A 53,115-nucleotide genomic window follows, 5' to 3' on the forward strand; every position below is an offset into this window, starting at 1 on the left:
ACTGACACCTACACACTATCACTACTCTTTTATTTTTATCTTCACACTAAGACATATAGTCCTCCACTTTTGACTTCACCAACACTTCACTTACTAAAAGCTTGCTGACTTTTTCTTTTCGACACCCATATGGCTGGCACGTTGGTCTATTTATAATTGATAATGTTGGGTGTTTAGGAGACTTTGAATCATTCTTCAATCCTCCCTTAGCTTTCTCCTTGATACACGAAAAAAAAAAGGGATAAAAATTATGATTACTGGACTTAAATTTTTGAAGGGAATAAATTAACCACTAGTGAAAATAAATTAGACAGACAATTGACAATTGAACCAGAAAAACCCTCGGCCATGGTGAAAACAAATGGCAACATCATAATAGCAGATTTTAAAAATTACAGACAAATATATAAAAGAAAAAGTGGATAAAATTGAACCGTAAAGATAATGAAAGTTGAAACTTAGTGACACTCAGGAAAGACAAGCTTACTGACGACAGATTGGATTATCAAACATGCGAAATTGATTTGAAAGTGATTTTTAGAAAAATGGTGAATTATTAAAAAAAATCAGTTAATAACTAAGATTTTATATATAGAAATATTTCAAACATAACTTATATTACGGATTCTCTGTTAGAATATACTCTTTTATGATTATATTACTTTGTTGTATATATATAATTTTAATAAAATTATATTTACATATTTTGGATAATTGAAATAGATACACGAATGAAATATCATTATATGATTAGATAATTTTGAATTAAAGATAAAATAACACTCTATCATATTATGATATATTATTTATGTATCCTTTTGTATACTTTGAATGTGTACGTGTAACATTGCATATATAATTTTCGGTTTGTAGGACAATTGTACTTCTTGTTTTAAATAAATATTTTTTTTTACATCAATAAAATATTATTGACGTGTAAGATACCATAAAGTATGTTTTTACAATAAGAATTTAAAATGCTTACATGAATTATGTTTAGTGTAGTGAATTTTAGATAAGGATACAATTATAACTAACCATGAATTTGTAATGTAAAACTACAACCATCCATGATTATGTGTAAAGAGTAAAATTTAGCATATGAATAATGGAGGTGTTAGCACAATTAATCAATGTTTATAAAACCGGACAGGTGATCAAACTGATTTCCTCACTAATTCATGGTTCAATCGGCTCGACTTATTATCAAATTATAATAAATTTATAAAATAATATCAAACATTTATTATACGTTTTAAACATAAATCATATTAAGTTCATTAGAAGCAATTTATACAATTATCAATAACAACAAATAGGGGTATGCATCATTTAGTTCAAATTGTAAAACTGGACCGAAATATTCAAAAATTACTATTTGGTTTTGTTCGAATTATAAAATGGTTTGGTTTGGGTTGAAAATTTTTTAAAAAATGGTTTATAGTTTGGGTTATTGTTTAAGTGGTTTTCAAACCGAACTAAACTGTAAACTATATATATATATATATATATAAAATATTTTATATAATAAAAATTATTAAAACCCTACCTATCCCATTATTTCTTTCCAGCCTTTTATCTCCTCTGCCACTGCAACACTTCTCATTCTCCCTTGCCTTAGTTTCTCCTCTGCCACCATCTTTCTTTCCAACCTTATCTATTCACTAGAAACCATAGCTCTATCACCATTTTATTGGTCTCAGTCATCATCTGAAGCATCGGTCAACTCGTCGTCACTCAAATTAAAATAAAGAAGCTATCACTTTTTTTATAACTTCTTGGCTTAGACTTCCAACTGATCTTACTTATTACCTTTTATGTTGGTGTACAAATATCTAGGGAAGCTGCAGTTGTGAAAAAAGCTCTTTACCAAATTGCTTCTCGCTTGCATGAAAATCCATCATGGACTTAACACTTTCTTGCTTCTGCTATTTCCAAATGTCAGTCTTTTATTGTTTTTGCTGATTATTCTGAGTATAAGCAAGAGATTCTATTGTGCAGGGGTGCTAAAATCATTATAGGACAATGCATAATTCAACATGCAAAATCATTATAGGAAGTGTATGATTTTTTATACGATTTAAACAGTAACCAAACTTGACCAAACCATATTTTTTTACTTTGGTTTGGTTTGGTTTGGTTTATAATCTAAAATGGTTTGGTTTGGTTCAGAATTTTTTTAAACCATTTTTTTTAGTTTGGTTTGAAAAATATCTCAAACCGCACCAAATCAGACCATGCACACCTCTAACAACAAAGCATATTTGCTTATTTGAAACATAAATTCCAATTTATTTAAAAGAACTTCAAAAAATAGAATAGAAATTAAAATTAGGGGTTAGGGTAATAAGATTTAGACAAACTCAGTTCTGTTGGTTTTGTCTGGTTCATCAATTTTGATCAAGTTTGATAGAGTCTTATATCAAATCTATTTTTAGTGGAAACTAGACCAAACCATTGATCGGATCTCAGTTGAACCGATCGGTTCAATTCGATTTTGAAAATATTATAATTAATGCTAACTCTGGGATTGAGTGTTGAATGTTTAATAGAAGTAGAAGTAAGATAACAGAGAAAGGAAGAATTAATGAAACGATGCACTTAAAGGTGTTCAAAATTATTTGGTAGTCAAATCAAATTGATTTTTGAACTGATTGTCAATTTGTTTATTTTTTAAAACCAGTTAACCAAACCAAACCAGTTTTAAAAAATGAATAAAAAGTTAATAAAGTATTGAACCTATTGTAGCATCTACAGGTATGTCCAAGGCTAATTTTGTCTTTGTAGTTGGTTTACCAAGTGTCAGAGGTGGTTTTAATGTTTTGTGGGTCATCATAGATTGTTTGACTAAGTTGGCTCACTTTATTCTGGTTAAGGACAGTACCAGTATTGATTAGCTAGGTCAGATTTATGTCAAAAAGATTATGAGACTCTATGGTATGCCCAAAATGATTACATCAGACAGAAACACGAGGTTCATTTGGTAGAGTATGTAAAGGCATGTGGGTACACAATTAGCATTCAGTACCATTTATCATCCTTAAATTGACTAGCAAACTAAGATAGCGAATTAGGTGATTGAAGACATGCTGAAGGAATGTTGTATGGATCGAGAAGTGAGTTGGATAGATGTGTTGCCACCTATGAAATTTGCATATAATAACAGTTATCAGACGACCATCTAGATAACTTTGTATTAGGTACTTTATGAGAGAAAATACATATCACCTCTTCATTATGATGAGAAAGGCAAGAGAAATGTCTTGACACAGGTTTTGGGGTCGCATCTTAGGTGAATACATTTCTACAAATTGAGCAATACATACCCATGTAAGGTGGTAAACACACCCATGTATCTTTAAGAATGAACAATTCTTGTGTTAGGAAGCACACGAGAATACTAAATTATGAATGGATACACACCCGGGTGGTATAGGACACATGACTACATATGCCACCCTAGATTGCATGTTGTGTTAGTTCAAAGCATAGCCATGTGTGTGGAATAAGTACACCCCTATGTATGTAGGGTGCACCCTTATGTGCATTTGGGGGAAATCATAAATAAAGGTGTATGAAAATAGTAAGGTTAAAGCAAAGTTCCTATATATGTAAACGACTATGAAAATGATTATATTACCTCTAAGAGGGACAATCATAAAGAAATAATTAGTAAGATCCTAATAAATGTAATATAAGATGATATTTTGATAAATGTACCCAATTATGTGTTTAAAAGCACAGAGGGATTCTAGGGATACTTGACTGTGTGTATAACAACACAGACCCTAAGCACAATGATTTCGAATCGAAAATTGGGAACGATATATTATGTTATTTTGATAAAGCACTTAGACTAGTCTGTGTGACCTCGATACCCATTTGATAATTATACACCTGCGTTAGGTGTCTTAGCAATTTGAATGTTTATGTATGCACTGATGTTAGGCATCTTAACATCTAGGATGCTTTTTCAGTATTAGGAGAGGCTCAAGGTCTTTCTCCTTATGTGACATGGTATCTATAGCTGGAAGCTCAGTTGACAAGTATATCAGGTAAACCTCATGATTGACATCTAAGATATTTTATGTTTTCATCAAACGTCTGAGACATCGATATATATCATGTGGTAATAGTCATCCAAGATGACACCGTCATTGGAGATTGGGCACTCGGTATCAAAATTATTCTGATAGACATCTAAGATATTGAAAACATCTTAAATACCACATTGGGATATGATATGGGATACAGTTTATTTGTTATGATTATGATTTATGTTGTATATTTGGTGTTGAGAGACCACCTCCTTACTAAATGTGTTCCATTTACCATATTCTTTTTGTGATTTGCAAGTAGGATTATGGAGTAATGAGACAGTAGATCACTATTTAATGTTGCATGAGTGAGGGGCAATTAAATCATTTTAAGTTCATGACTATTCTTTGTTTATGCTATTGGATTTGTGTATTTTTAATTATATACCCTATGATCGTATTTGATATTATTTGACTTTCAAAGAAATCGTTTGGATTAGATTCATTAATTGCATTTTTGTGATTGTGAGTTTGATTTTGAATATCATGCATATTTTATAATTCTTGCATTTTTATGGCAAGTGTAAATTAACACATCTCTTCAAGTGTATATTCCAAATAAGGTATGTACTTAGAAAAGGGTGTTACACATGTCGACCAACTCTTTCTCCTTTCTTCTCTCTTGTTTCACCAACTCCCTAGAATCCTATAGTTGGGAACTGCCAACCACAACACCAATAACGCTCACTTTCTCTCTCTAAGGATAAGATCACTTTAAAATAATGGGATAATAATCCCATAATTCCAACAACACGTCTTTTATAATTTTCTCACTATAACATTATGCATGGTCATGTTTGTTTAATGTGCACAACTATGTGTTATTTCAAAATTTCCAACATGACATGTTATCCATTCTGACTGGTGTGGCAAGCGATACACAGTCATACATCCTTCATATATGATCATAAATCCCCTTAAAATACACAATACTTAACCTATTTTGACCCCCAACTCAATCATAACCAAACATTTACACAAAAAACATAAGCAAAAAGACTAAAATGCTCTCGAGATGTACCTATAGGTGTTACAAGTGCATTGCAATACCTAGCTCTTGCAAGTCCTAATATATCTTACTAAGTGAACAAGCTAATTTAGTTACTCAGAAAGCCATCTTAGTTGCAATGACAGGCTATGAAACATGTGTTGAGGTATGTCCAAGGTACCTTGCATTATGGAATAATGTTTAAGCTTTCATCATTGTTAAAATTAGAAGCATTTTTGGACGTTGATTAGGCTGCAAACTTGGAAAATAGAAGGTCAACTAATGGCTATTGTATTTTTCTTGGAGGAAACTTGATTCAATGGAGTTCTAAGAAACAAAAGGTTATGACTTCATCTTCCATTGAATAAGAATATAGAGCATTAAACCAAATTGCAACTGAAATAGGTTGGCTGAAAACTTTGTTTGGTGATTTGCAAACAAGCTAGTTTGAAAACCTATGATTTGGTGTGACCATATGGGTGTTGTAGCTTTAGCAACAAATTCAGTTTTTCATGGAAGTAAAAAAACAAATTGAAATAGAAGTGCATTATGTCTGTGATCAGTATACTATATGTTCTTTCACAACATTAGATAGTTCATAGTAGATGTATTGACTAAGGCTTTATCAGCAGCTTAGTTTGAATTACTAGGAGACAAATTGCAGGTGGTGAAAAGTGCAAAAACTTGTGCTGTTGAAACTAATAAGAAGGAGTCACAGAAGAAATCTGATATTAGTAAAGAAGAGAATTTTGAGGAAATTACTAGAGGAAGAATTGACGCGTGAATCTGGAAAAAGGAGTAACTACGGTTCAGGTGTTGATGACTTGAGGGAGAATTTTTTTTGTAATGGGCAAAAGACTTATTCCTACCCAAGGTTAGATGTAATCTTAAACTCCACCTTTTAACTTTCAAAAACCTAAAGTCCCACCTGTAAACAAAATTATATTAAAATTTTCAATTAAAGTTAAAGATAAAGGTGTTATTTAACAAAAACAATTTAAAAAAATAAAGTTGTATTACATTTCCCCTTTAGTTTAAAAATCTAACAATTTTCCTTCAACCCAAAATTTGAAAAATAATAATTACCCTCTAGGGTTTTGAAACTGTTGCCAAAGACAGTAAAATTCACTGTCTCTGGTCACGTTTGCTCTTCCTCTTGGATTATCTCTCTTTGCTGATCAAACTTTTGCCTCTAATAAAGACAATTTCCTTCAACAAAGACAAAATACACATGAATAATGGAGTATAGCACTGCTTTGAGGGAGGGAGGATATAAAGAGTAAAATTTAACAAATGAATAATGGAGGTGTCAATACGCACTGTATCATTGATAAGATGAATGAATAAAAGCTTCTTGGCTTATGCTTTAACTTCGTAAAGAAGAACAAGGTGAAAGGATGGGAGATTGAATGGTTTAGGATGTTGGGTTCAGGTGACAATCAGATCATCTTCCAGTGAATGGATCTGATTTCATAAAACAACAGAAAACAAAGAGCTTAGATTTTTTATTTTGTGAATCTCATATAATTGTGCGCTTGCATGTGAAGTTTTTGTAGATAGATAGAATCCTTTCATAATAAAGAAAAGCTGTTGGCTTCATTTGTCACAGTGAAGATTTTGAGGTATATATATGTACCTATATACTATATATGTATATATATATATATATATATATATATATATATATATATATATATATATATATATATATATATATATTAGGCCATTGTAACATTAAATTTTGACATATTTGTAAAATGTCTTATAACAATTCTTGATTGGCATTAAAATTTAATTAACTCTTAACTTCATCAAATCCATTAGAGTATATTGAGTCAATGGCTATAAATTTATTTCATAAGTCTATGTCAAAATTTTGTGTAACAATAAAATAACCCTAATGAAATTAAAAGAAAAGAGGATTTTAGATGAGAAGAATTATGACTTATATCTTACCTTAGATATAACAAAATATATATAATGTACAACTTTAATCTTAACCAAATCTTAATATCAGAAACCAGAGCCTAGTTGACTAAGATAATGAGTTATGTAATGACACTTTTAAGAATTGAAAGCTTGATTAAAGGGATGAGAAATCTTGATTTTAGGAATTTTGTTTAGTGAAAAAATTATTATATTTGATTAGAGGTAGAGGTGTCAAATAGGTCAGGTCACCTTGAGACCCGACGAAAAAGCCCAACATGATAAGGTCTAGTCTGATATTGTAGTGTGTTAAACTTGACTCATGAGCTATGACGGCTGAGTCGTGGGCTTAGACAATAGGCCCAGACCCATTACTGTAGCTATATATATATAAAATAAATTTGAGGGTAAAACTTTTACTGTAATGCTAATTAAAATTTTTTTTCTTCTATTTATCTATTATTATACACATGATCGAGACAATCATGTGCTAAAAGAGTGGGTCAAGGCTAAATTCAAATAACAAAATCATGTTATTGAAGATATCTTTAAAGAATTAAAAAATTTTGACTTTGAAGACGAGTAGATAGATAATATTTATTTTTGTAATTGTATAAGATGTAAATTAATTTATTTGTATTATGTTATAACATTTTTTATAATATAACCATGATATTTCTTTGCTATAAGTGAGGAATTATTAATAAAATATTTGAATACTGTCATCGGTTTTAATAATTGAAAAATTGTTTAAAAAACATAATTTAAAAAATTGTTTTTCTAAATTTCAGACTGCTCCGATACTATATGACTTGGCCCGACCTTATATATATAAGGGTCAAATCATGGGCCTTATACTTTTCATAAACCCACTCAATACATAAAATCTATTACGATGTTAGTTTTAAGACCAATTTGACCTATGGATCCGATGAGCCTGACTAGAGCAAATCTAGCACACTGTCATTTCTAGTTAGAGATAATAAAAAAATATTAAAATATAATATTAGTAATAAATGATAGAGTATCAAACGACCCTTTAATGTTAAACAAAGACACTATAGCCATTTCATAATACTCATAAACCCATATGGTCTATTAATAATTATAAAATATCAATGTTTGACACTTTTACATACACATTACACATTACCCATTATGCATTATGCTATCCTCAATGATGAATAGAAAGTTTTATATTAGGGATGACAAGGGCGGGAGAGGATCACAATCCTTATTTCTGATCTCGTTTTTGCAAGGGATATTAATCCCCATCCCCGTTATAAAAATGATAAAGATTATTCATTATTTTCCCATAAAGAAAAATCCCTCCATCCCCTCCATATCCCCGTAAAACAAAATTCTTCTTTGTCTTTGTTAAACACAACATAAATATATTAAATAATAAAATTAAGTAAAATTAAATCTAATATACTATTTCAAATATCACAAATATCATATATTAACCACTTTAATATATACAATAAAAATCTAAATAAATTTAAAAAACAAAAAAAATCTAAAACTATAAATATACGTTAATATTTTAAATAAATATATTTATATAAAAGAACGAAGACAGGGATGGGGGTGGGACATAAATATCTCTGTATCCAATTATCTAAATATTTTTCGTCTTTATTCTCATCTCCTTTTCTATTTCTATAAAAAAACCTCCTCCTTTTTTAAGCAAAAAAAAGATTAAGAGCGAAATTATCATATCTACTATGTAGCTAAAGAAACCGTTGGAGGAGGATGAGGGCAAGCCGCCAAGCACTCAGCACGAGAAGCAAAGCATCCAACGTTATTTGTCAGACAACAATAACACCAGCGTAATTTAGGGTCTGTGGAAGACTCCATACAAAAATTTTCGCACATGGTGGGACTGTTGTATCTTCTCTAACTTCATGATCTTTTGCACTCACACTCGATAAACTCCGAAAATTCTTACTAGAATCAGCTATGTTATTAGAAAATAATAATTAGTTCACAAGAAAAACAATCTTCGAAGTTATTTTGTTTCCACTAGAATCACCTATGTTATTAGAAAATAATAATATTAATGTTTATAAGATTAATAAGGTAAGATAAAATTAATTCAAATATTTGAATTAATCTTTTCTTAATTCTATCAATCTTTCTCAATATTAATATTTTCAATAATATTAATCTTATCTTAATTCTACCCCTTACTAATTTAGATGAAGTTAATAAAAAGTTATTGTTTTTTACACCTTAAAAATTAACTTATTAAAATAATTATAAATGTGAAATCTCAATAGATTTTTAAAGAGTAATTCACATTTCCCACCCAAGGTTTGACCTTAAAACACTTTGCTACCCCTAGTTGACATAAAAAACACATTTCCACCCAAAATCTAGTATAAATAACATTTTTTTTATTCAAAAGTAAACTCAGTTGATGAAACAACAATATTAAAAAGTAAAATTATCATTTTAACCATGCTATTTTATTTTTTAAAATTATCTTATAACTCAAAATTAATAAAAATTAAAAATAACTTTTTAAAAATCCATAATTATATTAAAAAAAACTTTATTTCTCTTTCCTTTCACTTTTACCTTTTCTTTCTCTTTTCCTATAGATAGAAATGTCTATCATAAAATTGTACATTAGAGGATAAATTATAATTTTTTTTAAATATTGAAGGGTCTTTTTAAAATATTGAGGGTCTTTTGAAAAATTTTAAAATACCAGTCTACTCTCAATAGTTTAAAAAATGATAATTATAACCTAAAAAATTGAACATAATACAATCAATTATAGATGTAAATGTTATATTACAACTATTGGGGTATATAGTGGTTTCATAATATATAGGGGTTTAAAAAAATTTAGAGATTAATTTGTAGGTTTATAAACTTTTTTAGAGATTAAATTATCATATTTAAAACTTTTAGGTTTGATAGAAAACTTTTATTTTGGTTTTGTTTTTTCAAAATTAATGAAATGTAAAATTATAATTTTACCCCTCCATAATCAAATTTTTTTAACAAAATTTGATTTTGGATAGAAAATGCTATTATGCCATCTAGGGTGGAAAGGGGTTTTTAGGCTAAATATTGGATTGGAAAATGTTATTTACTCAATTCTAAATTAGATTTCTTTTTTTATCATTTTTTGGTAAGAAATTTCACATCATACTATAAAAGAACATTCAAGGCCAGTCTAAAATGAATCTAATATTCAATATATATATATATATATATATACATGTGTGTGTGTGTGAGAGAGAGAGAGAGAACTTTTTTTTTTTTAAATAAAACCCTTGAGACTTCAGAAAGTAAGCCAACCACCTTTTTCAAAATTCACATTCTAAATTCGCTGTCATTAGTTTAGGGTCCATTAAGGGTAAATAAAACCTTTGGCCTAAAGAATTTTTTAGTTACTTACTCAAAAAAAAAAAAAAAAAAAGAATTTTTGAGAACAAAACTAAGGAAACTAAAATTATAAAACTTTGTAATTGAAAATCAAAACAATAATTTTAAAACCTAAAATATTAAACTTTATTTTGGAAAATGTTAAATTTATATAAATGGAAAAAAAAAAAAACAGAGTGCAAAAAAGGAAAAAAAAAAGTGGAAATTGAACAGTGGAAGTCCAACTAAACAACAATCCAAGAATCCAACAATTGGAATTCATTAAAAATAAAAATCAAGTTACATGCCAAGTGACACCAATTAGCTGTGGCAGAATCTCAAACATGGAGGCTATGCAATGAATCTTAGCTTGAGCAATGTTATATGTGTCAATGATGATGGGCTTGTAAGATGGTATATTAAGTTAATCCGCACATTCTATAGGAAATAGACTGTGATTGAGAAGAGACTATCCTGAAAAGATGTGTATAAAGTCATCTCTGCGGGAAGTAATCAACTGCATTTGATCGGTGTTGTTCTCCTCTATCGTAAGATTGGAGTTATGCATTGTCAAGCATAGAGGATTTCATTGTGGATTTAATAGCTAGGAAAACAATTAATGTCTCCAAATGAGGTGACAAAGCTTTGGTTTTGAATGCAAAGGTCTCCTCCTTCCACTTTTCAGGTAACCAATCAGCAAGAAATCCTCAACTCAGTTCATTTTAGCATCCTTGGATGAGGTAGTTCAAGTAAAGATTTACCAAAATCCAGTGATGTAAACATAAAAATATGTAAGTGATTTACCAAAGCAAATCAGATGCACACAAAACTGCAACTAGGGACTTTACCAAAAAGGGGAAAAAAAAAAAACACTGCAACTAGGGAAATCGAAGGCTGCTCTTTTAAATAGAAACAGAATTGAAGGAAATAACTAGAATCCATTAGTTTAAATTAAATTAAAGTAATTTTACTAAATTACTGAATGAATTTGCTTTCACTTGTTACAGGGGATAAAGCTAAAGGAGAAACAACTTTAGCCAAGGGACATATGCCATGTTTACGTTAAGCTATACAAATTTATTAAAATTCTCAAAGATTTATCCTCTCTTTTCCATTTCTCTTTTTATTTTTTTTTTCCTGTAATAATTCTCAATGTTGTTGTTGTAGCAATCAATTACCTTTATCTATATTATTGTTATATGTCTTTCAAAGGAATGCTTAGTGTAAATTTTCAAAAGTTGTCGATAAAATGCAGCGGTTTATAAACCCATATGGATTGGGCATGTTAAATTATAGGTTTATTCATGAACAAAGAAAGATAAGGGTTGTAGCTACAATCATTGGTACAAAATATGCTCCAATCTTGATATATATTTTTATTATAATTTTATCCCTGCATGATGATTATTTAAAAAGAAATTGGGGGTTCAATAGTCCTTGAGTTTTTCGTGCAGGATAGAATTTTCCCCAAAAAAGAAATTAATAGAGTGAAAACTATTAATATAGGCTGCTGTAACATAAAATTTTGACACAAATTTGTAAAATGACTTACAACATTTTGGAATTAAAAATTAATTACTTCTTATTCAAATCTATTGGAGTACATTGAGTCAATGGCTATAAATTTGTGTCAAAGATTTGTGTTACAACAACCTCACCTATAATTATAATAGTCTACTAAAATAATGTTTAAATAAAGTGAATGAAACTTACCCCAGATGTTAGATAAAGACATGATAACCATATCATAATACTCATAATACCATAGTTTTTTATTAATAATTATTAAATATCAATGTATGAGAGTTTTACATGCATACATATTATGCCATCTTCAATCAAGATTAGGAAGCTTTGTATCTAAAGGAACCCTAGATTGAGGGCAAGCTGCCAAGCACTCAGCATGAGTAAGAAAGCATCCAATTTCAGGTTTTGTCACACAACAACAACACTTGTGCAACTTAAACCCGAAAGACTCATCACATATTCTTCTTGAACATGGCAGGAGTCTTATATCCTCTTTAACTTCAAATTCTTCTGTGCTCACTTCTGATAAATTCTGAAATCTTACTAGAATCAGCATGCTCATCACCTATATTATTAGAAAATAAAAATTAGTTCATCGGTAAAAAATCTTGAAAGTTATTCTTTTTTCATATAAAATGACCATGTATTTTAACATTAAATATTTGCTTACAACAACTGTTAAATTAATTTGATAATATCACCACTTGACCATTCGATAGTAGCCATTAACAATGACTACTTGACCTTTGAAGAGTAGTTGTTGACTATTCTTTAACATAAATTGCATTTGATTTTAGTTTTTGTAATTTTAAAAAATATACTTGTGAGCTTTCTCGGTAGGTTCCGGTATGACCTACCATAATTACGAGTCTCGACATATGTCACAAATTTGCAGGCCATGCCCACCTTGAGCCAGGTTTTCTTGGGGCTGGCTCAACCATTTGCCACCTCTGCCCGGGACTACAAACATAAACCAGATAAATGAAATCCAATTCTTCAAATAAGAAGGAATTTCATAAGAACACTAATATTGAACAAGAATAATAGAATTACTTAACGAGAAAAGACCACCATTGAGTCAAATAAAGCCTGCCCTCGAAATGCGTATTAAAATGAAAAAGTCAAAATACGACTGAATGCTAAAGTTGAAATTAAAATTAAAAAGATACATTCTATTATAGTCTAAATTAAAATAAAATACAGCACATGATGGTAAAATAAGTAGTGGACGGCAATAAGGTTGTTAAATTTCTATTTTTAGGGTTCAAATTAGAGTTCTTCACACAACCATTAATTTATTCTTGATAATATAAAAAAGGGAACGACCAAATCTTGCAAACTGCTGGGCTAATTACAACGAGGCATGAGGGGATGAGCCTGTGGAAGAGAGCGGCGGGTCTTCTCAAAGACCGCAACAGCATCTGGGCGGCGAGTTTAAGTAGAAAATCGTCGTATCGTAACCCCGACCTCGAAGCCGCGATTATCAAAGCAACAAGCCACGATGAATGGCATGTTGATTATCGAAATGCACAGAGAATTTTCACGTGGTTACGAACCTCTCCTCTCAGTGTGAAGCCTCTTGTATGGGCACTCTCTAAACGTATGGAGAAAACCAAGAGTTGGGTCGTCGCTCTCAAGGGCTTGATTCTCATGCATGGCGTTTTTTGTTGTAAAATCCCGGCTGTTCAAAGGATTGGACGTTTGCCCTTTGATCTTTCAAGTTTTAGTGATGGACATTCAAAATCGAGCGTTTCGTGGGGATTTAATAATTTTATTCGTGCTTATTACGCGTTTTTGGATCAAAGATCGGCCTTTATGTACGAACAAAGTAAACAAAGCGAGGAACCGATGATGCAAGAGTTGAATAAGCTGCGAAGTTTGCAAAATCTGCTAGATTTGTTGCTTCAAATCAAGCCGCGGACGAAGAATATGCATGTAACTTTGATTCTTGAGGCCCTGGACTGTGTGGTGATTGAAATATATGATGTTTATAGCAGAATTTGCAACGGGATTGCGAGGGTTTTAACGAGGATTTATTCAGCTCGGCCCGGCGAAGTGGTCATGGCGCTTAACGTTCTTCTTAAGGCAAACGGACAGGGTGAGGAATTGTCTCTATATTTTGAGTTTTGCAGAGATTTTGGAATTTTAAACATGCTGGAGCTTCCGAAAGTCACAGAGGTCCCGGAGGAAGATATTCGAGTTCTTGAAGGACTCATCAATGGCGATCTAGAAAATATTGATAAAGAAGATTCAAAGAAGAAAGAGGATTCAGAAATGGCGGATTTAAATGATGATAATGTTCAAGAGAAAGCCATGGTGGTGAAAGAAGATGAAAGTTGTTTTAATAATAAAAAAAGATTATTAAGGACAATAATAACTGACAAATGGGAGGTTTTTGATGAAGATTTCAAAGTATATGCAGAAGAAAATGCTGCAGAATGGTCATTAAATCCATTTATAGATCCACCATATGTTCTTCCTCTTGTACCTGTACAAGAATATAAACATGATCTTCCAGACTTGATTAAATTCTATTAATTAATTTTTTTTCATGAAGATTAATCCTAGGTGTTCGCTATTGCTTTTTCCTTTATGCAGTTTCTCCATACATAACTTTCTTCTAATAATAATAATAAAAGAAATTTTTATGCAGAGAAGAACTGTAAGTTGGTAGAATTTGTAATATTCAGAATTAAAGATGAATTCGGATTTTAAAAATAAAATGAAAATCTGGGTACCAATTAAATTTAATGTTTATTTATTGTTAACGTCTTCAATTTTTGCAATGTCAGGTTGGTGAGATGGGTTTGCTATTAATTTCATTTTAGGAATATTTCAGCCGATTTCCTTTTCCATTAGAAAGTATTTAGCTATAAAACAATGTTATACATATAAAATTTTAATACATAATTTAAGTATACAGATAATATATCATTATGTGATTGAGTATTATTTTATCTTTAATTTAAAATTTTCTAATCACATAATAACATATAATCTATGTACTTAAATTGTATATATAATATATATATATATAATTTTATTGTTAATTATAATTTAAAAAATCCATGAAATTTGATGCTATATATTAATTGTTGACGAGTGATTATGTGATTTAATTATTTTTTTAAATTAAAATACAGAAAAATAAAAAAAATTTAGGTAAAACTCTTAAAGGGCATTTGGTTTAGATAATATTATATTACTAAAATAGAAAGATTACTTTGAATAAAAATTACTATGTATAAATGATTATTATGTTCGATAAAATTTGAGAGGCATAAATAATTATTGTGTTTGATTAAAGGTAATAAAAAAGTACTAGTAAATTATTTTTCAAATCTCTAGCTGCCAACAACGTACTGGAAAACCCTAAGGGGGATATTAATTTTTCAAATCTTGGGTAGGGAAAAATGAGGTGAATTGTTAGTTTTTGAACCTTGAGAGAGAATATGATGAATTTATATTTTTTTAAATATTTTTATTAAATAATAATTTTATATTTGACAATAACGGAGAATTTTAACAAAAATATGAATACTTAAATTTTCAATAATTAATAGATAAAAAGTTGAATTTGCACTAAACCTTAGATGGTAAATAGTCATTTGGCCTTAATAATATTTATATTTCACACACCAACGATTGGATTTTTGCAAACACTCATAAATTAATGTTGTAATTGAATGATTTTATTGTTTAAAATAAAATATACAATTAATCACCATAATAATCATTTATGTATATAATATATATAAATAATAAACACAACCTTATACACAAACAATAATATATTATAATATAATTAAATATTATTTTATTTTTAATTTAAAAATATTATATTATATAATAACATATAATTTTTTGCTTGAATTAATGTTTTGGTGTAATCTAAGTAAATTGGAAATTGCCAAAATTTATCCCAGATTTAGAATTTCAGATGGCTAAAATTTTAATGACTGTCACTCGAATGAAAGAAATCCTGTCGCCAACAATGATCACGTTTCAAACTAAGTACAAAGAGTGGAGTTGTCAAGGTGACTAGGGTCGGGCCAGGCCCTCCTTTTTGGGCCATGTATTGGGCTGTAAAATTCAGCTCACGGGCGAGCCTAACCTGACAAACACTGTTTACAATTTTTAAAAATTTTATTAATTATTTAGTGTCACCATACAAAGAATTAACATGATTATAAAAAATTAAAACATAATAATAAATTATTATTAATATTGTGAAAAAACCAAAAAATTAATAAAAAGTATATAAACTTATTAATTATTTATTATTAATGTTCCAGAACAAATCAAAAGATTAGTTTGATAAATCCAAAAAATATAAAAAAAATAATAAAATTTCTAAAAATTATATAATTAATGGATCATTCCACCAAAAACCCCAGACTGACCCATTAAAGGCCATACACAACATACTATAGCACGAACCATGTCATAGGTTTTAGTATATGTGTGGATCAACCCAACTTATAATACCCACTACTATACAGGTCTTGGCCCAACAAAACCCACAGACATCGGCACGGCCTACTGCCATCTCTACACAAGAATCATAACCTCTTGAAACTCTCGGGCCTCTGCATACAAAAATTATAATAATAGTAACTAAGCAACACATTAGCATCCGCAAGCAATAAATATGCAATTCTTGTGTACCCCATAAACAAGTTTCCAAGAACAAATAAAAACTCCTCTGCTTCAACCTTCGAAGAACAACACAATACATCAAGCTTGTTTTGTTAGAAAAAGTATTACCAGATTTTCCCCAACTACACATATTCAAGGCAATACAATTCTCTAAACATATTTTGGATGGTTTCTTTACCTAAAAGGATTATATAAACAAGAGTTGCAATACCTTCTGCTAAAATCAATAAGAGTACAATTTAAACAAGGCCTTCAAATGCAAAATATATTTCCTACACCATGGAACATGTATAATAGTATAACAAACCATTTTATGAGAAAATATTTGACACCAATCTTGGCCAAACCCAATCCCAAGTAACTGCCTGAACATTGTTGAATGGCAAAAACTATCTATACATTGCATATTCATAAGCAACAAGCTAATTACCCTATTAATATGAAACCAAAAAGATTACCAAAATTGATGTTAAATGTATGAACTTTATATCATGAGAGAAATAAACTGCATAATAGGGACACATTTAGCATAAATAAACATGTGGCGCACAGAGTACTAGGTTTACTTGGTTGAAAACCTTCAAAGGTACGACTAGTCGAGGACATCAGTCGAGACACAACCATAAAACACAGTTTTCAGATATCATACTACCATTTGCTTCAAATAACCAAAACATAGACATAGATGCAGCACACATGTTCAAATGATATAGGATACAATGATATCAACATTTTGACAAGATAAAGAAAACAGCAAGGACTCGCAAGTGATATTTTTGCATACAAATAATCTGCTTATAGACAGGACACAGATCAAGGACAAGGAGTAGAGATATTATTCATAGCTAACTTACACCAGGGCTTACTTCAACGCAAACTGAGGAATGACCATTAACATCTCATAACACAAACCTGGCAATAAAAAATGCAATTAATCCTCTTTCAACCAGAAGCCCTACCTCATAGTTAGTACACATCACCTAATTACTGTTTGCTTTTACTCAAAGCATGGTTATTTTCATGATAACATATCCACCAAGTTCCTGTCAGTTGAAGCATAACGTTTGAATAAATTACTCAAAAAATAATACTTAGCACACAGGTCAGAAGTTGATGATAGAAGAAATCCAAAATCTTTGCCTAACACCACTGGTCCTTCAGGTTTGGCCAAAGTAACACAAATAGAATTTTCTAGTAATAAACATCAGGGATGAAATTGTAATTTTACTACTGCTATTGTATGTTTTCTTATGAGTTCTGTTATCTAATACAAAGTCATATCCATTGTAACACATAATAACTTGTGCAAGCCAACAATTAAGGTGAATTACCAGGTTTCTACTCTGGTCCCTTCTCCTTAACAGAATCTTCAAGCAAACTGAGATACAATTGAAAGTTTGAAACAAACATTCACCATCATTACCAGATTCAAAACGTTACTTATCTATGGTACAAAAAATATATTACAACATTTATTTCCTAGATTCTCTTTCTAAAGCTTCATAAAAATCGAGGTAGAATTGATTAAGTTCTCTTTATATAAATCATTCAGCCTCAAGCATAATAAATTTTGAATGAAGTTTATTAGTGACCTAGATATTTAAAATTCAGCAGCCACTCAAGAAAATAAATATAATACAAGTACTATCAGAAATTCACAGAAAAAAGCATAAAAGTTGGGAATCAGAAGAGATGATCATCTTAGTATTCAGTACTCAGAACATAAAGGAGAAACAACGGAACCTGAGGAACTAAAAACCTCAATTGCAAGTCTGATACTACGATGACATTCATTCAAAACTATTTTTGCATTTTCTTTTCTATTGAGGCCCCTTTAAAGCTCATTATGTGTTGAACAAATAATAAACAATACATTGTAGAGAGCATATAGCAATGACTTCAATAAAACTTTGTAATTTTCCATAAAAGCAAATACAAGAAGACAAGCAATAAATATTTCATATAGGAAGGAATTCAATCCATAAATATCACCAGAATTCACCAAGATAGGAAGACCAATCAGAGCAGAAAAAAAGATAGAAGTTTCAGATCATGGTCTGTGACTATCTTAGAATATCACTTACAAATATAAATCTAACAATTGCAATAAATATACATGATAAAAATTTGGGAGAGGGGTGTTTGTTGACAAATTTTCAAATAAACACGTAGAAAATTTCATTAACATTTAACAATATCATCTTGCATTTAGACAACAACAATAATAGAATAATACATCAAAGAAAAGTCTTGCCATCTTATAACTGTCAGATGCTACAGCTAAAGAAGTAAACAAAGTATAATTCATTGCATGTCAGTACATCAAAACATGGCAAAAGAGGATTACTGCTTTGACAAGATTAAATAGAAGGGTAAAAGAAGTTACATCCAGAATCCTGCAAATGAAAACTCATCCACATCCTAATTCCTAGTGGCTAGAAATTACTGACTGCCTTTATAACAAAGCATAAAGAAAACTAGACAACAATTCTGAAGATCTCAGATGTCCATATTTCAAAAACATGTATCATAACGGAAAATTCAAGGACTGCTAAGTACCCAACAAGTCTCCGCAAAAGGTCACAGATATATATACAGGTGACGCAGACCAAATGCCATGGGAGCATACCAACAACATACATCTATCTGATAGTCACGAACTTGTTGGTACCATGTCGAGCCCAGTGAGTCCTCAAATCTATTGGGTTAGCAAAATTATAGCCTTCTGCAGCAAGTTTCTCCAATACCTTCTTAAATGCACCCTGACTCATCTTCCGCCCAGCAATCCTTGCACCACGCCTTTTGGTGCTCATTGGCAAAGGATACATTGATACATTTGTAGTACAGCAGGCAGATTGCCAACCGCCACAGCCCCAGCGATAACATTGCTGGGGAGCTCCAGTACACGAGCAGACTGGAATTGGAATACCCGAGATGTCCATATCAATACCATTTATCACAACTTCCATACTCTTCTTAGCTGGTTTCACACGTTGAACGGTAGCACCATTATTCTCTTTTGGCTTCCTAGCCTTCTTAGCTTTCGGGGTCTTGGGGACACCTCCTCCCTGCCTTTTCTTTATTTGAGGACCATCATTTTTGACAACTGGCTCATCAACCCTTGCCACCACTCTGTCATCTCTTGAAGTACTAGGTGCCACAGCTGGGGGTGGGGGTTGTGGTGGTGGGGGCTGTAGCATTTGCAAGGAGTGAGCCCCTGAAGTTTCCGGAAGAATCCCATAATTGGGATTTGCAGGTAACATGTGCAGAAACTTATCCCTTTGGTTTATCCAACCGTCCCTAGCATAATTCATTGGCATGGATGGCTCCGAAACCACACAATCCCGAGGATGAAAGGTACTATTAGGTGTAACCATAAAATTAGGATTGCGACTGGGTAGAAAAGCCTTGGTGTCTCGGTCTACCATGCTTGGCATGAGCTGCAGACCGAGATGCCCTTTAAAGGACGGTTCATAGTAACCCCAATTGCGCATGTTCAACACATCATCATCCATGACAACTACATATTTTGAGCCCAAAAAAAAGGTTTATATAATCAGAAATTTGCTATAATCTACTATGTTAGGCTCATAACAGTGGGAACAAATTTTGGAAATCTGTAAACATAACATATATAATTGAAACAGAGGCTCCAAAGCTAAAACACAAAACATAATGCAGCTAAATAAAAAGAAAAATAGTCAGAAAGTTTTCTCAAGCACAGATCCAGTGAAGTATAACATTAAGAAAACAATAAAGATCTGCCAAACAAAACAATGTTCAATCACATTTTTATTGAGTTTCGAAGTAAAAACCAAAATGTGAAACCAAGTCAGTCCATTTTTTGTTGGGTTAAGATTTCAATAATCTTTGATCTGAGACCAAAAAAAAGAACTTTGAGATCCCCGGTGAGCAAAACCCAACCTTTTTAAATTACCCACAAAAAATGCAAGCTTTCAGATCCAAATTACATCAAAAATTCCGACATTTCCCACAAACCAAACAGAACCCACATGGAAACCGCTGAATAGATCTACAATCTATCCACATAAAAATGAGATTTTTAAAAGAAAAATAAAATCCCCTTCAGATCTATGACTGAAAATCACAGATCTCAGCAGATTCATATCAAAAGTTAACATTACAAAAATATTAAAACAAAAAAGTATATAAGGCAGTTTGAATAGTACAAGGACCCATATATTCAAAATATAGAAAGAAAGAGAGAGGAGAGAGAGAAGGAAAGAAAGAGAGAGAAAACTTACTTAGGGGGTGTAAACGGCTCTTTAGGGTTTTGCCCTTCTGGAGAGAGAAACAGAAAGAGAAAGAAAGAGAGAGGAGAGAGAAACCTGAGAAAGAGAGATTGATATTTAGAGATAAGAGAGAGGAGAGAGATAGAGAAAGACAGAGGAGAGAGAAAGTCCCAAAAATGAAAGAGAGACCTAAAAAATGTGTGTCCGTCCAAACATAAGATATTTATATATGTTTTTTTTTTTTTTTTACTTTTTAAATTTTAATATAATTAACCCAAATCTTACTATTTATTTATTTACCTCAATTTATACTTATATTTGCTGTTGTAGGGCATATTGCCAATGCCATGTGACAACAACATCCACCACACCAAAAACAAAAACGAATGTTTAATAAATTTTTATCCTCCTTTATTGCAATTTGATGGAATCATATAATATATAATTACGTGATTATATAATTTTAATTTAAAGATAAAATTATATTAAAATTTTTAAATATTTAATTAAATATAAAATACATAACATGACTTTTGTTTATGCACTTCACAAAGTAAATAATTGGCCAAACTTTTTCTTTTTCATATTAGTGACAAAGTATTTTATATCTTGGCCATATACTTCCAAATTGTCAAATGGGCACCTTTCTTATCTTTGGGGAGTGTTGATAGGTTTTTTTTTTTTTTATATAATGAATTTTTAAATAGAAAATGTTTCAATTTTTAAATTAGTCCAAAAAGTTGATTAATTCAAAATTTGTCTTTTATTAGTTGGTCAACTATGTAATATTGGCTATTCCCATTTTATCAATTTCCTTGCAATTATGATAGAGTAGATTTGTTTTGAATTTGAAGAATAATGAGATAAGGGTGCCCAAAATAAAGGAAATAAGTAATTACTATTCAATATAATTGGTTGTTGATTAAGATTAAAAAGAGAAAGCTAATCCAAATTTTAATTACTATATTAGCACAAAAATATATAGTGTGAGGGCAGAAAACCAACTAGAAAATAAAGTGAGCTGAAGGGAAAACTTTCCTTGTTAATAGTAAAATTCATTAGGGTTGATCAAAACAATTTGGCCAAAAAACCTATTTTCACTCAAAGTATAGTGAAATCTTAAATGCATATTCGTCAATTTTTAAAACTTCAAACATCCACTTATTGCCGTACTTTTTATTAAGATTATGGGTAGAACCCTCATTTTACTAAATTGTATTTTTATCCTATTTTTTTCTCAAGTTTTGAAAACTAATAATTTCACTCAATTTTCAAAACTTTTTATGTTTTGAAAAGTAGCTTCCTCACCCCCACCCCAAAATCCCTAGTTTTCTTCCCTCTCTTTCTGACGACCATTTGGCGATAGCAACAGTTAAGATGAGACAATGACAAACGTCTCTTCATCAATGAAAAGACCTCTTCATCGGCATCCAAAAAAAGATGAAGACAATTTTCATCTCTTCCTGGACAACGACGAAGAGACAAAGATGTCTCTTTATTGACAGAGACGAAGAGATGTCTTTTGATGTCTCGCCTTAACTATCGTCATCATCATCGTTAGATGATCATTAGAAAGGGAGGGAAAAAAGCTAGGAATTTGCAAAGAAAAGTTACTTTTCAAAATTAAAAAAGTTTTGAAAATAGGATGAAATTATTAGTTTTTCAAATCTGAAAAAAACAGATAAAATTATGATTTTTTAATATTACTGATAAAATAATAATTTTATTTTTAATTATAATAAAAAATAGTTAAATAATAGATAAGTATTTAAATTTTTTAAAATTAACAAATATGTGTTTAAAATTTTACTATACCTTGGGTGATAATAAATCTTTTGGCTGAACAATTTTATATCTATTATGAAACAAAAAATACGACAAAGAATTTATAATTTATAAATGTTTATAAAATTTGTAGATTTTATTCATAAATTTTATTCAATCTATAGATTTTCAATGTGTTTTTCAATTTTATTCATAGATTAACATTTTCAATCTGTAGATTTTATTCATTACAGATAAATTAATCTTAATGCGTATAGTTAAACGTTAGTAATTAATTGGTAAAATACTACAGTAAACGTTGAGAAATTAAATAAGGGTATTTTTGGAATGAAAAATTCAATTTGCTTAAAAAGGTAAAACATATGAATTGCTGCCGAAAAACGTTTAAGCGGGAAAGCGGTTGCCTATTTTAATTAATATCCCTTATAAATGAGTCTTATGATAAAATTTGGTGAAGTGATTTTTAGTACCATTAAATTTATTAGTATTAAAAATATTTTTAAAAAAAATTATACCCCATTTAACACTGACATAATCCTATTTAACTATAAATATTTGCACCTATTTTTCTAAATTTCAAATATAATTAGATATTACGTTTACACCCATCTTTCCCAATTCGAACATAGGAATTTAAAAACATAAATTATGTAGCATTTTTTCTACCACTTTTTTCCATTTTCAAATTTAATTTAGTTTTTTATACATATATTTCTCGAATTCAAATTTTGAAAACTAATCTTTTATTCTTTAGATTCATATTCATCTCATTCTGATATTATTTTTTCCATATATCTAGTAATATATCTTCATTGAACAAAGAAATATTTGAAATTTAGAACTAATAATTTTTATGATTTCTAAAACTTAGGTTAAGGATTTATGTAAGAATTAAATACTAAAAATTAAAATATAAAAATTAGGATGAGTGTTTGGGATAACAATAGGGAGAGACGGGACTGAATTTTCTATTCTTTGTCCCCATTCTAGTAGGATATATCAATTTTTATCCTTTGACCCATTCTTATTATAGAATGATAAAAATTTTCTGTCTTCTACCGACAAAATAATCTCTTTTTTATGTCCTTTAAATATAATATAAATATATTAAATAATATAATTAATTAAAAATAAAAATAAGCCACTATTTTAAATATTACAAATAACATATATTAACTATCTTAATATACATCATAAAAAAATATAAATAAATTTGAAAATTATAAATAGCCTAAAACTATAAAAAATATTTTAATATGTTAAGTAAATATATTAATATATGAGAAAAAGCGTGATTGAGATAAGGTGGGTCAAGAAGGACATATATTTATCCTTATTCTCAGTCCATCCCCTATTGTAGAGATATTTTTCATCTTCGTTTTCATCCCCTTTCTCATGTATGATAAGTGTATCTAGAATTTATAATGTCAGTTATATTTCTAGTAATTTTGACCGAAAAAAATCTAAAAAAATGGGGAATAAAAATAAATTGGGTGGGAATTAAAGATCGATTCCCCAAATTTTATTGTATAAAATAAGAAAAATATTTTTTCTAGCCTTTCATCTCATAAAGGGCTTTCCTAGAAGCCCAAATGTTTGATTTTATCCAACTATAAATATAAATATAATTCTCATGAATAAAATTTAGTAATACCTTAACGTGAAGTTTTTAATTAAACCCCTGTAAGGTATAGTAATATATGCAAATAATTGAATAAAAAATATTTTTAAAAATAAATAAAAACAAAAGCTATTCTAGATTGATAGACAGAGAGAGTCAGGTTATTATGCTTATCTTTTTGCTCCTGTTTTTTATGCTGAAATGGTAGTCATAATCAAAGTATGATCATAAAAAAATAAAAAAGGAAGAAGAAAAACTTTGACACATCACTCTCAATTTGGTTTGGCTTCAATATTTTTAATATTGATCTATTTTGGACCGTTTGAATTTAACTTAATATTAGCTTTTTTGACTAATATTTGTAGACCAGATCAATTCTTAACTGGGATGAAGGGCACTTTAATTGTTTAGACACACCTAGGAGATTGCATCAATAATGTTATTTCATTGAAAATTAATTCTGTTGATAAATAAAATTATCATATAATTTTAAATTAAAAAAATTAGATAGGGATATGAGTAATATATATTCATATGTTTGAGTTAAATTTGATTTTTAAAAATATTAAAGGTGTTAATAAAAGTTTTTCAAAGATTTTTAAAAATCTAAAATATTTTAGGGTTGTTTTAAAAATTTTTGAAACCTCAATATGTTATCAATAGTTAAAAAAATAATAGTTATACCTCTAAAGAATTAAACAAAACTAGGTTTGATAAATATGCGAGTGGGTTTAGATGTAGGTTAGGTTGATAGGGGTGCAAGTAAAATGGTGGCGGATACAGGTGCACTCGTAGGTTTCCTTTTAATATTAATTTTTCATTTTTTATTTTAATTATTTTAAGATATTCATTTTATAATTTTCAATATTTTCTCTTCAAGTGCATATGTATTTCGCGGAGAAATGAAAATTTATCTCAAATTATAAAAATGTTTTTTTATAAATTTGAAGAATTTTAGCATTGAACACGGAATGAATATTTATACCAAAGTGTTTAATGTTTATATTCTTTACATTTATTTTCAACACAACAAATTCTTTAATTTTAGATTGGATTTGAGTTCATTTCATGTTAAGAAAATGAAAAATATGTGAAATTTTTGTTTGATGTATTGTAATAAGTTTGATAATGAAAAGGAAGGAAAAAATGAATAAGAAAAAATAGCATGTGACTTGCAGGTTTACCAGACTTGTCTACACCCTATAAGTGAGGGTCCAAACTGGTCCAAGTCTAAAAACCTAATTCCTATATATATTTTTAGGTGAGTTACCCGCAGGTCCTATAGGTAACCCGTTCGTTTTGTAGGTCTAAACAAAACACAACAAATCAAGGATGTAAGTAGACCTAGATATGAGTCGAGCTAGCTCAATCTTGAAAGTCAACTCAACTCGGTTTAGCTCAATTCGAGTTCATTTTTACAAACTCAAACCGTAATAGATGACTCAATTGAAAAACAAGGCAAATTTGATTTAGATAAGGTTCAACTCAAAACGCCTCATAAGCCAACCATTAACTCGGCTTTGTTCAAACAAACAAAGTCATGGCTCGTTAGAGTTAGCTTGGAAGACTTTAAAAAGTCATTATTATAAATATATAATATAATCTTTCTTTTCTTGACATTTTCTCTCTTACTCTGTCTTCACTCTTCACACACGAAACCTCACATTTTTCCATTGTTGTTTGTTATCTTCAAAAACACCCACAAATATCTTACCTTCATCTGCCATCCATTACCATTTCTTATCTTCAAACGTCACCATTTTGAGACCCAAAACAAGCAAACAAACATAAATCCATCTGGATTTCACTCCGTCTTCAAACCTTTTTTCACATTGTCTCACTGGAATGACAATTATTACACCCGTTGAAATTTCGTCTTAATCGACCATGATTCCAAATACACATTTGTCTTGTTGTTGTTGACTGGTGCACTGTATATTTTCAAGTTTTCATCTTTAGCGGTAAAAAACCTAATGGAACCCTAATATTTTTGTTTGTTAATTAATTCATTAGAGATTCATACTGGAGTTTGTTTGAATGTTTATAAGTTGGTGGTTGCATTTGGCTAAATGATCTTGGTGGGTTGTTAGGAGACTTAGATATCTTGTGTACATGATATCTTATTGTTGTTTCCTCGTGATTTCATTTATATTTTTGCTGATTAAGTTTCCTAGTCTTATGAGTATGAAAATTTTGGGCATTTGTTTATGTTTTCTACAAATCAAATTTGGGTTTTAAAGTAACAAAAAACAAGTTTTTAAGTTCAAGCTACGAATTGCGGTCATGAACTTAAGCCATAAATTCGAGCTATGAACTCAAATCGAGGCATGAACCTCATTTTTTTTAAAGTCAAATTTGAATCTTTTTTTAGATTGGCTCAACGTACTCGAACCGAACTCAAGTCACCTCTAAAGATTTTCGAGTTTGAACTTGAGCTAATCCATATTGGGCTCAATTCAGTTCGAATCAATCCCTCAATATAATTGTTACATTACTCACTCATAGGGCTATGATAATAGTTTCAAAATATATGTGGTAAATATGATAATTTCCAAAATAAGAAAGGGGAAAATATTTTTTGTCTCTTTGAAGTTTTAAAAATTGACATTTACACCCTTAAAATATTGTTTATATTTCAATCCAAAAGGGGTGTCATTGCAATGTTTTGAATCTTGGGGGGTGACAAGGTGAGATAGTGACAATGGTGAAGAAGCGACATCGACATTAGGGTTTTTAAAAAATTTTAAAGATTAACTTATAAGTTTTTAAATATTTTTTAAAATAAACTGTTATATTTTTAATTTGGATTTGATTTAGGAAACTTTTATTTTTAATTTTTTTAAATTTATGAATGATGAAATTAATATTTCACTATTACAGTGTTAGTTTTTCTTAAATAAAGTTTAATTTTATATGAGAAAATATTAATTATACCATTTAACGTAGAAAAGTGTTTTAGGCTAAACTTCAAGTAAAAAATAATAATTTAGTCTATATTTAAACTCAATTATAAATATATATATATTTTTGTATAGTGGTATTCATGACGGCAAAAACTAGTTTGATTCTTCACCTTTTACAAATATGAATATAAAAATAAGGCATTTCAAATAAACAATTAAATTAAGATTATTTCAATAATCAATCAATGATAAAAAGCCCAATGTAGCAGTCACTATTAATATACAGTACACCTTGTTTAAGTTGTGTCAACTTTCAAGCTTAAATAGTCATGATAAAAGATATAAGTCCTTCCTCCAAATTTTACCATCTCAATTGACAGAAGATTCATACTAAAATATTTCTTAGATTAATTATGCTTTTATATTATTTAATCGATGAGTGAAAATTTTGTCCAAGGAGTATACAAAACATAGAAGTATTGAATAAAGGTATTCTACACATGAAGAACCTATTGGCTATTTGTCTTATGGTTAAATATATATGAAAAATAATAAACAAATTTATATCACATCTGCCATTCTGAAGATACCCACTTATCCAAAAAGTCCAATTCACTTCACTTCGGCTTAGTTCGACAAAAGGGTTAAAGAATCCATTTTAAAGTTCCTTGGTTAAGGGATATGGGCCTGGTTACACCAAGTCCATGATATAAGGCTTGTTATTAGTTCAACTATGTTAGCAGACCAAAAAATTTTCCGGGCCCATAACTTTTATGGAAAACGTTCTTGCAAGGTGCAGATACAATGGGTCAAAACAAAAATTAAAAACCTTCCTCCTGTACAAATGTGACACCGGTACAAGAAAATGTTGAAGGAGGAGGTTCACCTAAACAATATTTCAACAACCAATCATAAGTTTCCTCTTTTCAACTTCAACCCCGATCACAGAAAATGTTTGAAATTGAAAGGTGGAAGTCTAACCAAACAAAAATCGAAGAATCCAGTGTAAAAGATGAAAATCAAGGTACAAGCCAAATAGTGCTAAGCTGTGGCGGAATATCAAACCTAAAGGCTATGTTATGAATCTTGGGTTGAACAAAGTTGCATATGTCAGTAATGATGTTATTGTGGGAGCTATACTTCTGATGAAATATCTGATTATTTCACTTACATCATAGGATATAAATTATAATCAGGATGACTAATTGTGCAAAGACGAGCTTGAAGTCATCTTTGTAATGGAGGTGAGTGATAGTCTATAGGAGCACAGAGAACCATGGGACAACCAATCAGACCATATGAGTGTTTGTTGACATGTCCGTGCATATATAGGAAGAGAAAGCATGGCTACAGAAAAGATGCTTGTGGGATTTAAAAAAGGATCTATATAGCATATTCTCAAATGATGCAAAAAGGCCATGAACTTACCAAGGTGTATAGTCTTGGGAGGCCAACCAAAAAATAAGGGAGTATGTTGGGATATGTCCTGGAAACCATAAAAGATGGTGAATGGAATTAATACTTCGTTTGACTCTTAATAATTCCTAGGCTGAGTTAATGGAGAATTTACTTGATGAGTGAGTCTTTTAGATATAGTGGTAAGGAACACTCACTCGTAAGATAATAGAGATTGCCCATAAACCATCAGATATAACATCTAACATAGGCCATGACTATTAATAGAATCTGAAAAGAAAATATTATAATAGTTACCCTGAACAATTAATCAATAGATACGATCTAAGAAGCACGGAAACGCACAGGAGTGTGCATTTCCACGAATCCGAAACGTTTCGGTTTCCGAAACGGCCCGAAACTGGTATGAAACGTTTCAGGGCCGTTTCGGTAATTTTAGATAAAAGGGAAACGCGTTTCTTTAACAGAAAGAGTTTCCTATGCATACCAGGATTCTGAAAGTGTATCATAAATGGATTCTTGAAAGGATTTTGAAAGTAAATAACAAAAATAGTTTTCTGTGCGTAATATTTTTCTGGGCGTCTTCTTCTTTGCTGTCAATCTCCTTTGCCGTCAATCTGCTGGGCGTCTTCTTCTCTTCTTCGCTGCCTGGGCGTCTTCTTCTTCTGTTGGGTGTCTCAATAAATTAATTTGTTCCAACGAAAAAAATGTAAATTTTGACAGCATATATAATACTGGATATTAGCAGAGAAACTCACCAAGAAAGCATAAAAAAGCTAATTATGGAACAGTGTATGTTTTTCAAAGAGAATGAATGTTATAGGAATTGGTAAAAACGAAAGAATATAAAAAAACATCTTTGAAACAAAATTTTCTTTGTGCTTGTCCTCGAGATTATTGCTGGAAACATTCATTCTCTATTAAAATAGGACAACATTTAATTTATTTTGATAAAATATATTGATTTATATATATGTTTATTTTTCATTTTAAAAGATGAATATATAAATATTAATTTAATTTATACATACATGTTTCAAGAACTTGAATTTGTAATTTATTTTTGGTATAAAATTATTTTGTTATATGTTATTTTAAATTGGTTAGAAAAAATCAATTGTTGTATTTTTTTAATTAAAATATAGGTTATTGTATTTTTTATAAAAATTTTGTATTTATAAAAAAAATCCTATATTTTTTATATTTACACGTTTCCGTTTCCTACTTTTTTAAGAAAATACGTTTTCACGTTTCCGTTTCCACGTTTTCGCATTTCCATGTTTCCGTTTCCGTGCTACCTAGGATACGATGATTGTACTATTTATATAACAAATTAATAATATTTATCACTTGTAAGCTATATTCTAATTAAATGATAGTTCAAATAAACTTTTTGTCTATATTTTGATGCAAAATAAGTTAAACCTGGATTATTGAACTTGGTTTTGCCATTATTAAAATTATGGCAAATAACATTATTAATGTTGAGGAAATTACAAGTTACAAGAGCAAAGTTAGCATAGAAAAAAGGTGGGATGTTTGAAGTAGTTGGCCAAGAAGTTGTGCGTTTATGTGTATCCCTAAAAGATAAAATTGAATAGATTGGAGGTGACCTTAGAATTTGCCGGAACATAAAGCGATTGTAATGGTGAAATTGTTGCATGATCAAAGCATGTTATAATTAATTAACCTTAGAAACCCTCTTTTGCTATACACAGGCACGACAGATTTGCATGAAAGTGTATTTTGTATGCAATCATGCAAATTGCAAGATGGGATTCTATTTTTTGTATGAAATCATGCAATTGTGAGCTAGACATAATCTAAATTTGATAACCTCATGCTCTCACTTCATTAAACTCCTTACCAATTTTATTGCTTGGCACTATGTGCATGTGTGACCAAGCTTAAGTTACATCATGCTTATATCTAATTTGCCTCCCTTCAGCTTTCATTTGTTCCTTCATTCTGTTTTTATACAATGGAATGCAAGAAGAGGAAGAGAGGCGAGAGGGTTTTTAGATTTAAGAGTTTTGGAGAACATGGGTATCCAATTGAGTTTGATGGGTCATTTAGGCATAATGTTAAAATGCTTCTTGAACTTGGGAATTCTGAGACAAACTTATGCAATGGACTGGCATGCTGGTCATTTCAACTTGAAGTTCATCGCCATCCCCCTCTTCATATCTTATTATTTGTTGTAGAGGAGCCAGTGGGAGCATCCATCCAACATTGTTGCAGGCATTGCCGATATGTTGGTGAAGTCCTAACTCTTCTTGCCTTATTTTTATATTAATTTATTTTATTCATTGAATCAAGTGTTCCATGGATACCTCAATTTATTGGCATTATAGTAAGATAGATAAAGACTGGTAGATAACAAATTAAAGTATTACAAAATGTGCATGCTTTGATAACTATTTAGCTCTTTCTAAATATAGTTGCGATTAAACAATTTGCATTACTTTATTAATGTATGTTAAAAATTAGGGATTATGCCGATTGAATATTTGCACCAAGAAAGTGAAAATTTTTTTAATGATAAATCTTGCATGAATCCATGTTATGCATTTCTTATCTTTTCTCATTTATCAATGTAATTAAAATTTAGTTAAAATGAATAATCCTTATGACAAAGTTTAGTGATTGCATGATAACTCAGGTTGGGGCCATCATATGGTTTGCAATAAGAAGTATCACTTTATTTTGCCTTCAAAGAACTTAGTGGCTGCCTTGTTAAACTGTGAAGGCGACAACGATGCGGTTAAGTCCAATTTAGTTGAATTACAGAGCCATATCCTTCATGTTGCCTTTCACTCAAATGGCTTTGGGCATTTGTTGTGCGTAAATGGTGTCGAGATGGGCTCTGACTTGACTGGATACCAAATCATGGATTTTCTTGATCGCCTCTGCATTGCTTTGCACGCAAGGTTAGCCTTCTTATTGTATATATATATAAATAAAACTATGTGCATACACTACAGAGATTGATTAAACCACAAAAATATCGATTTGTTAGGAAAGTGAGTTTGTGTGACAATTCAAAGAAGAAAGGCATGGAATTGAGACTTCTTCACGTTGTAGCATACGGCCAACCATGGTTTGGTCACTGGGGCTATAAATTTGGGCGTGGCAGCTTCGGTGTGACTCAACCCATGTACCAAAAAGCCATTGAAGCATTACAAGCCATGCCAATAAGTTCACTCATTCAACATCTCGCCAATTCCAACCAATTTATTCCACTTATTTTCTCAAGATACCAAGCATTTTCTGATAATTCCTTGTTGACACTTGGTGACCTATTTCGTTTCTTGTTGGAGCTCAAGTCTCGACTTCCGAAAGAAAATTGTGGTGGGTCCTACAACCCTGGAATCTTAGTTGAAACAACTTGTAGATGGTCAGCCAAGAGAGTTGAAATGGCCACAAGAGTGATTGTTGAAGCATTAAGAAGTGCTAAATCCAGATGGGTTTCAAGACAAGAAGTTAGAGATGTTGCTCGTGCATATATTGGTGACACAGGATTGCTTGATTTTGTTCTTAAATCACTTGGAAATCAAATAGTAGGCAAGTATTTGGTTCGCCGAAGCTTGAATCCTGTGACAAAGGTTTTAGAGTATTGTTTGGAAGACATTTCTAATATATTTCCTGAACAAGATTTGGCCCTCAGTAATTCAAACATCAAAGCCCAATACAAGATCACAGGCTCTCAATTAACCAAGGATATGCAAACTTTGTTCAAGTATATTTTTAAAGTGGACCAAAAGCAAGCTATAACCTCTGGAGTTCTCAGTGGAATAACAATGGCTTCCAGGATAATTCTTGACACCAAATATTTTCTTAAGGAATATGCAGGAGAGTTTTGTTCTAATAAAGTTGAGTTGGACGTGGAAGGGAAACTAAAGCTATATTGTACAGTTACATTAAGAAACAATCAGCAAGCCAATGAAGAATTGAAGAAAACAATAATCCAATTTCCTTATGAATGCATCACCCTAAAGAATAATGCTACATTTGATGAGCTTAAGATAGAAGTAGAAAGGAGCTTCGGGGATGTGTATTGGGGAATGCAGAGTTTTAATGTTGAATCAATAGTGAATTTGAATGCCAAAGGATCGGATTTGGTTTTTGGGGTTGTTGAAGTTGGTAGAAAAATTGTTTTTGAGGGAAGCATAAGCAAAGAGAAAGGATTTATGAGTGATGAAATGTTTGAAAATGGGGTAAGAAATTGGGTTGTGGGGTGTGTTTGTGGAGCCGAAGATGATGATGGAGAAAGAATGATTTGTTGTGACATTTGTGAAGTGTGGCAGCATACGAGGTGTGTTGGGATTCCCAACAGTGAAGAAAATCCTACCATATTTCTTTGTAATAGGTGTGAGCATGAGATTATGCACTTACCTTCTTTACCATAGCTAGCCATATTATGCGCTAGTTAATTAAACTGATGAACAAATTGTAGCCATTTTGGCAACAATGTTTACTCGTTTTTGCATTCAGATTCATGCTCAAATTGGCTCTATCTTTTCTCTTTATAATCTATGCTATAAATATTAAAAAGTTTTCAAGAGCATGTTAGAGTTTGTTTGGCATATATAAAATATATTATAATATTAAATAATATAATATAATGTTTGATCACAGAATTGTAGTAATATTACATAATGTTACTTATGCAAATTAATTATATAATTTCGAGTTTTATACAAGATAAACTAATGTAGCAATGATTGAAACTTGAAGATACGGAATTTTTAACATGGTTTGACTAGATAATTTAAATACATACATTTATGATCTAGTAATTATTTGTTATGTATCGTAAAAGGTTACAAAAAGCTTTTGAGATTGCTTAATTTGTGTTTCCGTATGCCCTTTTTCTTAGATAATACTTCATATTTATATAACTATTAAAGAGAAATAATATTTAAACTAGTAAAATTAAGATTCCTAATCCAAATGAGATTTCAAATATTGGTTTCATATTTTAATTAAATAAAAAGAGAATATTGTGAATATTATAAATATCCCATTTAGAATGGTGAAGATATCTTTTTGTTTGTCATTGTTAACGTGAATTATGGGAATGTTTGTAGAAGACTTAAGAGAAATTACCTTTTTAATGGAAATTTGCTTGTTGTCTTGACTTGATGGATTTTTTTATATCTATTGCTAAAGGTTGAACGAGAATTATTTATAATATCGTGGTTGATTAATATCTAATCACTTATCTTAGATAATTTAAACTCATTCAAAGGTAAACTTCAAGTAGAAATCTATTGGATTAGAAATAATTATAGATGTTATCTCATTATTAATATATTTTTTATAATGATTTATAGTTTAAATACTTGCACATTTCAGAAAAAAAATAATCGTTAGATTGGGTATGGGCTATATCTGTTTAAAGATTAAATTTGTCATGAGAAAAAACAAATTTGGCTGCCACTTTTTTTCCTTCCTACTCCATGCAATTGGACGCTGATTTCATTGTCATTTTTGTCTATTTGAAAAAATAAGATTCTAAAATTGATAATAACCCTTGAAATAATGATCACATTTTATACATCGATTTTGGTATGGATTCAAATAATCATACAAAAAGTTGCAAGAATCTAAACTGGAAAATTGTTTTTGACCGACCCATGTGCAATCCAAAGAGAAAGAGGACAGGCATCATTTTGCGTAAAGGGTCACATGTGACAAAGCTTTTACAGGGTGATTTTGTATTTTCTGCTTTGGAAATTTAAATGCGAAGAAGAAGATAAAGATGAAGATGAAATTGGAAAGTATATTAGGACAATATAGGATTATACGAATAGGCAAGAGAATAATATAATACATGTTTTACTTGTCTCTAATCTTAAGTAAACTGTAGTCGCATCTTGTCTTCTTCACTTACAAATTCATCTAAAATTAATTAAAAATCAACAAAATCCAGCAATAAATTCATCTTAATCTAATCAAATAAGTATTTCGTTATTTGGGGTAAATATGTTTGTTCTCAGTATGAATAACTCTAATTTTAATTTTTTTCTTTTATCAATTCTACATCATTATTATGAATTTGAGTTAGGAGTATAATATAATATCTATTTTATAAAGTTTTACTTCAAAATTTGTTTGAAAATTGAAGAAATAATAGGTAGGGGTAGTCGTGCTTACCCAATTTTTTTTTTGCTCGTGCCCTTTTTCTGTGAATATAATTTATAAGTATAACTTTGTTTATATGATTGAAAGTTAGAATTTATACAAAATATAAGGAAATCTTGGGTATAAGTAAGATCGGAGCAAATGCTCCAATTGTTTATAAGGTATTTTTTTCATTAATTCTATATATTACTAGTGAATCTTAGTTATGAATATTGTACTTAACATTTTATTTACTTTATTTCTATGTTTGTATGAAAAATTGATGTGATTTTGAGTCAAAATTTATGCAAAACTAGAAGAAACTGTGGGTATTAGTAACTTGAGCAGAATAGACATGGTAGCGTAATTATGCCTACTGGGCTAAATTGCACGTTTTCAAAGCTTTGGTGGGTAATTTATACAAATATAGGGGTTTTGCTGATATTTTACAAATTATGTTTTAATATATATGTTTACATATGCAATTTCATAGGATATGGTACATTATTATTTGTCTATTATTACTATATATTTATGTATTCTAACAATTATTGGTATAACCAATTTTGTTTTGCTTATCCCAGGAATGTTTCTTTTTGAAAATGTTTAGAATATTATATATGGTTTGGTACGAAGGGCAACAAATATGTGCATATGACAATACAATATTGAGATATGTTGGTGTAAATAAATGAATGTTGATAATTCAATAAGAAACTAAATATGAATGATTAGTTATGGCTTTGAGTTCTCATTTGAAAATCAATTTAAGACAAAAGTATATCCATATTACAATGAAAGTTGAAAACTCAATCAATTGATTGACTTACAAGATTCAAGATGATCATGATGTTCAATGTTTTATAGTGTTAGCTAGAAAATGAAACAAACGACATCTTTTTATGTGATGGTAAGTCATATGTATAGAAGGGCAAAATTTCAAAATGAGCATTATGAGAAACAACATGCAAATGGACCTTTCACTTAAGCGAAAAACAATCACTATTCTTTGCTAGTTAATACATCATTGACACCCAAAAGAAGATGAAAGGTGTAATGTGAATGTTGATATTGATGAAAAACATCTTAAGGAAGTTCCTAATATAATGTTATCAATGATTAATGAGGAATGGGTTTATGGAAAAAAAGATTAAGTTTCGACTTGGGGTGCTTTCGATTAGGGGTAGAGATGGATGTTATTTAAACTGAAAATTTTGAATATGAAGAAACAATTCATGTTGAAACAAGTCGACATATAGAAAGTATGGATCGGAGTAGGGAAACCAAGTCTAGTGGAAGGTGTGAAGATCTAGTTTGTCATGGTGCAAAAATAGTAAATGTGCATGTTACTATTCTTGACCCAATGCTTTGGGTTCCACCTTATCTGAATATTCCTTATGTGGGTATTAGTGATGGTTCTACATGAGGCAAAAAGGGTTTTAAAATACGTGATATATTTGACAACAAGGATACGTTATAAGATACATTTTGAAGACATACATTAGAAAATAGGTTCATATACAAAGTTTTATGGTCAATCAAGTCTTAATGGGAGATTAAATATTTGTATGAGCAATGTTCATGGCATACATAAGTAATAAGGATAAAAGGTTATGACTATTTGCAACTGTCTCACTTGGATATGACCACACTTGTCTTGGAATCAAATAATCCCTTATCATAGTTAGGTTGGTGCATCAGTGCTTGGACAAATTTAAAAAAATAATATTTATTATGGTCAATTGTACTTATAGGCCAAAAAACCATCACTAATATTGTAGACATGTACATGATTTATATTTCACACACAAGTATGACATGCAAAGTAATGGGCTTTAAATGCATTGAGGTTCACTTGAAAAGTCATTCATGCTTCTACCAAATTACTGCTACAACCTTATGTTACATAACCCTAATAATATGTCGAAACATATATGATGATTCTAATTAGTTTAAGTTTTTATTCATGACTTTGAGGTGCTCAATAAAAGCATCCCATCAATGGCATTGAAAAGAACACAAGGCCAATTGAAGTTAGTCTATATGCATGGAAATCACAGATGACTATCATAAAGTATGCAACAAAAATTGTTTTGATTGTCGTTCAATTTGTAGACACCATTAATGGGCAAATGAAAATGGTGGCATAGTAGCCTGAGATAACCATTAACATGATGTAGAAATAAGAATGAAATTATCTTATGAATAATTATATAAAGATACTGTATCATGTAAAACACACACATAAATGTATACACATATGCATGCACAATTACATCATCATAAATCATTAGCTTAGTGTGAAAACTGGCATCCAAAATTGTGGTCTACTTTGATGCCCTACAAGGTAAACCTCATGTGTGTCACCATCCAAAGCAATGTCATACCAACTATAGAATGTTACACAAAGATCAATGGTATCATGTAAGACTAACTCAAACTATATTGGATCTAATCATCATCTTGGTCTTTATTGAATTTGTATACAAGTTAACTTGATATCGTTGCTTTTTTAATAGACAATCGTACAAAGTCCATTGAAAACTACTAGGCAATGGACTATCGTCGCCAACAACGATCAAGATGACCTCAAGCTTTTGTCTTGTTAAAATTACAATTGGGTCATTATATCAAATATATAACATAATCAAACATAAAACATAATATATGTCTTCCATTCAACATACGAAAGACCTTTCCCAATTCTAACCTCTCAACACTATCCTTTACATTCTCTAAAGTCTCGTAAATTCATACCTACAAAATGAAAATCAATGTTATTAGTCATATATATAGGAAATAAAAAGTTAACAATCAAATATTATAATAACACTGAAGGCAAATAGAAAGTTTTTGGAACAACTTTTCATTTACTCTATATTCTTTTCACAAAGATGACAAATATATATACAAAAAAGGCTAACTAAATCAAGAAAAATTATTTTCCTTAGGCTAGTAGGCTGTTAGTAATTAGGCTAACTACAGGACAATTAATTATTCTCTATTCATATACAAGAAATATATAACATCTAATAATTCCTCCACAAAAAATATATGATATCTAATTATTCCCACATAAGAAATACAACTCAAGTTAATTATAGGAAATACAACTCATGTTAACACTCCCTCTCAAATTGGTGTATAGATATCTTTGATACCTAACTTGTCCAATAAGTTGTAGAAGCTTTTACTTGAAATAGCCTTCATCATCATATCTGTAAGTTGATCATTTGATCTAATGAAAGGTAGCTTGATAATCATCTTTTTGATATTTTGTTTGATAAAATGTCTAACTTAATATGCTTGATATGATCATGTTGAACTGGAATATGAGATATTGTAATTGTTTTATTATTACAAAATAAATTCATTTCAATATTTGGTCTAAACCTAATCTTAGTTAATAACTTTTTGAGCCAAAGAAGCTCACAAAGTCTTTTGGACATTCTTCTAAATTTTGCTTGGACACTAAAAAATATGACCACCTTATGCTTTATATTCTTCCATATAATTAGATTACCATCAACAAAGGTGAAATATTCAAATGTACATTTTTTGTCTTATATATTTCTTACCTAATCTGCATCTGTGTATCTGTCAATATTGAGGTAGTTTTTCTTAAAAAACACGAGTCCTCTTTCTAGGGCAGATTTCAAGTAGCAAACTATTCAGAATACAATTCACATATGATCTTCACTAAGATTGTGCATATACTGGCTTGCTACACTAACTACATAGGCAATGTTTGAACGAGTATGAGATAAATAAATAAGCTTGCCTACCAATCTTTGATATCTCTCTTTATTTGTTAGTACTTGGTCTGAATGTTCCTTAAGTTTGTGATTCTAAACAATTGGTATATTAGTCTATTTGCAATCAATCATGCTTACGTCGGATAACGAATCCAACATAGATTTCTTCAAATGCTTTTGAAGCTTAGAGATTTCTTTTGCTTCATCTCATGTATTGGATCCGGTCCACCCATGATGGGTTGATCCGATCCATTAGGGTTATAAGGTTAACCCATGATAGGTGATATTACAATATTGCCCTTGACAATTATTTTTAATAACTGCCACTCCCTCTTTTATTTAAAATATAATGTAACTTCCATTGGGAAGTTAACTAAAGCATAACTGAAGCAAAACAAAAACAAAAATTACAGTACTCTTCCAAATCAATTCTCTGGAAGAACTCTTGCAGAAACGAGAGAGAAAATCAGCAAATTGTGTTGTGGACATTTCTAGGAGTGCATCGGATCACCAAATCATCATCAATTGTCAGATTCAGGCAACCGGGTATGTTTTCTATGATCTTGGAATTAGTTTAATTTATGCTTACATTGGTATCAAAGCCACTTATATCTGTGCAATTGTGATGCTGGTGATATAAACATGATTAGGAAGCATGTTTAGGGATTGAATTACGTGAACAATAATTTATTTATTAAATAATGCATACGGATGATTATGCTTATTGATGGATTTGTTGCAATTTTGTGAAATTGATGCTTAGAATCATGTTAGGATGAATCCTGAATATTAGTTTCATGATTAATTAGAAAAAATTGCATGAAATCGCATGAAATTGGATGAAATTCAATGGTCTATGTATCACCCAAAAAACTGTGACATTCATGCATTTAATTAGCAGACATCTTTTTTCATAGGCATACAGGCATGCATCCCTTTCATGCATGATCATACCCCTATTACATACTTAGCCTATTCTTGTGTTGAACTCCTAAATGACCAAATTTCCCTCCTTAACTCATGTACGAACGTACACCCTACAATGTTCAATCATACATGCTTCCAAATAAATACATGTGTACATAAATAAACATAAGAAAAAGACAAATACCCTTGGTTGTACCTGTGAGTATTACAATATGCCCGCACCTCTTTTATGTATGCTCGGTACTCAATTAGACATGGATATATGCCCGTACATACCAATATGTATGTCTGTACATCGCTTAATATAGAGGAGTCACAAGTATCCTCTCCCGTACATAACAAGTCATGCATTTGCAAGTCAAGCCAACATGGCCAAAGTTAATGTATACCTGTACAATAACAAATGTACGCCCATACATTGGCTTAGTAAAAAAGTCACGAGGAGGGTGTCCTGTACATGAAGACAGTGTATATCATCAAAGTAAAGTCAAAGTTTCGAAGTGTAATGTATGCTTGTACATCCTTAACATATACGCCCATACATTTCTCATATAAAAGAGTCACAACTTGTATCTCTCGTACACATGAAGGCATTCATTAAAGTCAAGCCAAGTCAAAGCCATAAAGTATGTTCGTACAAGAGCCATCTACGCTAATGCATAGGCAAATTTTTAGGTGTACATGTTAGTTATTTACGACTCTAGAATTTTGAAGCACACTTATATAGAACCATGTACACATGTGCATAGTATTTTGCATGCCTGTACATTTGTGTGGTGCAAGAAGAATTTGACCGTTGGAAGGTTTGACCAAGGTTGAGTTCATTTGAAAAGTAGTCAATTACACTCATACATAATTGTATTTCAAGAGAAAGAAGCCATTTTCAAATATCAACAGATGCCTCTCCAAATCCAACTGTCATATCAACCTTTCCAACCATCCAAGCTTATAAATTCAAGTAGCTTTGAGTTGGAAAATATTAGAGATCATACATGTAATAGATATAGTCTTCCCCTAAAAAATCCTCACCAAAGGCTTATCACTCATTAATTTGAGAGAAACATTGCCCTTCACATTTGTATTATCCTTAGTAGAGACATTTATACTCCATAATTTATGTATGCAATCTTTGTTGGGTGAAATCTTATATAACTATTATATTAGACACAATCCCAAATCAACTAGTATAATTGAACGAAATCCTACATAATTATTATAAAAAGGAGATATTTTACGAATGAAACATTAAACTAGTTGCTTGAAAAAGTGGATGTAGAAGACTTAGGACAAAAAACTTCAAACCATTATAAATTGTGAGCCTGTTCTATCATTTACTCTTTACTTTGTTTATTGTTTGTGTTTGATTGCATTGCTAAAATTATATTTGTGTAAAAGTTTTAATTTGTATTAAAACTTAAATAATCTTATTCACCCTCTCTAAGATTATATTAGTTACTAAAGTGTTTTCAATATATACAAATAATTTTAGTTAATCTTATTTTTTTTTTGTCCATATCCTCATAATCTATAAAATTATTATATTACTTTAATTAAAAGAAATGTTATATATATCCGTTTTTTAGTACATAAATAATATATTATCGTATGATTAATATTATATTATTATTAATTCAAAATCATCTAATTATTTGATAATATATATTAATTTATATATTTAAAATTAGTACATATAATTTTATTGTTTAATTAATTACCCATAAGATAAAATGTGAATTTTTATCCCTATATTTGTTTAAAATTAGGGCCTGAAAATAGGTATGTTTGTCTCTGTGATGAGCGGCCCAAATTTTGAATGAAGAGTACTTTATTGGCTTTCACCCACTCAGTTTTCAAGTGTCAAGTAGCCAGCAATTTTGTCTTACTTTATTTTTCACTTTATCCTCCTTTAATAAAATTTGCTTTTTCCTTTCTTTTTCAATTTTAAACCTTTTAAGTAACTTTTCTTTTTTATTTTTCTCAATAAAATTTTATTATTACGCAAGACACGTTTGCTTTTCAGAAGTCCTGACACAACCCACCAAACAATTTGTCACGCTCTCTCCTTTTCTCATTAACCAACAATGAAAATTATAATAAAGTTAAATGAATAATTTGTGTATATAATTTTATAAATAAATAATAAAATATTATTATATAATTAAAAATTGTTTGATTTTTTATTTTTAATTATTTAATTATATAATTATATATTTTTATTTTTATATAAAATTTTACATAAAAACTATCTATATAACATTACTCTTAAAATTATTAAAAAAAAGACAAAAATGAAAGTTTTAAAAGTCACCTAATTCATCAAAAATAAAATTATATATAGAAATATTTCTAATTAACTTATTTACATTAATTACCGTAGCAACAATGGTGATTAAATGGTGTAATTTTTTTTTTATTTTTTTACTTTAAAATTAATTTATTACATTAGTTAATATGAATAAATTAGTTTAAAAAATATTTATATATATAATATTATTTGTCAATAAAATTATACTAACTTATAATAAATATTAATTTAAATATTATTTATGATTCATTATTATATAATTAGATAATTTTAAATTAAATAATAATATATTCTTATTAATACGTAAATTGATATTTATTATATACGTACATAACATTAGTTATTACCCAATTGCAACAGTTAAAGAAAAATAATTGAAATATCTCATATCTATGTCATGGGATCTTGAATTTTACTTCATTTTTGTATTATTTTGATGGTTGAATATTTCCATATCAACATTGATGAAAAAATCATTTCCCACCCTTTAAGTTGAAAAGTTTTTTTTTTTTTACTTTTTTATTAAGTTTATCGATCAAATATGTTAATTTTTAATAAAAGTTTGTGAAAATACAAAAATGTTATTTGTCTTTATTAAAGTTAAATAATAATTTACCTCCAAAAAATTTAATAAATTTTATCTATCCATGGTTTATGATCATAAAAATTAAAAATTACAAAAAAAATCTCCAATAGGGTTATTTCTCTCCCACTGTTGCTACTCTCACATTACTGCCGACCAATCTTTTAATTTCTTGTGATTGAATGGCTGGGTCCTTCATTGTGTTTTCAACTTTACACACAACCTTCAAATGTTGTCACTTTAACTTGATTTGAATTCATTAAATCTTATTCAGATCTATTACTTCTCTCCTAGATCAATTGATGATGAGTTTTGTTTTAGCATCATTTCCACCAAGTCTAAGACACCTCATTGCTAGCACGAGCCCTAATCACAAATAGATTCCCTCTGAGTGTTTTTTGATGATCAAAAAATGAGAAAAGGGAATAAAAAGAAGAAGATAAGTTGTCAAAAAATATGTATGTAAAAAAAATATAATATGCTTATATTATTAAAGGTGTAGATGATATTAACCCTATTATATATTATATAAAATAATAAAAAATACCTTCAACAGTTAAAACAAACATTTAACTTTGACAAATGAGTTGGAAAATTGACTTTTCAAATTCAGATGGTTAGAAATTGTAATTTCATTGAACTTTGGGTGGGAAAATATCCCATTTGGCTTTATTTTGATTTGTGTTTTTTGGGTTTATGTGAGGACATTTTATTATTATTATTAATTTCTTTGGATACCAACCGAACTAAACCAGACAAAGGACTCAGGTTTCAGTGCAAGTGCATGGGTCCATAATTCTTACCGCTGCCCATCAGCACATTATTGAGGGAAGAATTATGTTGAAAATTCGGTCCTTTTCTTTAGAGCCAATCAAATACGACAAAATATAATGCATTATTCGTACGTTTTTTGAAAACTCTTAAAAATTATACGATAAGAAGAAGAAGAACGAAAGACAAAACTTTAAGATAAATAGTATACAAATATGCTTTTATGCTATTATGGTTCATGATACATGTATGTACCTAAATGTTATTGAGAAATTTATCATAATTCAAAACAAAAACTTAAAAATTGTTGATTCATCCACCAAATAATAACTTGTTCAAGATTTGCTTTTCGCTTCAAATCAATTTATTAAAAAAAAAAACCCCTTAAAAAGTAATTTGAGTGACAATAAAAATTTTTTATTTCATATATAAAAAAATATAAACTTAAATCTCTTCTGATAATATTTTAAGATTGAGTAATAGTTACAAAACTGATTACTAGACCTAGAGTTTTAATTGCTTAGTATGGTTGGTTTGCATATGAAGTCATGGTTCGGTTCAGATGGAGTTATTTGTTGCAAAGAAAAAAAAGGCTCACTCTCTTATGACTCTTTTTTTAAATTTAAAATCATAGTGTAACGTACATCTCTCTTTGTTACAATCATAGAATAAATATATATTTTTTTTAAGTTTATAACGTTATTGGATGTCTAAATTTAGGGGTGTGTATGATTCGGTTTAATTTGATTTGAGAGTTCTTTTCAAACCGAACTAAAAAAACAGTTTAAAAAAATTTTAAACCAAACTAAATCATTTTATATTTCAAACTAAACCAAACAAAATTAAAAAAAATATGGTCTGAATCTATTAAAATGATTCACTTTTAAATATATATTATTAATAAAATTAATTGAATTATAGTTTTTTAGATATAATATAAACATATAAAATTAATATGAAATATATATACAATATACATATAAAGAAAAAAATAAATAAATATAAAAAAACAAGTTGTACACCTAATTGCTTGTTAAAATTTTTTGTCAAATATAATTATATATGTATTTTCAAAAATTATGGTTTATGATTTAGTTTAGTTGTCTAAACAAAACACTTTTCAAAAATTTATTAATCAAAACCAAACAATTTTTCAAACCAAACCGTAATTTTTAAAATATTCGGTCTAGTTTTTACAGTTTAAACAACATTATGCTCACCCTTGTCTAAATCCAACTTGTCCTTTGACACCATAATGCATTTGAGATAATGATGAAAAAAATGAATCTAGGCAATATTTTGCAAATGCATAAATATCTTGAATATATTTATTAATAAACTAGATATATTTAGTTTTACGTATTTAATTAAATATTTAAATAATATTATCGTATGATTAAATGGTTTTGAATTATAGATAAAATAATATTTAATTATATAATAATATATTATTTAAATTTTTAAATTGTATATTTAAGATTAAGTGTACATTATATTAATCTATTGATTATTTATGTATTTTATGATCACTTTAAAAGAGACAAATTTATTTTTCTTTTTCCAAGTTTGAATGAGAAAGTGGGTGGCTTGTATTTTACTAAAATTTTGGAAAAATAAATAAAACCATTTCATGATTAAAGGAAGAAACTTTTATAGTTTTGTGGCTTTAAAAGAAGCGAGTGAGCTTCCGAAAGTCAAGTCTGAAGCTTCTTCCAAATAAACTTGATTGGACTTTTGGGCATAAAGATTTTTTTTTTTTTAAGGGTGATTTGAAAAAAAAAAACTTTAATTAAGTATAAATAAGTAATTAAGAAAAGCTTATTAGATTTTGGAATCTACAACAGTTGGGAGAGATGAATGCCTTTTTTGATTGGGCACGTGTGAGAATCCATTTTGCCCATTCTTTCCAGCTAAACAAGAAATGTAAGCATCTTCCTTTTTTAACATTACAAATAAATTATCAAAAATCCCCCTTTCTGTCTAAAAAATATTAGTATTTTTTGAACAACGAATATTATTTTAATTTTCGATTGACTTTTGGACAAAATTAAACTTTGGTCAAACGTGACTGCATGTGAGGAGGGCAGCTTTTTTATTTTATTTTATAGTTCTCTTTTTATGCGTTCTTGGGATTACTAGATAGGTATTTAATAAATCTTTCTTGAAATTTTAAATTAATCAATATAATTTATAGGTCAATGTTATATGTGCAAATATATCATCATACAATTAAATATTACTCAAAATAAAACTAATTATATCAAGTCAATGGAACTCTGAATCTAATGATCGGATTTATTATTTATAAATTAGATAAGTCAAAAATTTTATCTTGATATACGTTTCGAAAAACTTGAACTCAAAATTTTCACTTTGAAAGTCCAGCTCTTTACTATCCAAACCACCCCTTGGGGCTATGTTTGATACTTAGGGGACGTTTGGTTTGGGTAATGTTTGATTACTAAAATAGAAAGATTACCTTGAAGATAGATTACTTAGAAGATTACTGGGTATAAATAATTACTATGTTTGATAAAATTTGATAGGTATAAATAATTATTGTGTTTGGTTAAAGGTAATAAAAGATTACTAGTAAATTATTTTACTTAAATGCCCTTAAATATAATTATTTTTAAATATTTTTTATATTATTTGTCATATTAATTAAAAATAAATTTATTTTTATCTCAAAAGATTAATAAATAATAATTTTTCTATAATAAACTCAATATTACCCCAGTAATCTTTAACTACCTAAGGTGAATTACCTGCTACGTCAGCATTGGTAATAGAATATTACTGTAATATTTTATTATTGACAAACCAAACAAGGGAATAAAAGATAGATTACCAAGGTAATCTTAAAATCCTTTAACCAAACGCACCCTTACAGGAGGAGGAATTATTGGTTTGGATGCATGTATAGGAATGATATTATTCCCTCTTTATGAAAAAAGTAGATAAAATAAATGACTCATTATCTTAGGTAGGGCATGGCTCATTGTTAGGTAGACAAACTTTATGGTGTGCATTCGATGAATTATTTCATTACATGTTTAATTAGGGGTGGACAAGATTCAAGTTGGCTCAAAGTCAAATCACGACATGGATGAATGAGTGTTTCGAAGGACCAACTAGATATTGTCTGTAATATGAGACTTTGCTTAGTGTGTGTGTGTGTGTGTGTGGAGGATTGAGTGTACTTAAGGTAATAAATAAAATATTATAAATTTAAGGTTTTTGAGGTTTTTGAGGTTTTTTGGTACAATATAATAAGAGGTCATATGGTTTGTAGTAAATGAAGATTATCTTAATAATAAATTTTTTATTACTTGTATTTTTTATTTGGTTTATTAATAATAAAAAATTATGAAAATCTTTTAATCAATAATGATGTAACATGTAATAATTAAGTTACTACCTATATTATAATTATTATCTCTACCTTAGATATTAAAAGATTACCAAAGTAATTTTGATTTAATTATAATTATATTTTTATTTATTAATTTTTAGGACAAAAATAACCTCATTTTCAATTAATATAATAAGTAATACAAAAAATATTTAGACTAATTATATCAAAGGGAATTTAACTAAAATAATATACTAGTATTCTTTTATTATCTCTAACCAAATATAATAATTATTTATACATATCAAATTTTACCAAATATAGTAATTATTTATACTCAGTAATTTTCTAGAAAATTTATCTTCAAGGTGAATTTTTAACTTTGATAATAAAATATTTCTTAAACAAAATGTACATTAAGAGTAATTCTATGTACATATAATTTTGAATATCTAATTAGATATGTACACGATATATCATTATATAATTAGATGTTATTTTATTTTTAATTCAAAATTATCAAATCACATGATAACAAATTATCTGGATATTTGATTGAATACTCAAAATTCGATATATATATATATATATATTTGAAATATTTTGAAGAATTAGAAAAAGAATAAATCTATTTGAAATATTTTGTTGTTATTATTTTTCATTAAAATTACCAAATCCTAAGTATTTTTATCATTTAGAGCAAATTTTTTCTTCAAATCATCTCAATTTCCACAGCAAAATAAAGATAGTATTGATGCCCATTATGTTAAAAATTATCATAATAATTACTTAATGACATAGCGAGGAAATGCCTGTCTTTGTTGGCTTTTTGTTAATTATAGTCAATTAAAAATTGTTTATATTAGAATTATAAATGTGTCCTCTTTTTTGCTTTGGGTAATAAAGTTCCAACTAGTTAACTTTATAGGCACGTGAAGGCTTCATTGATTCAAGTTGGATGAGCCTTTTAAGCCTAGTAAAAAATTATAGCCTCTTCATTGTTTTCAAGTATGACCAACGGTAAAAGTTTTTACTTTACTTTCTATGTATAAAAAGAACTCAGAACATCCCATGGTTTTTACAAATTAGTCAACTCTTTCATTTTTAAAATACCCTGAATCATTGCCCACATCCAATTAATTAGAAAGAGAATTTATTTGAAAAATCATTACCTATTTATTAATTTTAAGATGTAATGTTTGCAAGAAAAATAACTGAGGTCAAAAGATTTATTCCTCCTAAGGTTTACTCTATTATCAAATTAATACTCACAACTTTTTGAAAATTTAAGGACTCATCTGTTAAAATTTGTAGTTAATTATAATAATAAAAATGTCATTTAATCAATAATATTAAAAAAAACTAAAATTTTATTGTTTTTTCATCTTAATTTTAAAAATTGATAATTTTTCCTCTAACTTCATATTTTTCAATTTTAAAAAGTGACTTCCCCCTCTTCCTCAATTAGCTTTAGGGTTGCATACTTTTTAAGTTTCTCTTTTGTAGTTACCCCTAGACTTTTTCAAACTTTCGTTTCACCCCCCAATAGTTTTCGTGTATTGCCCTTCTTTTGATGATCTCCTCCCTTTACCTCCGATTGCCTCTCTATTTGAGATCGAGTCGTGGTCAACCCGTCATCTGCTTTTAACGATTTTGCTCCCTTTCGATGTGATGGCAATGCATTTCTTGTCTTGTTGTCGAGCGCAACTTCCCCCTTATGTGGTTCTTCTCTGTGTTTCTACGACTGCTCTTCTAAGAGAGAGACCATCAACAACCTCTCTTCCTCGTCTCTCTCTCATTGTGTTGTTGATGGTCTTTCTCTCAAAAGAGTAGCTATAGAAACGAAAAGAAGAATCGCATATGAAGGGGAAAGTCGGGCTAGACAGAAGAATCGCATTGACATCATGCCAAATAATTGGAGATGGATATTGGGTTGACAACAGCTCGATCTCGGGTAGATAGATAGGCAGAGATGGAGGGAGGAAGGAGAAGACGAAAACTATATTGGAGGGTGAAACAAAAGTGTCAAAAAGTTTGGGGGTGGTTACAAAAAAAAACTTAAAGAGTATGAAACTTTATAATTAGGGGGAGAAGAATCATTTTTTAAAACTGAAAAATATGAGATCAAAAGAAAAATGATTAGTTTCAAAATTAAAGTAAAAAAATAAAATAAAATTTTAATTTTTTTAATATTATTGATTAAATAATATTTTTATCTTTGTATCTAACATCAAATATTAATAAAAGTCTAATAACGAATGAAAATTAGATTTAAGAAAATTACGGGAATAACCCTCGGGTGGGAATAAATCTTTTAGCCAATAAACAAAATGTAAGGGACAATGATCAAACAAGGGCTATGGGTAACCGAGCCAAGGAAAAGACATGGTCAAAAGAGTCTTGGGACTAGTCTCATTTGGTATTGATAGAGAAGAAGAAAATATGAGGTCAAGAGATCCCGCGGGATCTTTTAAGTGGCTTGAGGGTAGTATTCCAAAAATAAAAAAGTAAGAGTTTTAAACTTTTTTTGTTTAAATAGTATTTTAAAATTAAATTATTAATTTATATGATATTGTGATTATAGAGTTAATTATTATATTTAAGATTTTACAGATTTAGTATAGTTGGTTTAACCTCAAATTAGTAGTTTAACTTAAGTAAATTTTCTTATTATCTAAAAATATATGAGTAATATTGTATTTACTTTGAATATATAAATATATATATATTTATGTGTATTATTTACATGATTAAATATTATTTTATTTTTAATTTAAAAACATCTAATTGCATGATAATATTTATGAAATATATATTTAAAATATACACATAATTTTATTGATATATATATAGAGATGGGTCCAGGGAGACAATTCAATTTCTCCTCGTGAATTCACTTATTACTTCACCTTTTTCTTTTCCTTTTTCATGTACTATATCACTGCTTTTACTACAAATTTTAATAGCCACATGCAAATATGCTCAAACTCTTGTAAATTTTTTCTAAATTAATTGATTAAGAAGACTTTTATTATTTACGAACCAAAATCTAGGGTTAAAAGCAATTAAACCAGAATTAGCATGGGAGAAATACCAAGATTAAGGGGTCACGTGAGCAGGAAGAACAGAGGGTATCTAGGCCTGCAAAATATTGATTCATGCAAATTACAGTGTGATTGAATAATGACTGTTTGTTTTGTTATGAGAATGGATGTTTTCTTGTTTCTGTCCAAATGCTTTATGTGGGCTCAAAGCTTCAACCTTTTCTGATTGGGTCAGCTCAGCTCTCTCTCTTCTCTCTCTTTCTGTTGAGTGGAGAAAGATGGAGCTTTATAAGCAAGACTTTGCCTCATCCTTACCCACATAAGGTGTGGGGGTCAATGAAAAACAAAACCAATAAAAGCTAAAAAGCTTAAAGCTTAAAGAAAGTTGATTGCAGAAAGCAAGAGCTTTTCTTCTCCTCCCTCTCTCTCCACCCATTTTGTAACTAAAGCTGATACTCGAACAACCATTCCCCACTTCTCACTATTCCACCTTCACCACCTGTTTTTCTTTTTCTTTTTTTCTTTTCTTCATTAATTCACAATTCATCCCATGTTAGAAGATATCAACATCACTGCTGCAGCTCCTTCTTCCTCTCCCGACCGTTTTACTTCTTCAGAAAATGGTGCTATTAACAAGAGAAAAAGAAAACCAGCAGGCACCCCAGGTAATTAAAATTTCGTATTTTTCCTTTCATGGCAGAATCAATTTCAGGTTTGTTCTTAACTTTGGTTGTTCATATAGATCCAGATGCAGAGGTGGTTTCTTTATCTCCAAAGACTTTGTTAGAATCAGACAGATATGTATGTGAGATCTGCAATCAAGGGTTTCAAAGAGACCAGAACCTTCAAATGCATAGGAGAAGGCACAAGGTCCCCTGGAAGTTACTGAAAAGAGAAACTCAAGAGGTGAAAAAGAGAGTTTTTGTTTGCCCAGAACCGAGTTGTTTGCACCACGACCCCTGTCATGCTTTAGGAGATCTGGTTGGCATCAAGAAGCATTTCAGAAGAAAACACAGCAACCACAAACAGTGGGTTTGTGAGAAGTGCAATAAAGGCTATGCCGTTCAGTCTGATTACAAAGCTCATCTCAAAACTTGTGGCACTAGAGGCCATTCTTGTGACTGTGGCCGTGTGTTTTCCAGGTTCTTAATTCTTATTCTGTTAATATAATTTCTCTTCTTTTGACAAAACCCTAAATTTTTTTATAAAAACCATGCTAAAAGCTAACCAAAAATCTCGATCTAAACAGCCTGTTGATCTTGGGTTTCTCATAATCATCTTTTAAGATTCTATTTTAACATGAGCTCATGTTTGCAGTTTTCCTTTATATGATCTTGGCCAGTGCGGTACTTTAGTATTTTCTATTTATCGGTTTCTATTTGTCTAAATAAAAGCCAATTACCATGAAACAAAAAAAGCCACTAACACAAACAGACCCCATTTCATTTCTTTAAGTCTTTTTTATTATTAATTTATACTAAACCTAGTCATTCACACAATCCTTTCTGGAGATCCCTTAATCAATTTTATATTGTTTGTTTCTTGATAACCCTACATGACAAAGCCCTTTAATCTAAATTAAATTTTTATCCCACTGAATCATTCTTAAGTTTGTTTCTTATTCGTACAGGGTAGAGAGTTTCATTGAACACCAAGATGCTTGTACTTTGCGAAGAGTTCAGCCTGAGTTACAAGGTTTGCAGCCGGCTTGTTCTTCAAGAACTGCTTCGAGTACTAGCCCTTCAAGTGATGCTAATTTTAGCATAGCTCCACCATTGTCTGGTTTACCAATGCAAAAACCTGAAGAGCCTGTCTTTTTGTTCTCCACTAGAAACAATCCTTCAACTTCTCAGCAACAAGAACACAATCTTGAACTTCAGCTTCAGCCTTCACTATTGAATACTAACACTGCAAGAAGACATTCGTGTGAAAACTATGCAACCCATTTGAAACTTTCTATTGGGTCAAGTGATATTGGTGGTGATGGCGAGAAGAATAATAAAGGCAGTACTGATCCAGCTACATTGGAAGCAACAAGGTTAAAAGAGTTGGCTAACGAGCAGCTGAAGTTAGCCATGGCTGAAAAGGCGTTTGCCGAAGAAGCAAGACAACAAGCCAAGAGGCAAATTGAGATTGCTGAGATTGAATTTGCAAATGCTAAAAGGATTAGACGACTAGCACAAAGTGAACTTCAAAAGGCTCAAGTTTTGAAAGATCAAGCTACAAAAAAAATCAGTGCTATAATCATGCAAATTACTTGTCAAGCCTGCAAACAACAGTTTCAAGCTTCAACATCATTGGCTCCTCCATATGATGAAACTTCACTTGCAATGAGTTACATGTCCTCAGCCGCTACAGAAGGAGAGTGATGGAGGATTTCATTATCAACTATATATGTTAAAAAAACCAAACACCCTCTTGTCTAAACAGGTCTCTCTCAAATATTTGTTAATGCTTTTTTTTGTTTAATGATTGCTCATTAATTAATTTTCTAATATTATATAAATTAATCAAGTCTGACAGATTAATGTTATGGGGTTGAGTAAAAGGGGCTGTAAGTTGTAACCAGTTCTTCCAATGGATTCAATATAAATTCATTTATAGAAAACCATTATTTCTTCATTAAATGTTGCACTGTAATGAATCTCCTAAAATGCTCTACTTTGGTTGGATTATGTGTTTCTGCAGATTTTGAAAGAAGGAACATAATGTGTAGTGGTAATTTTCTTTCACTTTATAGCTTCTCATAATTATTGTAAAATATCAATCATACGGTAAAATCCTAGAGATAAAAAAAAAAAAAAAGAAACTACATATATAATTATCTCTTTCACCTTTTAGTAAAGTCCTTTGTTGTATCTTTTATTTTTTTAGAAGAAATCTTATTTGAGAAGGATTATTCTTTTAAAACTGAATTAATCATTCCAAACAATTAAAATCCAAGTCCAGTTACCAACTCTGAGTTTAATCTTAAATCTTTCTTCTATGTCACTGAATCAACCCTCCTACCAGTGTCCTTTGGTTTAGGACCGATCGTTTAAATGGAATTGAATTTAGTCCTCCATTCTTTCTATTATGATTATTCAGCAGGTGGCAGAAAGTGTAATCATCGAGCACTGACCAAGCTGACTGTAAAATTAAATGTTCCAGTGAGTGCCCTTCATTATTATTATTGATATCTTTACCCTCTTGGAGTTACCCTAAAATTTAACGGCATAAACTTATGTTTCCGTACTTGTGCAATGCTCTAGAACGAGAAAATTAAAACAGTAGAATATTTACTAATCTTGATTTTCATGCAAGGAAGAAGAAGAAGAAGAAGAAGAAGAAGCAGGAGGAGGAGGAGGAGGAGGTACCTTTTTTATAATGGAAATAAATAGAGAACATATTTCTAAAATATAGGAGAAGCATTCAAAAATTCAGACCTAAATTCATCCAAAATTCAATGTTGTGCTGTAAAAGTGAGAAATAAAGATAAGAGTGTAGTACTAAGACGAAAGGGGGATGTCATTTTCATTGCATTTGTGTCCCTTTAAATGCTTATAAAAACACCATGTTTTTCAGTGCCACACTTGAAATGGTTACAGGCAGGCTGTTGTCCCTCTCAAGCATAAACAACACACAAACTCTTCTCTCTCTTTTTGTTTCTCTTTCTCTCATTCACACACAATTCACTTTATGTGAGAAGAGAGC

At 29.8% G+C, this 53,115-nt stretch overlaps 4 protein-coding genes across 5 annotated transcripts; 3 read left to right on the plus strand and 1 right to left on the minus strand.

Annotated features, from left to right (window-relative positions):
- The first annotated feature begins 13,195 nt into the window (after positions 1-13,195).
- On the plus strand, positions 13,196-14,549 carry LOC123214888 (putative clathrin assembly protein At1g25240). Its single transcript, XM_044634899.1, has one exon. It carries the CDS (start codon positions 13,291-13,293, stop codon positions 14,455-14,457), a length of 1,167 nt encoding a protein of 388 aa, XP_044490834.1. The 5' UTR covers positions 13,196-13,290; the 3' UTR covers positions 14,458-14,549.
- Positions 14,550-18,859: 4,310 nt separating this feature from the next.
- Positions 18,860-21,001, minus strand: LOC123214815 (protein BASIC PENTACYSTEINE2-like). 2 transcript variants are annotated; one of them, XM_044634809.1, is made up of 2 exons: positions 20,844-21,001; positions 18,860-20,098 (listed from the first exon to the last, which is right to left on the minus strand). In XM_044634809.1, the coding sequence occupies exon 2, from the start codon at positions 20,091-20,093 to the stop codon at positions 19,221-19,223; it is 873 nt and encodes a 290-aa protein (XP_044490744.1). In that variant the 5' UTR covers positions 20,094-20,098; positions 20,844-21,001; the 3' UTR covers positions 18,860-19,220. The 2 variants fall into 2 exon arrangements, with proteins under 2 accessions (XP_044490744.1, XP_044490745.1); XM_044634810.1 differs by lacking the exon at positions 20,844-21,001 and adding an exon at positions 20,503-20,799.
- Positions 21,002-30,537: 9,536 nt separating this feature from the next.
- On the plus strand, positions 30,538-32,987 carry LOC123213670 (PHD finger protein MALE STERILITY 1). Its single transcript, XM_044633138.1, has 3 exons — positions 30,538-30,814; positions 31,219-31,486; positions 31,576-32,987. The coding sequence occupies exons 1-3, from the start codon at positions 30,538-30,540 to the stop codon at positions 32,963-32,965; spliced, it is 1,935 nt and encodes a 644-aa protein (XP_044489073.1). The 3' UTR covers positions 32,966-32,987.
- A 16,689-nt stretch (positions 32,988-49,676) lies between these two features.
- Positions 49,677-52,044, plus strand: LOC123213093 (zinc finger protein SHOOT GRAVITROPISM 5-like). The gene is made up of 3 exons (XM_044632450.1): positions 49,677-50,087; positions 50,165-50,564; positions 51,053-52,044. Exons 1-3 carry the CDS (start codon positions 49,973-49,975, stop codon positions 51,789-51,791), a joined length of 1,254 nt encoding a protein of 417 aa, XP_044488385.1. The 5' UTR covers positions 49,677-49,972; the 3' UTR covers positions 51,792-52,044.
- The last annotated feature ends 1,071 nt before the right edge of the window (positions 52,045-53,115 follow it).

Source organism: Mangifera indica, chromosome 4 (assembly GCF_011075055.1).
Source record: "Mangifera indica cultivar Alphonso chromosome 4, CATAS_Mindica_2.1, whole genome shotgun sequence".
NCBI lineage: Eukaryota > Viridiplantae > Streptophyta > Magnoliopsida > Sapindales > Anacardiaceae > Mangifera > Mangifera indica.

What these genes read in the sequence shown, in the direction of transcription:
- LOC123213093 (XM_044632450.1), top strand. Translation starts at nt 49,973, where the DNA reads ATGTTAGAAGATATCAACATCACTGCTGCAGCTCCTTCTTCCTCTCCC. An exon ending in AAAACCAGCAGGCACCCCAG is followed by an intron (nt 50,088 to 50,164) that starts GTAATTAAAATT and finishes TTGTTCATATAG; the next exon opens with ATCCAGATGCAGAGGTGGTT. An exon ending in TGTGGCCGTGTGTTTTCCAG is followed by an intron (nt 50,565 to 51,052) that starts GTTCTTAATTCT and finishes TTATTCGTACAG; the next exon opens with GGTAGAGAGTTTCATTGAAC.
- LOC123213670 (XM_044633138.1), top strand. Translation starts at nt 30,538, where the DNA reads ATGGAATGCAAGAAGAGGAAGAGAGGCGAGAGGGTTTTTAGATTTAAG. An exon ending in CAGGCATTGCCGATATGTTG is followed by an intron (nt 30,815 to 31,218) that starts GTGAAGTCCTAA and finishes ATGATAACTCAG; the next exon opens with GTTGGGGCCATCATATGGTT. An exon ending in TGCATTGCTTTGCACGCAAG is followed by an intron (nt 31,487 to 31,575) that starts GTTAGCCTTCTT and finishes TCGATTTGTTAG; the next exon opens with GAAAGTGAGTTTGTGTGACA.
- LOC123214815 (XM_044634809.1), bottom strand. Translation starts at nt 20,093, where the DNA reads ATGGATGATGATGTGTTGAACATGCGCAATTGGGGTTACTATGAACCG.
- LOC123214888 (XM_044634899.1), top strand. Translation starts at nt 13,291, where the DNA reads ATGAGCCTGTGGAAGAGAGCGGCGGGTCTTCTCAAAGACCGCAACAGC.